The 72089-nt window shown below is 40.5% G+C and overlaps 2 protein-coding genes across 3 annotated transcripts; one reads left to right on the top strand and one right to left on the bottom strand.

The window, feature by feature from the left end:
- The first annotated feature begins 1164 nt into the window (after nt 1-1164).
- On the top strand, nt 1165-2813 carry LOC111908041 (ankyrin repeat-containing protein ITN1). The gene is made up of 2 exons (XM_023903861.3): nt 1165-1818; nt 1907-2813. The coding sequence occupies exons 1-2, from the start codon at nt 1249-1251 to the stop codon at nt 2696-2698; spliced, it is 1362 nt and encodes a 453-aa protein (XP_023759629.1). The 5' UTR covers nt 1165-1248; the 3' UTR covers nt 2699-2813.
- Nucleotides 2814-22090: 19277 nt separating this feature from the next.
- LOC111908043 (F-box protein At3g26010) lies at nt 22091-40814 on the bottom strand. 2 transcript variants are annotated; one of them, XM_023903863.3, is made up of 2 exons: nt 39169-40814; nt 22091-22197 (listed from the first exon to the last, which is right to left on the bottom strand). In XM_023903863.3, coding segments are annotated over exons 1-2 (1365 nt in total). In that variant the 5' UTR covers nt 40533-40814; the 3' UTR covers nt 22091-22196. The 2 variants fall into 2 exon arrangements, with proteins under 2 accessions (XP_023759631.1, XP_023759630.1); XM_023903862.3 differs by lacking the exon at nt 22091-22197 and having other exon boundaries at nt 39089-40814.
- Between the last annotated feature and the right edge of the window lie 31275 nt (nt 40815-72089).

Below are 72089 nucleotides of genomic sequence, written 5' to 3'. Positions count from 1 at the left end.
AAAAAAATATATATATAATACTGAAACAAAATATAATTTTAGATGAATACAAACAAATAAAAAAACTTTATAACATATATCATATGTTTTTATTTAGAAAAAATTAAATAGATATGAAAACAAATCACCAAAGTTTATTATGGAAATAGTTTTTTCTCATGTGTTTTTATTCGGTTTAACTAGTTTATTTTGACCGGTTCAACCGGGTTTTTCTAAAAATCGGCCGGTTCAATCCCCTTCAGAAATCGACATAAAACCGGTGATAGTTGAATCGTTCTCTCATCCAGTTTCCGGTCCAATTGGTTCGACCGTTTGGTTCAAACCGGTTTTTAAAACATTGGTCAACAAACCAAATTTATAGTTTATACACCATGTATACTCATCAAATAAGTTATTTATTTACCGGAAAAGTATATTGTCTAGCTAACATCCAACTATCCAAGTATACAATAATCTCCAAGACAATTAGGTTGATCATGACAAACTCCACCACTCCACACCTAGCAAATTGATCTTACAAATCATTTTCCCGATATAGTAATAAGTCACGTCATCTATTTTTCTTCTTTGACTTCCATAGAATTGAATAAAAATGTAACTTCGTTGGGTTTTTTTAGGCAAAAAGTTAAGTTTGTAGAATTTTCTTGAACTGACAAAACATAATTGAGATTTTTTGAACGGTTTTAAAACTTCATTTGACAAGTTATTTTCCCATATAATAATCTCCAAGACAATTAGGTTGATCATTACAAACTCCACCACTCCACACCTAGCCAATTGTTTTAATATGGTGATCATTACTTTCAAAACCAAATTTAATTGGTAACCATTGGCTAACACAACTTTTTTTTGCATTATTAAGTCGTTTTGGCCTTTGGCCTTTAATATCTATATGTTTAATATATGTGGATCTTTGCTTTAATGTGATCAAGTTGCAAAAGAGGAAAGTGGTCCTAATTAGGCAGTTGCTGAATCAGTGTGCTGAACTACAAGCAACAAACAACAAACGCGGTTACCGATGGTCCTCATCCCATTCAACGTCATCATTGTTCCGAAATCCGAACCTTATCCTTAAAAATCCAGTGGCCCTATGATTAAACCACTATCTCACGCTTTGAGTCTCGTTGACTTTGAAATTTTATTGGTCAAAGTTCTGCATATTGGTAAGAAACATCGTGGAAAGTCCACCTCCTTGTGGAACCAGTATATAACACCATGTAAAGGAGTGTTTTATCGATATCAGAAAATATGGAAGGAAAGCTTTACGAGGCATCTTTGAAAGGCGACGTACAAGCACTCAATGAACTACTCCATCAAGACCAACTCATCCTCGACAGACTCTCACTCACCGCCTTCAATGAAACCCCCCTCCACATCGCCACCATGCGCGGCCATCTCAATTTTGCCACGGTGGTTCTGACCCAAAAGCCGAAACTTGCCATGGCCTTAGACAGCCAAAGACGAACCCCACTCCACCTTGCCTCCGCCAATGGCAACCTGGAGATGGTGCAAGAACTTATACGGTTAGGTAGTGGCGGCGTGTGTGGTTTTCAAGATCAAGATGGGTTAACCCCTCTTCATTTGGCAGCCATGAACGAGCATTTGGAGGTTATGAAGGCTCTGATTCAGGCGAATCCTCAAGCTGCTAAGGAGACGCCGGCGAGTGGAGAAACCATCTTGCATATGTGTGTTAATTATAATCGGATTGAGGCGTTGAAAGTGTTGATGGAGCTGTGGAAAGAAGAGGAGTTAGCCAAGATCACAGATCATAATGGAAACACTCTCTTGCATGCTGCTTCTATCAATAAACAGATACAGGTATATTCTCTAATCTTTAAGCCCAAACAAGTCAAGGTTAATTATACTTTTGTTAGGTTCTATTAATAATTGATAAAATTTTGTCCAGATTTTAAGCTATTTGCTGAGTATACCAAGTATCAAAGGTAATGGAAATGCTGTAAACAGACATGGATTAACGGCACTAGATGTTTTAGATCAATCCCCGAAAGATCTCAAAGGGTTTGAAACACAACAGATTCTTATGGAAGCCGGTGTTTTAAGAGCAAATGGTCTTCGACCTCTCTCTAAGCCTTTACAACCATCAGCAGTTCTCTCTCAGATTAAACGAAAGGGTTTCTTATCAAGAACATGGGATCGGTATCTGAACGACGACAAACAATGGCTGGAAAAGCAACGTGGGATTCTAATAGTTGCCGCCTTAGTGGTGGCGGCGATGGCTTACCATTCCGGTATCAATCCTCCCGGAGGGGCGATTACTGACACCCAAAATGGTCGGTATTCTCTTGGAAACGCAGTTCAAACGGAAGTAGATATGGATCAGTTCAACAGTTTCGTGATGTATAATACAATCACTATGATATTTTCGTTGGGCATAGTTGTTATCTTGATCACCGGATTTCCTCTGAGAAACAAGTTCTTAATGTGGGTGCTTACGCTTGGAACACTGTTCACGGTGGTGTTTATGGTGGCTACATATCTGCAGTCGCTAGGGATGATGGCGCCAGATGGGTATGTGGATGCGACGAGTGTTTGGGTTTGTTTGGTTTTGCTGTTGGGTTGTGGGATCACCGCGTTGATTCATACCATTTATTTTGTTGTTTGGGTGGTGATGAAGCTGTCAAAGCGCAGGATGCCGGAGACCAATGCAACAAGGAACCAGAGTGTGGCTGAAGTTTGATTTATTTATCTATTTATTTATTTAATTCTTAGATAATATGCCATTTTTTTTTCTGTTTAGTTGACGTACACTTCAACCCTTTAATTGTGAAAATATATCAAGTTTGATTTGTATCTGTTTACAAGGTTTTAATTATTTTCTGCATACCAAATGAGTACCAATTTTCTATGGGTTTTGTAGTTCAAAAAAACAAGATTCAATTTTGTTTTCTACCCATTCACTTTTACTATTCGGTATTTATGTTTGGTGTTAGTGATTGCGATTTCCGTAAAAGATCACTTTGTAGTTTACAAGCAACCCGACCATGCCAATTTGATCAATTATGATTGAATAAGTGGAACCAAAGAAAACTCAATTGTCTCGAGGAGCACACGTTTAACCAAAGCATGCCAAGGAGACACTAAAAAGGGCCATTTTTCGAAGGCCACATCCGTCATTAATCCTTCTTAAATTAGTGGCGGAGCTTAAAATTTATATATATGAGGATACAAACATTATCAATAAATATTCAATACAGTTATCGTATTCACCGCATTAAGTATGTGTAGCATCAAAACCAGTTAATGAAACAATAGTTTTGTCAAATTATATATATATATATATATATATATATATATATATATATATATATATATATATATATATATATATATATACACACACACACACACACACACACACACACACACACACACATTGTCGGATTTTATTTAAAAAATTGTTTTAGAACTCAAAGATAGCAGCGGAAGTAATTTATAATTTGAATAACATAAACTGGTTTTATTCCTGCCGATTGATCATCTTGCATAGGATGGAAACAGGGCAGACCCAAGCCCAGGGTGAGCTGGGCCACGACCCAAGGCAACAAATTCTAGCGGGGCATCAATTTTTCAAAGCTTGTTATAGGTATTATTGTATAGTTGAGCCACATCTAGTCGGCTAGTCCAGTAAGAGATCCATTTCACGTCAAGGGGAGCCGGTTCTTGAAGACCTAATTAGCGCCAACTAAAAGCAATTTACGCATGCTGACTTCTTGATCTAAACACACGCCTAATAATTGAAGATGAAGAACACGAGGCGTCCTCTTCTGGAGAATGTAGATGGATGATTAGAATTTAAAATCATGATACAGTCCTCTCTCGATTGCTCTACTGCTCTCGTCCGCTTCTCTCACTCTTTATCGATCGCACCTCCTATGTTCTTTTTTTTTTTTCTGAATTCTGAATCGCTCTCTACTGCTCTCATCTGTAATCGTTTCCTCTACTGCTCTAAATCTATAATAGTTTCTCTACTACTCTATGTAACACCTTGCTTCAAATCGTTCTGTAATTCGGTGCCATGAATCGAAGACCAGTTATCATAAGGCTTCAGGTCTTGGGGGAAAGAGAGATTTGGACCCCTTTGTATGTGGCAAATGTAGCTTAGGTGATTTGAGAGTTTGGTTGGCGCTTTGGAGCCCAAGGGTATAACCGTAAAGTGATAGTTCGAGCCTTTTATGAATTTTAGATTTAAGTTCAGTAAGTTTTAAGGTGAAGGAGAGTTGATAGGGTTGTAGAGCTTCTCAACACCTTTCTATGGATATAAAGACCGTCAAAATTAGAGTTGAAACAAAGAAGTTATGATCCTTTGAAATTAGGGCGGTTTTGGGTTGAGCCGCATACGCTGGGCGTACTAGGGCATCCCTAGTACGCTGGGCGTACTAGGGCATCCCTAGTACGCTGGGCGTAAATTGAGTACGTTGGGCGTACGCGATAAGTGCCCAAACCCTATTTCTGTGGTTTAAGCCTTATTTAAGCTCCTTAACTCCTCGAAACCCATTCCGTTCTTAGCCTCCACCTCTCCAACACCCTCTCTTGTAACCCTAACCCAAGATTACGCCTTGAGAGCAAAAAGAAGGTGTTCTTAAGTGCTTTGGAGTGTTCTTGGTACACCTTGGAGAATAAGGAACTCATGGAATTGTTAGATTTAGCTAGTTTTGGGTGTTATGAGTTTTGGTCACTTTAAGTGCATAAAGTTTAGATCTTGAAAGTTTGTGACCTTGTTATGGATAAAGTTGGAAACTTTATCCATCTAAACATCATTTTGATTCAGATCTGAAGGTTGGAGACTTGTACTTCATGGATTAAGTTGAAAAAGAAGCACTTTTGGGTCCTTTTGAGACTTAAAGACTAGATCTTGTTTGTTGGGACCATTCTAATGGATAAAGATGGAAACTTTATCCATTATGGAGCTATTATGAACCATAAAAATGTGATCTTAGCCCTTCTATCCCTTCCATACGAGAGTTGTGTAACATCCAAAAAATTAAGACCAAAATTTTGATTTTTATATTAATATAACCATTATCCAAAACAATATCATAAAACCATAGTGAACTTAGAGTATGTCAATAAACATCCAAATACATCAGAGTTATAAAAAATGCAGAACAATGTGGTATGTACAATGCAGTCATCCCCAACTCTTCCTTTTTGAAATTGAGGTACCTAAAACATAAACTGAAAATTGTAATCACAAAGCTTAGTGAGTTCCCGAAGATACCATATACCATACAAACATACAGCCAAGCATATCTGGGTGCTTGCCTACCCCTTCGGTCTATTTCAACCGGATACTATCAAGCATATATGGGTGCTTGCAATCCCTTTCGGTCTATTTCAATCGGATATTATCAAGCATATATGGGTGCTTATGATCTCCTTCGGTCTATTTCAACCGGATACTGTCAAGCATATCTGGGTGCTTGAAATCCCCTTCGATCTATTTCAACCGGATACCAGGTATATTTCACCCTTACTACAAACACATAATATCATAACAAGAATCACATAATCATCAAGAAAATACAGCCATAACTACAATTGCCACAAAGAAAATCTTTACACTACATCATAAACTAGTGGGCCGACATTGGTGCCTTCGACCCACGGGTACAGTAAAGGAAAACTCATCTCTAGCTGCTAAAACACTCAAATGAATCTCGGTCTGCTGGTCCAGAAAATCCCCGTGCTAACATCATCAAATAATAGCCAATTAATAATTGGATCTCGACCCATAATCAAGAATCTAAGCTACTTGACCCATATCCAGGGCAAAATACCATTTTACCCTTTCTCTTACTTGGCCTAAAACCAAGGCCCATCCCATTGCTCAAAAGGCCAAAATTCATTAATAGCATCTCAAAGCCCAATAAGGCCCAACTTCCAAATTGGGCCCAAAATCATCATGGACCTAATCCTAAGAAAGTCCATAGTCTATACATGGCCCAAAGTTAGAATTCCAATGGCCCAAGAAAGCCCAAACCTTAAAAGCCTAAAATATGGACCAAACCCAAAAGTCAATCTACTGAGTATGCCTGCCAATACGCGCAACATACCAGCTGGGTACACCCAACATACTTACCAGATTACCAATCCACTCCATTAAGCACTTATTGTAACACCCATAAAATTTGAGCCAAATTAAAGCATTTTATCTCATTCAAAAACCATTATGTTCATACATCTTGTTTTCAAAATAGTTTAAACATCAGAGTATCCCCCAGAACCATATCACATAAATCATAAAACATGAGGAGCGATACGATCATGCCTTCGCCTTGCCACCATCTCCAGAAGTACCTGAAATAATACACTGAACTGTAAGCCCGAAAGCTTCGTGAGTTACCCCCAAAATACCAACCACACATAAACATACTCATAACATATCACAAATAGAACAACCATGCACATCGGGTCTACTATGTGACTGGTCCGCCCGCACCGGGCCTTCAGTCCACCTGGTCAACCCTCCGAGTCTAGCCATGTACATCGAGTCTGTAGTGCGATTGGTCCGCCCGCACCGGGCCTTCAATCCACCTGGTCCACTCTCTAAGTCTACAATATGACTGGTCCGCCCACACTGGGCCTTCAGTTGACCTGGTCCACTCTTCGAGCCTCGACACGTCTGGTCCGCCCTCTTGGGGCCTTCAGCCTATCCGGACCGCTCGTTGGGCCTTCAGAATATCTGGTCCTCCCTGGGTATGTTGGTCTACAGCACAAAGCAGGACCCGCCTCAACCCAACCCCCGTCAAACAACCATGTGCACATAAAACAATTAATCACGTAACAAATCCTTAACCAGAAAAAAGTCTAACAGATCACATAGCATATCAACATCCTAAACAGGATTCCGACCTAACCGGTCACTAACATAACTGATGGGTTTTGAGCATTCTAACACTTCCTAAGTGTACATGCAACCCTAATAAACCTTGGATCTATGTTTGTCTAAGATACATGCTAATAATTATTTTTCCAAGGCTTATATCCTAACTAGCATGGCATGGGGAACTTGAATCAAATAGAGCTAGTAGAAACACTTACCTTGTAGTTGTAGTTGATTCCTTGGAGTTTTAGAGCCTAGCACCAATAATGTGGATGCCTCAAATGAAAGTCACAAATCACCACAAACTTGGAACTTTGAGAGAATAGTCACACTTCTCTTGAAATCGGCCCTCACCTCAACATGTGTCAACTAGTGTTCACTAGATACAACTAGTTTGATTTCAAGAGCCAAAGCCTCCTTTATATAGTGTGGTGGATTAGGGTTACATCCATGTAAACCCTAATACCCATGTCTCTTCATTTCCATGAGATCCATGGGTTAAAGCTCCATGGAGTATCCATGGACTTCTCCATCCAAGCCTAGCCCATTCCAAATAAGCATAAGCCCACACTATATAAATATAGAAGCCCATATTTAATTAGTAATATCTTTGATCACTAAATTAATCCTAGATTAATTATAGATCACTACTAATTAAATAATATGATCTTATATTAATATATTAGAACTTATAATATATTAATAAATCATAACTTGTACTATTCTCAAATATTATCCATAAATTGTTCGGGTGAAGTGCAACCCAAATGGACCATGCCGGGTCGGGTCAAGTACATACCAAATATAGTTATGGACTTAGACACTATATCCAACAATCTCCCACTTGGATAAGTCTAGTAACTATATTTGCAAGTATAACTTCAGGAACCGATCCACAATCGTAGCTCTTTAAACTCTGTTGAACTAGAACGCGCCATTTAGATAAGTGATCATATAATCCTCTGTTCTAGATATCAGCCGGACAAACACATGGAACATTGTCTTGCTTATTGTCCAGCATTTGTTTCCCGATTTCCGATTTGTTTGACATAGAACTCAACTGAACACATCAATTTAGTTCTGACCGGGCCCGGTACATAGGTCAAAACAAAATCATCGAGGGGCCCAGATATCAGCTTCTAATCCAAGAAGGAACAGATAAACTTCGACTCATATGTTTGTTCTACTACTCATTGAATTACACACAAAGGCACGTTTTATAACATCGAGTTACCAATGCGTTTACGTACAATCAATGCATAACCAACTCGTAAGTAACAAATCATATCTCTAGGTTTGAAGACTTATATGATATTACCGTCTCACGATCACTCGAGATAAAATTCCATGAAGTGATTCCAGTGAGCGTGGGTTGAGTCCAATGCTCAGAACTTATGAGCACTCATGATTGTTGTAGCCATGTCCAACACCTTAGACCTCTGCAACCAATCATGACAGTCTTGATTCATACCTACTTCCGACATATGACCGACTGTGGAGGTTTGAATAATATGATATACCAAACATAATTATTCTGGAAGTCAAAACATGCAAAAGAAATATAGTAAAAGATCGACAAGAGATAGCAACACTTTACTCATAAATAAAACACCTTTTATTCATCATCAAATGTCAATTACACTTTACAAATTTCTGGGTTATCTAACTACTAAAACTTATATCATCCTTCAGCCCTATGCTCCGAGCATGCTGGAGATGCTTAACCCTACTCAGTCCCTTCGTGAGGGGATCTGCCGGGTTCTCATCCGATGATACCCTCTTCGCTATGAGGAGTCCTTCTTCAATTCGATGTCTGATAAAATGGTATTTTCTGTCGATGTGTCTGGATCTCCCGTGATCCCTTGGTTCCTTGGCTAAGGCAACCGCACTATTGCTGTCACAGAAAATCTCCATTGGCTCTTTTATAGCTGGAACAACTCCAAGGTCTCCGATGAAGTTCTTTAGCCATATCGCCTCCTTTGCTGCCTCGCTTGCTGCTATATACTCTGATTCACAAGTGGAATCAGCCACTGTCTCCTGCTTGGAACTCTTCCAAGAAATTGCTCCTCCGTTTAGGGTAAAGACCCAGCCTGACTGAGAGCGGAAATTATCCCTATCAGTCTGGAAACTAGCATCACTATACCCTACAACTCTCAAGTCATCACTCCCACCGAAGGTAAGGACCCAGTCCTTAGTCCTTCGCAGGTACTTGAGGATATTCTTTACCGCAGTCCAGTGTTCCTTTCCAGGGTTCGCCTGATACCTGCTAACCATGCTCAAAGCAAAGGCTACATCAGGTCGAGTACACGTCATAGCATACATGATCGATCCTACAGCTGAAGCATAAGGAAATCGACTCATTTCTGCTATCTCAGCCTCAGTACTAGGGCTTTGTGTCTTACTCAATCTAGCGTTACACTGAATGGGTAACTCACCTTTCTTGGAGTTATGCATGTTGAATCTTTTCAACACTTTGTCCAAGTAGGTACTTTGACTAAGTCCAATTAGTCTTTTACTCCTGTTTCTCAAAATCTTTATCCCTAGGATATAGGCAGCTTCACCAAGGTCCTTCATACCGAAACACTTCCCAAGCCAGGACTTTACTTCCTGCAGGGTTGGGATGTCATTTCCTATGAGTAGTATGTCATCCACATACAGTACCAAAAAACTGACTATGCTCCCACTAGCCTTGATATAGACGCAAGATTCATCTTCACTCCTCGAAAAGCCAAATTCCTTGACTTTCTCATCAAAGCAAAGATTCCACCTGCGAGGTGCCTGTTTCAATTCATAAATGGATTTCTCGAGTTTACACACTCTATTAGGGTACTCGTTGCTGAGAAAACCCTCTGGCTGACTCATGTAAACATCTTCAGCCAACTTTCCATTAAGGAAAGCGGTTTTGACATCCATTTGCCATATTTCATAGTCATGAAATGCAGCTATGGCTAACAGAACCCGAATAGACTTAATCTTGGCTACTGGAGAAAAGGTCTCATCATAGTCCACTCCAGGAATTTGAGAGAAGCCCTTTGCAACCAGTCTCGCCTTATAAGTGTGTACTTTACCATAGATGTCGGTCTTCTTCTTGAAGACCCACTTGCACCCTACAGTCTTACGACCAGGTACATTCTCAACCAAGTTCCAAACTTGATTGTCATACATGGATTGTATCTCGCTATCCATGACCTCTTTCCATTTAGCAGCCTCAGGGCCTGCCATGGCTTCCATGTAGCTGTTAGGTTCTTCCATACCTACTAGTGTCTCATCACTAATAAGTGTCTCACCTTCCATAGTAATATGGAAACCATAGTAATGCTCAGGTGCATTCCTAACTCTCGTGGAACGCCTCAGAGGTACAGGCTCATCAACTGGCTCAACAGGAGTTTCCTCCTCAAGTTGAGGGCTAGTGTTTGAAGTTCCTTCACCGCTTGATTCTTGAATTTCTTCAAGATCAATTTGCCTCCCACTGTCTCCTTGGCTTATAAATTCTCTCTCTCGAAAGACTCCTCTTCTTGCTACAAAGACCACATTGTCACTAGGTCTGTAGAAGAGGTAACCAAAGGATTGTTGTGGGTAGCCGATGAAAATACACCTCTCGCTTCGAGGTTCGAGCTTATCATGAGTCTCGCGTCTCACGAAAGCCTCACAACCCCAAATCTTGATGTGGTCTAGCTTAGGTACTTTGCCAGTCCACATCTAGTGAGGAGTTTTGGCAACTTTCTTTGTAGGGACAAGATTAAGAATATGGGCGGCAGTCTCTAAGGCATACCCCCAGAATGAGATTGGTAGCGTAGCTCGACTCATCATGGAACGAACCATATCCAACAAGGTTCGATTACGCCTCTCAGCCACACCATTCAACTGTGGTGTCCTGGGAGGTGTCAATTGTGAGACAATCCCACATTCCCTAAGATAGTCGAGGAACTCTGAACTAAGATACTCACCTCCTCGATCGGATCGAAGCATCTTAATGTTCCTGCCCAATTGATTCTCGACTTCCTGTTTAAATTCCTTAAACCTCTCGAAAGTCTCTGACTTATGCTTGATTAAGTAGACATATCCATATCTATTGTAATCATCAGTAAAAGTCAAATAATAACGATTAGCATCCCTTGTGGCATGTTTGAATGGTCCACACACATCCGTGTGTATAAGGTCCAACAAACCTTCACCCCTCTCACACGAGCCTGTGAAGGGTGACTTTGTCATTTTTCCAAGTAAGCATGATTCGCAACTATCATCTGACTTTAGGTCAAACGACTCCAAGACTCCATCCTTTTGGAGTTGGCCTATGCGTTTCTTGCTTATATGTCCAAGACGACAATGCCATAATGATGCTTTATCCAAGTTATTATTATTAGTAGAATCAATACACAAAACATTATTTCCCAAGTTATCTACAACAAATACAGCTTCATACACACCATCACAAGGTAATGCTTTAAAATAAAAGACATTATTATAGAAAACATCTATAGAACCAACTTCATTATTAAATGAAAAGGTAAACCCTTGTTTGTATAAAGCATGAAAGGAAATAATATTTCTTGCCATTCCTGGCGAATAACAACACTTATTCAAATCTAAATTAAACCCACTACTTAGCGATAAAGTATAAACTCCAATCTTGGTAACAGGTAAAGCTTTCCTATTCCCCATGATCAAGTTTATTCTTCCTTGCTCCACATTCTCACTTCTTCTTAGTCCCTGCAAGTCACAACAAATATGAATACCACAACCGGTATCAAGGACCCAAGACTTAGAATGGGGTGAGTTATTAGAAATGATAGTGTAAGTACCTGCATGGTTGGGTTTGACTTTCCCATCCTTTACATCCTGCTGGTACTTTGGGCAGTTCCGCTTCCAATGAGATTTTTCATGACAATAGAAGCATTCAGCCTCTTTTGGGTCAAAAGAAGGAGTGACGAAACCTTTCTTGGTTCCACTTGAAGAAGAGCCATCAAGGGTCCGAGCCTTGGTACCCTTCCAGGATCTCTTTCTCTTCCTCCATCGATTTTTCCCAATTGCCAAAACCGGAGTTGAGTTTGGAGTAGGAGTGATAGCAACCGACTTCCCCTTAAGACCTGATTCTGCGGTCTTGAGAAGTCCCTGAAGTTTGCTGAGTGTGACCTCTTCCTTATTCATGTGATATGTCATACGGAATTGATCATAGCACGATGGTAAGGAGTGCAAAATGATATCTATTGCAAGATCCTCAGGGAAGTTCACATTAACCTTCAGCAAACGATCCACATACCTTTGCATTTTCTGCATGTGGCTCGTGACGGATTCCCCGTCCTTCATCATGGTTGTTATGATGGAGCAGATGATTTCATACCTCTCTTGTCTTGCACTTTGATGGTATCTTTCCATCAAATCTTGGTGCATTTCATAAGGGTAGAAATCCTCATAAGACTTTTGGAGTTCCGTTGTCATCGTGGCCATCATGATGCAAGCCACTTTCGTAGCATCCCTTTCATGTGCTCGAAATTCAGCGATCTCCTAAGGAGTTGCAGTGGTCTCATCAATCTCCTTAAGCTCCTTGTCAAGGACATATTCTTTGTCCTCGTAGAGGGTAATCATCCTGATGTTTCTGATCCACTCATTGAAGTTGGATCCATCAAAGGTGACTTTCCCACACAAGTTCATAAGGGTAAAGGAGCCATTAGGATTAGAGCCAGAAGCAGCATTGTTTGAAGACATCTAAAAAGAAGAGAACAAGATTAGTTTAGATATAAGAGAGTCCTTAATAAAACACCCAAATGTAATATTAAGGCTAGGATCCAATCACAATATAATATAACTTAGAAGAGGTATGCCGTAATCTAAGCTATACCATATTTGAAAGGTAGGTGAATGACGATTCACCAATTTCCACCATGAAAACCGAAATATTTAAGTATTAGGCTTTGATTGGTTCTTAGAAATTCCTAGATTCTTTGAGATTCAATGAACTTTTCAAAGGCATGTTTCAATCTCGAGTGTGCCCTCCAGGTTTTGTGACTGGGATGCCGAGGATCACAAAACGAGGTGTGAAGTAACCATGCAAATCACTTGGTACCCTTTAAAGTTTATCACTCAATCGATGTGCCGGTAAACCACACACGCTCCATCGATACTATAATAAACCTTTAAGTCACCCTTTACCTACCTTGTTAAGTCCAAGTTAGTGTGCCGGTTAACCACACACGCTCTACCAACGACTTAAACAAAGTGTAAAGTGTAATTTCATGGATTAGCACCTTATTCACATTTTTCCTAAAGTAACTAAGATTGGGAATTTAATAAAACATTTAGTTACTTTATAATATTCATCATACTTTGAATGAGAATTTATAAGTCCTTGTCTTACCCGTTCGGCTAACGACCCTCCACCAGTCAAGCAAGCAGTCGGTGAGAGTGGACACCCATTAAGTCACCATTTTATAGGCAACAACCTTATACCTACCTTATAGACCGGCTTCGTGAATGAGGCGTACTAGCGGTAAGACGACTTTGTTCTTATACATATATATATATATATATATATATATATATATATATATATATATATATATATATATATAATTATTAAATCATAATAATATAAGTATAAGGGTTGAATTTTAACTTTTAAAATTCTAAGGGTTGGAACTAAAGTTTTAACTTAACTTTACTTGTTCCAAAACTTGAGGGCAAGTTTTGTAAACTTTCAAAACTTTTCATATCTTGTAACTTATGAGTTTAATAGAGTAATAAAATGAGGACTTTTCATTTTTCTAACTCTTGTGTTCTTTTAATGGTTTTTTAATCCAAGAGACTTTTGGTTTTCCATAACTTGAGGACAAGTTATGGACTCCATTAAAACACATTATGATCAAGAATTAAACTACCACATAGGTTACAAATAATTCCTATGATCATCTAAACTTCATAAGAACAAGAACATGAATATGAACACTTTCAAGAATCAAAATCACATTAAACTTTGTAATTTTGATAACTAGTTGTTGTAAATGAATTAGCAAAAACATTACACCAGCTAAAACAAGTTTTCAAGTACCAAAACTGTTTAGGGTAATGTTTCCAATCCATTTCCAGCAACTAAAGTCGAAAATCTGCACTCTGTCGACCCTACTCGCCGAGTGCATGAACCTACTCGCCGAGTAGGTTGAAGATACAAGTGAACTCGACGAGTCCCCCCATGGACTCGCTGAGTCCATTCGTCAGACAACAAGTTTTTCGACTTTTTCCAACTTTTAATCACAAGTATCAAACAAACAGACCTAGGCTCTGATACCACTGATGGGTTTTGAGCATTCTAACACTTCCTAAGTGTACAGGCAACCCTAATAAACCTTGGATCTATGTTTGTCTAAGATACATGCAAATAATTATTTTTCCAAGGCTTATATCCTAACTAGCATGGCATGGGGAACTTGAATCAAATAGAGCTAGTAGAAACACTTACCTTGTAGTTGTAGTTGATTCCTTGGAGTTTTAGAGCCTAGCACCAATAATGTGGATGCCTCAAATGAAAGTCACAAATCACCACAAACTTGGAACTTTGAGAGAATAGTCACACTTCTCTTGAAATCGGCCCTCACCTCAACATGTGTCAACTAGTGTTCACTAGATACAACTAGTTTGATTTCAAGAGCCAAAGCCTCCTTTATATAGTGTGGTGGATTAGGGTTACATCCATGTAAACCCTAATACCCATGTCTCTTCATTTCCATGAGATCCATGGGTTAAAGCTCCATGGAGTATCCATGGACTTCTCCATCCAAGCCTAGCCCATTCCAAATAAGCATAAGCCCACACTATATAAATATAGAAGCCCATATTTAATTAGTAATATCTTTGATCACTAAATTAATCCTAGATTAATTATAGATCACTACTAATTAAATAATATGATCTTATATTAATATATTAGAACTTATAATATATTAATAAATCATAACTTGTACTATTCTCAAATATTATCCATAAATTGTTCGGGTGAAGTGCAATCCAAATGGACCATGCCGGGTCGGGTCAAGTACATACCAAATATAGTTATGGACTTAGACACTATATCCAACAATAACATCACCCTATATACCGGGTACCGACCTTAACCAGGTCAATAACATGACATTACCCTAAATATCGGGTACCGACCTTAAACAGGTCACTAACATGACACCATCCTAATTATCAGGATGCAGATCTAGCAAAGCAATAACATAACAAACAAAACCCGGATTTCCATCCGATAAAGGGTTGACCTTGGTGTCGTAGACCCTGTCGATATAGTGAGGATAACTCACCTGAAATTGCCGACTGAAGAGATAAGACCAAGCTGCTCCGACCACCGATACGAACTTCACCACAGAATACTACCAAAGAACCAATTCCATATATACCAGAATTACCAAAATACCCTTGGAATTCAAACTGGTCAACTGTTGGTCAAAGTCAAAGTCAACCTTCCTGATTGATTCTACTCGCCGAGTCAACCCGTCGACTCGCCGAGTTCCCATTCCCAGAAAACCCTCATAACACAACTTAACTCGCCGAGTCGCCCCAAGACTCGCCGAGTCCAATGATCTCTGAGTCCTATCATGCCCGACTCACTGAGTCGCCGACCGACTCACTTAATCCAAGGCTTTAACCAAAAGAGGTTGGGTTCTGCGACCACACTCGCCAAGTCCAAGAATAGACTCGCCGAGTCCAAGGCAATCTTCAACAGACTCGTCGAGTTGTTCTTCCAACTCGCCGAGTCCATGCACATGCTCATACAACTCGTCGAGTACACCCATGTGACTCGTCGAGTCTCTTCAATTCTCAATCCATACAGAGGCTTTTCGAGCCATGCAGGGGCTCCAATCCATAGATCCTCTCTTCTACAGCCTAACCCTCACATAAAGTTGCAACCTTTACGTGAAACCAAGGAGATATAGGCCCAAAACACACTAGGGCTTGGGTTTTAGATAAAGGGGCTTCACCAACAACTCAATGACTGAAACTTTATGACATTATGGACCATTACAAGCCTAGATCTAAAGTAGCAACGTCATATCTAAGCCTCTAACTCGAAATAGCTCTTAATCATACCAAAAGTGCCCCAAATCTCACATGATAATAGATCTAGATGCAAAAGAGCCCAAGCAATAGATTATTACCTCCAATATAAGCTCCAACTAAAGTAGATCCCGGATCTACACCCCTCCTTTGCAGCAAACCTCTTGATCTTTAAGCCCCTTTCCACCAAAATCATTTATCAAGGCTCCAAATTGCTTCCAAGGGCTCTTACTCACGATTTAGGGTTTCTGGATCTCAAAAGGGTAGCAAAGAGGCTGAGGGTGGGTTATAATGTGCTTTATATAGGGCACAACCCCCGGGATTAGGGTTTTCTCTCTTCAGCACCAACTCGTCGAGTCCAAGCCACCGACTCGGCGAGTTGGCCACTTAAACCGCGACAAAATCCCGCTCCAACTCGGCGAGTAAGCGGACCTACTCGTCGAGTCCCATTCCTAAATTTACAGTTTTGGCCTTTCATTGAACATTAGAAATTTGGGGTGTTACACTTATTTAGTTAAGAAAACTTGCCAACTCTCATATCTGATCCTAAATGGCAACTTAATACATAAAATTGGCAGCTTTACACCCATACATGACTTAATGGAACCTAACACTCATAAAAGAAGCTTAATAAGGGTCCTAAGACATGCATGGTTCAATATCTCTCATAAAGTTTGCATTTTATGAACAAGGGATTGTCAAGTAGGGTCTTAACATCCATGACTTCTATAGTAGATCAAAAGCTCAAATTTAACTTAAAAGATCCAAAAATGCATAAACAAGGCCCTAAACTAGATCTAGCACAAAGAATCATCAAGTAGGGAACTTTATACCTCAAATAGCTTGCAAAGATGATGACGAATCTGGATTTACAAGCTCAAGCTATTCCCAAGCACCCTCCAAGAGTTCTTCTTCCTTCAAATAATCAAAAATACCACCAAAACTCACTTTCAAGCTCCAAATATCACAAAAGGCACTAGGATTTCGTTCTAAGGGTTTGGAGAAGTGGAGGCTAGTCATAAGAAGATCCATGATTGACTTAAGGTGATTAAATAGGGCATAAACCCTAATTTTTAGGGTTTTGCCTAAGCTGGCCGTACGCCCCGCGTAACCATGCATACAAACATTGTATGCTAAAGTCTCTGCGATCTGGATGTTGAGCCAGTACGCCCGGCGTACTCCTAGCATACACCTAACATACTCAATTAGGGTCAAGAACCACCAATCTTTCGAAGGCCATAATTTCTTCGTTCTAAGTCTGATTTCAGCGTTCTTTATATCCACATACTCAGTTAGGGTCAACATACTCCATTCCTATTACCTCCTCTAGTTGTGTCATGATTGATGTGGGCTAATGTTGTAGTCACTACAGCTGATACTACCGCCTGGAATGCAGCAAAATTTATCTCTGGTGGGGGCGGTGGCGGTGGTGGCTCTGTTCTAGCATTTTTGCAAATGTATCGTCTAGGCATTTCCTGCTATGAGACATGAATGATGATGAGTTTACGAAAATCCTTATTTTAGCGGTTACGGTGGTTCGAGTGTACTTATAATTAAACTGTATTATATCAAATATAAACAAAAAGAGAGAACATAGCAGATAACAATGACACAATAAAAACACATAATTATTTCATTAAATAATAACGTTGAGTAGATAGATACATGAAAAATGACCTTTTAAAGGTCTACATTACATAGTGGATAGAGAAATTAGACAGTACAATGACCCTACGAGTAGTGTAATCAATTAATCGAAGGGTTAGCCCTACACACACAAAGTAAAAGGAAATAAGAGATCATATTAGGAGCAAGTGGTGGATAGGATGGGTCCTACTCACGGCGGGAGGTCTCCGGTGGTGCTGATGACGAAGTAGATGCGCCCTGAAGCCTGGCCAACTGGCGCTCAGTGACACGCAACCTGGCTTCTAATGTCGCCTGTCGCTCCTGGTAGTCTCTCGCTACCTTCTAAGTCTATCTCTCGGCCCACTCCATGGTGGCCCTCAGCTTATCCATCTGGTTGGCGGTTGCCTGAGCTTAATTGCCGATGTCCCGGGTCTGCCTGACCATAACGGGGAGGACGCGGTCCACGGGCCCTCCATGGCTAAGATCAAAAAATCCTCAGTCCATGCCAAACGGTGGACGCATCCCCTGATGTCTGCTTCATCGCCATATGTCGTAATCCCACGGAGGCGTAGGGTCGTTGGGGCCCATCCTATGTGCTGGCACCCTAGCCATGTAAGGTGGATTGATGACTTCAGACTCCGCGTACGAGTCATCCTCCTCATTTTCCTCTTCGCTAACATCAAGCTCTTGCTCCTCAAAGTCTACCACAGGCACCTCAGGTTCCACTTCCAATTCCTCTGGGTCTTCCTCTGGTTCAGCCTCCAACCATCCAGCATTTCCGTGATTGAGAATGTATGGTGTCTATACAAGAATGTATAAGTATAAGAAAACTATGGTGTTTATACAAGAATGTATAAGTATAAGAAAACAGATCGCATGCTAAAAATACTCTTATAGTATTTTAATTGTTTAGGTTTGGTTCCTTAAAACTTTTGGATACAAAATTGGTAAGTTTTAAATTCGTCGCCCACCACGATCACTCTCAAGCACATGTTGGTCGTATTTTGAATAAATATAGCTGATCAGGCTATATGTATCCCCGATACGATTACATAACCGCCCGAGTTTAACCGTGACGTTCAACTCCTCTAAAGATTCTTAATTGTTTCTTGTTACAACAATACTCCTAATACAAAGATGTACGAATTTTATTTTATTATTTTTTTCAGAGTATTTTAGTCCCATTGTATTTATAGTTTCATATCTTGTATGGCTAGATATGCTAGTTTACTATAAACAATGCTCTGATATCAATCTGTCACATCCCCGAACCAGGACGGTGGAAACGTCTGGGGGCGGGTGACTTCATCTTTTAGTATCATAATAGTTGAATATGAATGAAACATAGCAACCATCATCATCATACATTAACGATATCAACATTCATAGTTTACATCTTTGTGATTGTTTACAAAATTACACTCAAAACAACATAACATATGATAATTCAAAAATACATCAAAATCCAATATCTATGGCTGTGAAAACTTGCTGAATGCGTTCCTGAGAATATAATCTGTTTGAAAAGCGTCAACATATAAAATGTTGGTGAGTTCATAAGCATGTTTATAAGAAAACTTTGTAATAATTTGTAATCTCAAGAAAATCCAATATTTTCTGTAAAAATGGGTTAAGAGTCTTGTTTAAAAATTGTGTGTATTTGCGTGTGTATACCTGGTTTACTTTGTTTGAAAATTTTGTAGAGAGTGTTTCCATAAAATCCTATATTTTCTGTTACATGAAATATTATGGTTTTAAAACCATAAGACCCGAGTGATAAGATTAGTGCAAAATAGGCGGCATCTAGTTTTGTACTTTGTAAAACACGTAGAGTGTATGTCTTGCGTAAATTTTAAAATGATAGTGTTATTCTCTATGTGATTCATTAGAACCATACTGATGTGACGAGAGCGCCTGTCATGACGTTCTTCAGGCGTCGGTTTTTAAAGATAATTGTTACCCTAGTTTGGCATGTCTAGCTGTAGTGAACAGCTCAGGTGTGGGGGTATCAACCCCGTATAGATCTATACAGAATATCCCGCTCTCCCTCCAGGAGACTCTGTTTATAACTACAGGACTTACGATGTATACTAAGTAGGTATGAGTGAAAGAGTGTCTCACAAGAACCTTAACGGACTTTACGCAAACATTGAATTTCATTATTTAACATTATAAATAATGTTACTAGTGTATATTTTCGACTACAATTTATAAGTGATAAAAATATATCCATTTTTACCATAAGTGTCGAAATAGCACGTTTTTACCATTGATGTAAAAAATAGCATGTTTTTATCGAAATTGTCATAAAAGACCCAATTTTACTAAAATGGTCATATAATGCCCATTTTCACCAAAATTGTCCATAAAGGCCCAATTAAAATAAAATTGTTGCATAAGGCTCAATTTTACCCAAATTATCATAAGAGACTCATTTTACTAAAATGTTTATAAATGGCCTATGTTTACTAAAAAGGTTCATTTTCGGCCCATTTTTACTAAAATGTTCAAAAGTGGCACAAGTTTACTAAAAACGTTCATTTTCGGCCCATTTTTACTAAAATGTTCAAAAATGGCCCATGTTTACTAAAAATCCATTTTCGGCCCACTTTTACTAAATTGTTCAAAAATGGCCTATGTTTACTAAAAATCCATTTCCGACCCATTTTTACTAAAATGTTCAAAAATGGCCCATGTTTACTAAAAAGCCATTTTCGACCCACTTTTACTAAAATGTTCAAAAATGGCTTGTGTTTACTAAAAAGTTCATTTTCGGCCCACTTTTACCATAAAATCAAGAATATCTCAATTTTTGCTTTATTTGCCAAAAATAGTCCATGTTTACCGAAAACGGCCAAAGATAACCCATTTTTCTCTTTATTTTCACATATAGCCCATCTTTACATTTTCTTTAGTTTCATGGTGAATTCTAAAACATTTAAACATATCAACCTAACATGAGAAGTTACATAAGGTAACTTGTTTCCAACAAGCTGAGACTTAAATAAATCTTGATTTTGTTGACTTTTAGCACAATATCACAACATTTCATACATATAACATGTAAAACATACAAATGCAAGAAATTATACAAAGATTTTCACAAGACTTTGACTTGTATCCAACCCCCCCCCCCCCCCAAGAAGGAAAAAATCGAAAACAATGGGTATGAAGCTCACCTTGGGGCTTTTTCGGTTTTGAAGAGGAAGATGGAGAAGGTTTTCGGCCTAGATTGCTTCCTTGAGGAGGTCTTCGAAGTTAAGGTGTTCTAGGGAGCATAATCACGAAAATGAGAGAGTAAGAGAAGTATCTTTTATATAAACTTGGAATAAAGAAAAGGGAGTTTGTCATAAACTTACCAAGGGATGAGCTTTGAAGAAAACTTCTTGAAGCACACTAGTAACCCATGATTTTTGAAGAAGGAAAAGAGAGAGTTTCTTGAGTTTTTGAGAGAGAATAAGATAAGAGTTTGTGTTCAGAAAATGAAAAGTGGAGAAGAAATGGGGAAGGGGTCGGCTGATGAGGGGGCAGAGAAGGGTAGTAGAGCTTGACTTTGATGTGAAGTTCCTAGATGTATGCTAGACATTTGCTTGGTTACATGTCATGGAATGTTGAGGTGTCAAAATAAGTCAACCTCCTTTATTTTGTGTTCTTTTTTTTAATATATGGTTGATCGGTTATGGAGGAAGAAAGAAAAGGAATGGGCTTAGGTTTTCCAAGTGTAACCGAAAACACCTAAGGCCCATTAAGGGTTTTAGGTTTGCATAAATTATTGGGCTTGGTTTGGGGCCAAGAATAGTTTCCATCCAATACTAGGCCAAAAGAAATATTAGGCCCAATAAGGATTTTTGGTTTAGGTGAGAGAGCCCACTAGAGATCTTTGGCACATTAGGGCCCAAAGAATGGTCTTTGGCCCAATGAAACTAAGTAGAAGAGTTTTCGGCCCAAAATTATACCTAATAGAGGTATTTGGCCCCTTATGGTCTAAAAGAGATGTCCACGACCCAATAAGGATCATGTTGAGTGGTTATTGGTCCATTAAGGGGTTTGAACCGAGAAGTCAGAGTTAAGACCTAAAGTTGAGTGGACATAGCTTATTGGGTTAGGTTTTGGGCATACAAAAGGAAGTTTCGACGTGAATCACAATTTTGGATGTATAAACTTGTATAGCACTGAAGTTAATTTATACTACATGTAGTGTCACTTAGTTATACAAAGAAACTATTGGTACATGGATAGAAATTTCTAGCCCTAAATGCTAGTTGTGACAACTGCAGTCATCTCGAGCTCTTCCCCTTGCAACTGGAAGTACTTGAAACCAAATAGAGGTATTTGGCCCCTTATGGTCTAAAAGAGATGTCCACGGCCCAATAAGGATCATGTTGAGTGGTTATTGGTCCATTAAGAGGTTTGAACCAAGAAGTCAGGGTTAAGACCCAAAGTTGAGTGGACATAGCTTATTGGGTTAGGTTTTGGGCATACAAAAGGAAGTTTCGACGTGAATCACAATTTTGGATGTATAAACTTGTATAACACTAAAGTTAATTTATACTACACGTAGTGTCACATAGTTATACAAAGAAACTATTGGTACATGGATAGAAATTTCTAGCCCTAAAATGCTAGTTGTGACAGCTGCAGTCATCCCGAGCTCTTCCCCTTGCAACTGGAAGTACCTGAAACCAAAACCGAAAACTGTTAGCACGAAGATTAGTGAGTCTCCCCAAACTACCACATACCATAATCACATAATAACATAACACTAGGCCTTGCCCACTATATCGGGCCCCACCCGGCATAGGACAAGTCTGGCATTGGGCCCCGCCCCGCATCAGACCGAAATCCGGCATCGGGTCCCGCCCGGTATCCAGCAAAGCTCGGTATACATATAAACTTATCAACAAATACATATAAACATAATCACATAACATAAACATATAAACATTCCTCGGGCCCTGCCCGACATCAGTTTGAAGTCTGGAAACATATAAAACAATAACATGCAAGAATCACGAAGACATTAAGCATAAAAACATTCCCCGGGCTTTCCCCGGCATCAGACCGAAGTTTGCAACATATAAACTTACATCGGGCACTTCCCAACATCAGACCTTAGTCCAGAATATGCTGGCATACATAAACAGTCCGACATTGGTGCCTTCGACCCGTTCCTACAGGAGGAAACTCACCTCACAAAGTTGAATGCAAAATCTCATGGTAAGTAATCTCTAATAGCTGCTCCGAATCCCTGACTATCATTATCACAATAACACTTAGTCAAAATCCAATAATCAATCTTAGGGTAAAATGACCATTTTACCCTTGGTCAAAGTCAACATTCTGGGTTGACTCAACTCTTCGAGTTCCATAAATCAGAAAACCATGAAATCATGATCTAACTTGTCGAGTTCTTCACGAACTCGTCGAGTTTCTCCTATCAATAAAATCGGGACTTTCCAACTCCACTCGTTGAGTCCGCCCTGGAACTCATCGAGTCTTACCTTCTATAGGGTCGGGGCATTTAGACCCAACTCGTCGAGTTCCTTTATGAACTCGCCAATTTCTTCATTCTGTTAAGCTATCTTAATAGATTAAGCTCCTATCCTTCATATCTAAGCTCCATATTTCATATACATAATGAAAATGTCCTTTTAAGGGTAAAGTTTCCAACTTTACCTGTTAATACCCTTCCTTAATGGATTTAGCTCAAACCCTAACTCTTTAAGATCTAGATCTTGATCCATAAGACATTAATACTTCAAGCTAAGGCATACAAACTGAGATCTAGACTCTAGATACTACATGAACATGTAAAGTCTCTGACTTTTTCTCCAAGCATGGCCTTTTGGAGCATAAAAGGCCAAAATGACATCCTAAAGCTAGCATGGGGCTTTAAGGGCCATAAAGTTTGCACCTTTATGCCATGAAAGCCCTTTAAGGACCTAGATATGTAAGTATACTCACTTGGGACGTCCATTTCCCAATGACCATGCTACTTGGACCAAAACCCAATAAAAGTGAAAATGAAGAGATCTAAGTAATCATTAAGAAAATTTGAGACATGCTTACCGGAAAATGCTGCAAATGGAGTGATGTTTCTGGATATAAAGGCTTTCTCTTGGGCCTCAAGCTTCCCCTTCTTTAACAAGCTTCAAATACACAAGTTTTCTCTTAAAAATGACTCACAAGCTCACACAAGGCATTAGGGTTTTGAGATTTAGAGTTTGGGACTTGAAGGTTGTAAATGAGGCCAACTTATAGAGGTTAATGTGTTTAAATTGAGTGCAAAACCCTAAAATTAGGGTTTCATTCTGCCCATCCTACTCGTCGATTTGAGGCTCTTAACTCGTCGAGTAGGCTTCACCACTCGCGTCCAAATCCGTTCCCTACACGACGAGTTTGGGGATTCCAACTTGTGAAGTTTATATACAAAAGTGAATAAATATTTAATTAAATACATACCAGGAACTAGGCGTTACAGGACTAATCATGATAGAACAACCGCAAGACTTTCTTAATGTAGTGAGAAATCTATAACCACCGTGCTGTTCTATCAGCCTAAATATCCATCCTTGTTAACTTCTTTTCAGCTTCTAAATCATTGATCAGAAGCTCATTCTCCAGAAGCTTCTTCAAGTTGTCTTTCCCGAAATTAGCATCACCAGACACTTCTTCCCTGGGTTAAATAAGGGATTCCTCACATCTATGTTGTTCCATGCCACCCTGCTGTTCCTCATTTATCACAAAACTATGTGTGTAACACCTGATTCCTGGTATGCCTTTAATTCAAGTATTTCTTATGTTTTTCTCTAGGACTCGACAAGTTGGAGGCCCAACTCATCGAGTAGAGTCGTGATCCGCGGGAAGTTTAAGTAGTCTACTCGACGAGTCGGGATTCGGGAGACCGACTCGGCGAGTAGACGCTGTTTGAGTGAAACCCTAAATTGAGGGTTTGCACCCTATTTAAACACATTATAACCCCTCAACTCAACCCCCATCGTCCAGAGCAAACCCTAACTCGAAACCCTAGCCATTTTTAGTGTGTTCTTGAGCCTTGCAGTGTTACTTTGTATGATTAAAGCTTGAAGAAAAGAAGGAGGCTTGTGAGATCAAGGGGGAACCAAGAAGATCCAGAGTTTTGAGCATATTTCCAGCTTATTAGAGGTATAAAGCTAAAACCTTGTCTATTTATTGTCCTGATCTTGGTTTTGGGCATTTTTCTACATCTTTCTAAGCCCTAGTGAGGATGTATTCAGGATTGAGTATAAAAAGTGAGTTTGTACTTACGATCTAGAGCTATTGGGGGTCTTTATGGCATAAAGGTGCCCATTTTGTTGCCATAAACACCCCATGCATCTTGGAGACCATCTTTTATGGCTTTTTTAGCCAAAGATCCCATGCATGTGCACCAAGCTTGAGGCTTTACGTGTAAAATAGACATTAGGAGGCCAGATCTATGGTTTTGATGTGTTAAGACCCATTTTAATCGACTGTATAGTAATGGTCAAGGATGGACTCGACGAGTCGTTCTTAGGACTCGGCAAGTCAGGGTGTAATGACCACCAAATCCTTTCTGTCGATGGACCAGATGATAGTGTGGAAGGTCCCACAGTTTTTTAGGCTCTTAAAGGACCTGGGAATCATGGGACTCGACGAGTGTTTGAGCAAACTTGGCGAGTCCAAGGCAATCTCCTAATCTTTGAAGATGGACTCGACGAGTTGTTCTTACAACTCAACGAGTCATAGACTAGACACATTCTTATGAGGGAGATGAACTCGACAGAGCTTATCACTAGTTCATATGGTAATGCTCTAAGCATTAATCTTTGTCATGTGAAGATGTTTCTTTTTGTTGCAAGGTGACTGTGACCAACAGTTGGCGATGCCCACATGTGCTCGCTGGCATGGAGCACAGTTTCTTGAGAACCAGGCGCTAGATACGAGTTTAGCGGTAATGATAGAAACTTGGAATTGGCAACCTACTGGTCATCAAGGCATATTAGTGAACTCCTTTCATCATTCCTTAAGAGTACCCCAAAGGATACATCATCAAGTTCCCCTAGTCTAGTATATACGGTGTTGGCATAGCCTATCTATGGTGTTCTGGACTAACAACTGCCAAGAGTCATTATCTTAACTCAGGTGATGCCATTATGGTGATCTTTTTGAATATTCCTCCCATTTAGTACCTTCATTTTATTCCTTTTTGTTGCGTAGTTGCTTCTTTCACTTTTTTCTCTACTACGAACCTTGTTCTTCTCTTTTCTTTATAGGAAATTTTTCGAGAATGTTTACTCTTGCTAGGATCGAACCAACCACTGTTATGTTCTAACAACTTTACAACCAATATGGTTTTCAATCCGAAGATGGTGTGTAATTTCCTACTTCTTGCTCCATGTTTTCGTTCCATCCTGAAAGGAAAGTTGGGTCTACATAAAGACCTTTGATGCGGGTTTCTGACTGCCCATTATTGACTTTCAGGACGAGTCGCTTCATCAGAATGGATGTAGTATACAAGTGCTAACTCACATTGTTTTCAATAAGATGGTCACCTTTGAGATGATTTGTCGGTGCAAGGGCATGTTTCTGGACTTCTACTCGGTAGGGGTTCACATGCTTGTTCCCAACCCAAAGAGTTCTCCCAAGAACTGGTAGGAAAAGTGGATGTGGATAAAATTATCCTGAGTAAGCAGGTGTTATTATTGGATGGACCCCATCTCTAATTTTTCCCCGAGATTGTTTAATCATAACAAGGAGGTTATTCTCACTCTAAACAGTTTTCAAGTAGTGGTGGAGAAATTTCCTAAGTGGATTCTTGTAGGGGATGGCATGAGTTCATTATGGTGGGCACGGAGGAAGATGTTCGAGTTCTTCACAACAATAAATAGTGAGTTTTATATATTATCTTCCCCCCCCCCCCTTTTTATAAATGGCTAGAAGGGGATTGACTTCCAAAAAGTTTGTTCTTATATACGGGACATGTGTGGAACAACCTTTGCAATTTGATGAGATGTTGCGGAAGAAGTTCAAAAGAAAACTATAATACATGGAGGTTAACATGCATTAGGTTATTCCGCTACCATGTCAGGTTGATTATATTGCCCTTTTAGAGCAATCTCAAGAGATTTAGGCCGAGGAGCCCTTAATTTTAGAGGATCATCGGTTATTGCTGGAAAATGTTTTGGTGAATGTTCCCATATCAGTGACGGTTGACTGATGTTGGGGGGTCTTTAGGCGGGGTCATCCAAGTTTGTTGAGGATAGCAAGGAAGGCATCATAACCAACTTCAGTCGAGCCCAAACTAAGCATAAGGCGAGTATTGAGTTCCATAAATCCCACAACTAACTTTGGTGATGCCAATATTCGAAAACGTGTACATAGACATAGAGTGTTAAGGAAGATGTTGGTCGTTACTCCGTTCGGTTATAGTGATGTGGTGGTTATTCCCGACAATGATGTTTTATAGTCGAAGGGAAACCATGGAGCAAGTAAGAAGCACATTGTGTCGAGGTCGATTCATGTGCAAGTAACTCCCGAAATAGATGGTTTTGATGTTAACCCCAAAACAATTAGTTTGAACCTATCCAAGGGTGGTAATTCTGGTGGAGTCTTGTCTGAAATGTTCGACGGGGATATATTTATGATTCATCATATTTTAAATCGGTAAGGGGATAGATTTGAACTTAAAAATGGATCTTTGTATATTTGTTTGTTCTTTGAATCTTATTCCTATAAGCAAATTTGTTCTCTGTTTTGCAAATCGAGATTGAGTTGTAAGATCAAGTTTTGAGACGCTAAATTTGATTTTAAAATCGGATGAAAACAATTGTCTAAACTAATTAAATAGTTTTGTAGATGTTGAGATTGGTTGGAAAAGGAGATCGAGAATGGAGGGTCATCAATGGGAAAATGGTCACTTGTAGAGAGGGATCGAAGAAAGTAAAATTACATAGAGAAAGAGTGAGAAAGGGTGGTTGGTGGTGGTAGGGCGGCAAAGGAGGCAACAAATGATGGCAATGGAGGGTGGTGGCAATAGAGGGTTGTCACCGACCGAAGATAGTAAGTTTTGAGAGGTATGTTGGTTTGACAAGAGAGAAAACAAAAGGTGGAAGAAAGAGGGGGGGGGGTGTTGTGTGAGCCCCAATATCTAATTACCATCTCTTTTTAATAATAAGTAACAAACAATAATAAAAGAAATTTCCATCAAGTCAAGTCGGTTAGGGACCAAATACGTAACAAAAAAAAGTTTAAAGAACCCTCCAAGTTCGAAAAATAAGTTAGGGACCAAGTGTAACGCCCCATTCCTGGTACGTTGCTTCGGTGGCATTTATTTAGAAGTTTTTGAGAGGGACTCGGCGAGTCTATGGCCCGACTCGTCGAGTGGGGACGAGATTCCGAGCACGTGTTAGTCGGCGACTCGGCGAGTCCATATTCGGGACTCGGCGAGTCTGCCTGCCAGGTAGAAACCCTAAATCCCCGGGTTTGCACCCTATTTAAACCACCTTATGAGCCCCCAAACTCGTCCCCTTCACCCTCAGAGCATCATTTAGCAAACCCTAATCGTTTCCTTGGTTATTTGTGCATTTCTTGTGTGAATCTTGAAGTTTTGAAGAGAAGAAGGAGGCTAGATCCAAAGGAGAAGAAGAAGATCCAAGGTCTTGCTCCCATTTCAGAGTTCATTGAGGTATTAGCCGAATTCCTTCTGTTTCTATGATTGATTTCTCTTTAGCAAGCATATTTAGCCTCTTTTAGCCATTTCTTAGCTTGATCTTGGTAGAGGGATCACATTAGATTGATTAGCCTTTGGATCTAGCCATGTTTCAGTTCCAAAATCATAGATCTATCACCTTTATGGAGCCATTTTGCATGATAACCCTAGATCTACTCTCTTAAGTGCCTTTTTAGCCTTTATCTCCTTTTTCATGTGGATGTACACGTAAAGTTGGAAACTTTACGTGGTAAATCAGCCTTAGGAGCTCAGATCTATAATTTGTATGCGGTGGTGTTGAGCAGAATCGAGTTTTTAGGATCTGCATGCATGTGACTCGGCGAGTCGTTCTTCGGACTCGGCGAGTCCGGTCGCGAGTCCCCGATCTTTACCCCCCTTTGAGTGATTCCGAGTGGAGGTCAGTGAGTAGTAGGATGGACTCAGTGAGTCGGAGGGTGGACTCGGTAATGGTGGGACTCGACAAGTTGTTCGTACAACTCGGCGAGTCCAAGGCAATCTTCTTAGATCGAAGAACAACTCGTCGAGTTGTTCATATGACTCGGTGAGTCGGATGAAGATTGTCTGAGTTCTTGGATCGAGAGGGTACTCGTCGAGTCGATGCCATACTCGACGAGTAGCCACGAGTAGGGTTGAGAAGTGAGACTAGAGACTCAGCGAGTTGGCGGCCCAACTCGGCGAGTCAGGTCAACTGTGGGTTGACTTTGACCGAGAGAGTTGACTTTGACCAAGGGTAAAAGAGTCATTTTACCCCAGTGTAGTGTTTAGCATTTGATTGAGTGTGTTTATGGACTTGTAGCCGGGAAGATACCGGAGCAGCAGCAGTTAGCTTCCAGAGCCATTCACACAGCAGCCAGTTCACAAGGTGAGTTTCCCTTCAGTAGGAACGGGTCTAAGGCCACAATGCCGGCCCGTTCAGTTAACCGTAGTTTCTGGACTTCGGTCCAATGCAGTAGCTAGTATGTTTGACGCCTCCGTGGCTCAGACAGGATTTATGTGTTTATGCTAGTTGATATGTTTATGCTATGTTCAGTCAGCTTCGGATTTCGGTCCGATGTAGGGGACAGAGGTCTCAGTCAGCTTCGGACTTCGATCCGATGTAGGAGATGGAGGTCCCAGTCAGCTTCGGATTTCGGTCCGATGTAGGGGATGGAGGCCCCAGTCAGCTTCGGACTTCGGTCGGATGTAGGGGACGAAGGTCCCAGTCAGCTTCGGACTTCGGTCCGATGTAGGGGACAGAGGTCCCAGTCAGCTTCAGACTTCGGTTCGATGTAGGGGGCAAGGCCCCAGTTAGCCCCGACTTCGGTCCGATGCAGTGGGCAAGGCCCATTATGTGCTTATATGTTATTATGTGGTATGTGGTAGTTTAGGGGAGCTCACTAAGCTTCGTGCTTACAATTTCAGTTTTGGTTTCAGGTACTTCCGCAAGCAAAGGGAATAGCTCGGGATGATGGCATCGCACACACCACAACTTTAGTTTTGTCCTGGGAGTTGATTTAGTTTTCTTGATATGTTTGGATACAGATGTGATACAGTTTTTCTCACAGTATTTTATTATGGTTTTTGAAACACGCAGTATATGGTTTTATTTTGTGATACTCAGTCGCGTGGGTTTTGTTATAATAAAAATCGAAATTTTTGGGTGGTATTTTTGGGTTGTTTCAAGTTGGTATCAGAGCCCTGGTTTGAGGGATTCGGATACACCTCCGGGTGCATCTGAACTCAAACTAAGGGAAAGATAAAACGATTTTCAAAAAGAAAAATGTTTTCGAATGAAATTTTGAAAAGCACTTAGAAAGAAAAGAATTTTTAAACAAGATAAGGGTGTGGTGCATGAGATCAGCCGAGCTCAAGTAAGTACTCCCAAATTACCAATACAAGTTTTATTATTATGATTAATTGTTCCAGTTTCAGTAGAACAGCATGCTAGTATAGGACAAAGGATCTAGGAGGATTCCTTATGTGCCTGCTATATGTGTTACAGCTTTATGAGAATTGCATGCTAGTATTGAGTAGACAGCAGTAGGATAGCATGTTTAGGTTATGCCTGGTAGCGCGAGCTTAGCATTGTATGCTAGTGTAGTTTCTTATTATGAGAATAGTTTTGTCTGAGTATGTTTCCTTTATCCGAATGCTGCTTGCTTTGTGCTTGTGGGACTCTGAGTGGTGGGAGTTAGCCATTAGGTGAATACGTCACAACACATGTGAGCAGGGTTGAATAATCTCAGAGTGCTGGATTGGCCCTGTTGTGCAACTCTTGTCTGAGTCCAACCGTTGTAGGGACGAGTCTTTTACTCGAAGGATTATCGGAGCCTCATTGCATGTGATGGTATTCAGGTGGTGGCTAATTAGCATTACAAGGAGGCCTTCAGCAGCTGAGGACTGGTTTGAGTGGAGTCAAATATTTCCTTAGGGCAAGCCTAGGATGAGAGTAGCAGAGATCAGTAGTAGTAGAAGTGACTTGGTGGAGTCAAGGCAGTTCTTGAGGAAAGTACGGATAGATGTGGAAGGTAGTATGGGCCCGTACTACTGAAAGCAGAGGATCCGTACTCGAATCAAGGAAGGCCGAGACAAGACCAGGAAGCTAGTAGTAGTATCAATGATCCCTTAAGATATTTCAGTTTTCTGATGTTGCTATGATGTGTTTCAAAATGGTGGTTTTGCGTCCGAGGACAGCAGCCGGCAGTGGAGGTGCCGGGGAGGGATCAGGATTAGGCTCGGGGGACGAGCGCATGGATGAGCAAACCAGAGAGTTTCTTTCTTCAGAGATTACTCGTATCATTTTAGAGCAGACTCCTGTGATCTTCGGTTCGATCAAGGAGGGTATCCTAGAGCTGATGGATGAGAGATTGGGCACCTTCTGTGCCGAGATGGCGGCCATGATGGGGTTGCGTACACTTACATTCAGGGAGTTCAGGGCATGTGGAGCTCCAGATTATCACGGGGCGCGGGACCCCATAGCGAGTACTAGATGGTTGGCGGATGTGGCCAACGCGTTCCGCACTAGCAGGTGTCCCGAGGGGGACAAGGTCAGATTGGCATCCTGTCTTCTGAAGGACTGGGCACGGGATTGGTGGGAGGAGGTCGGACATACCATTGGAGATGATGCAGCGTTGGATGCGATGACCTGGACTGATTTCTCTACCAGGTTTAGGGCGGAGTTTGCACCAGTTATTGAGGTGCAGTAGTTAGCCAGAGAGTTTCAGGACCTCACCCAGACTACAGAGACCGTGGCGGAGATCACCGCCAAGTTCAGGGAGAGGGCTCTTCTTGTTCCTCAGTATGCAACCGATGAGGATATGAAGAAGGCCCGCTATCATGAGATGTTGCGGAGCGATATTCGCCAGTTTGTGAGCCGGTCCAGCTGTAAAACGTTGGACGACATGATTGCTAGGGCTCGAGAGAGGGAGATTGATCTCGAGATGGAGAAGAAGAGGAAACCGAAGGCGGTTTCGGGTTCAGGAGGTTCGGGCAAAAAGCCCAAGGTTTCAGATCACAGATCCAGGATTCAGCCGAGCCATAGCCGATGTGGCAGTGTGGGAAGATGCACGATGGGGTGTGCAAGGCAGGGAGTTCCGGCTGTTTCAAGTGCGGTCGGACTGGGCATTTGAGCAGGGATTGTACGGCCCCTGCTACTGCCGTTGCAGCATCAGATCTAATTTGCTTTCAGTGCAATCAGAGGGGACATAAAAACTCCCAGTGTCCGAGTTTAGCTGCAGTAGGGAAGGTGGCTGCACCTGCCCCTGCTACTTTGAGGATTACAGATGGCTGACAGGGCCGAGCCGAGGCGCCAGTGGCGAAGAGTAGGGCGTTTCAGATGACAGCAGAGGAGGCGCAAGCGACTCCTGATGTGGTGACGGGTATGTAGCTTCCCTTCATCTTTATTTTATTATTGATTGATTATTGCTTATTATTGTATGTTTTATATAGGGTCGTTCTCTGTGAACGGCATTTCTGCTATGGTATTATTCGATTCGGGGGCTACCCAATCATTTGTATCGCTTGCGCTTAGCAAGAGATTTAGCAGAGCTCCAGGGGAGCTGGATTGTCCACTAGAGGTTGAGATAGCAGATGACAGGACCGTGAGGGTCGGCAGAGTGCATAGAGGGTGTTCTCTTCAGTTGTTTGACGAGTAGTTTTCGGTGGACCTGGTTCCTATTCCCCTGCGAGGGAATAAGGTTATTGTAGGCATGGATTGGCTAAGCCCCAATGGGGCGGTGATTGATTGTGAGCTTCAGCTAGTGAGGGTTCGCACTCCCAGTGGGGGAGAGTTAGTGATTCAGGGCGAGAGGCCACAACGCGGATCGACCTTTTGTTCCGCCGCAAGGGCGAGGCGCTATTTTCAGCAGGGTTGCGCTGGTTATGTAGCTTATGTCTTGGATGCTCGGGAGAAGGGCAAGACGACAGTTGATGATGTTCCGATAGTGCGAGACTTTCCGGATGTATTTCCCGAGGATTTACAGGGAATACCTCCTGAGAGGCAGGTTGAGTTTGGGATCGACCTGATTCCTGGTGCGGCTCCGATAGCCAAGGCACCGTATCGCCTAGCTCCCCCTGAGATGTAGGAGTTGTCTACGCAGCTGCAGGAGCTGCTAGACAAGGGTTTCATTCGGCCGAGCAGTTCTCCTTGGGGAGCGTCGATCCTGTTTGTGAGGAAGAAGGATGGGTCGCATCATATGTGTATAGATTACCGGGAGTTGAATAAGGTAACGGTGAAGAACCGTTACCCACTCCTGAGGATAGATGACTTGTTTGACCAGCTTCAGGGAGCGTCTTGGTTCTCCAAGATCGATCTACGCTCCGAGTATCATCAGATGCGGGTTAGGGATGAGGATGTGCAGAAGACTGCTTTCAGGACCAGGTATGGTCATTATGAGTTTGTGGTGATGCCATTTGGGCTCACCAATGCCCCAGCCGCGTTCATGGATCTCATGAATCGCGTGTGCAGGCCAATGCTGGATCGGTCAGTGATAGTATTCATAGATGATATCTTGGTGTATTCCAAGACGCAGGAGCAGCACGAGGAGCACCTGAGGGAGGTGCTGGAAGTTTTGAGGAGGGAGAGACTTTTCGCAAAGTTCTCCAAGTGTGAGTTCTGGTTGCGCGAGGTGCAGTTCCTTGGTCACCTCATCAACCAGAAGGGTATTTTGGTGGATCCGGCCAAGATAGAGGCCGTGATGCAGTGGGAGGTCCCGAAGTCTCCATCTGAGATTCGGAGCTTCCTAGGATTGGCAGGGTATTACCGGAGGTTCATTCAGGATTTCTCCAAGATAGCAGTGCCGCTCACCCGACTGACCAAGAAGTCGGTGGTATTTCGTTGGGGGCCTGAGCAGCAGGCAGCGTTCGAGACCCTCAGGCAGAGATTGTGCAAGGCTCCGATCCTTACCTTGCCATAGGGAGTAGAGGACTTCGTAGTCTACTGTGATGCCTCAATCACAGGTATGGGAGCAGTGTTGATGCAGCGAGGCCATGTGATAGCTTACGCCTCGAGGCAGTTGAAGCCTCACGAGGCTAACTATCCTACCCATGATTTAGAGCTGGGGGCGGTTGTGTTTACCCGCAAGATTTGGAGGCATTATCTTTATGGGGTCCGTTGTACTATCTACACGGATCACAAGAGTTTGAGGTACCCTATGGATCGGCCGAGTCTGAACATGAGGCAGAGGAGGTGGTTGGATGTGCTGAAGGATTATGATTGTGAGATCCTTTACCATCCAGGGAAGGCCAACGTGGTGGCCGACGCCCTAAGCCGCAAAGTGTCGGCAGCACCTATCAGAGATTTGTGTTTGAGGATGACAGTGATTACTCCGTTGTTGGAGCGGATCAAGGAGGCTCAGGGTGAGGGCCTCAAGGAGGAGAGGCAAAAGTGTGAGAGGATAGTGGGCCGAGTAGCTTCGTTTGATTATGACAGTCGGGGATTGCTGACACTTCATGGGAGAGTGTGGGTACCGTACTGGGGAGGAGTACGGCAGGTGTTGATGGACGAGGCTCATAAGTCTCGATTTTCTATCCATCCAGGGGCGACGAAGATGTATAGAGATCTTCAACCCGATTATTGGTGGCCCTGCATGAAGCGGGATGTCGCTTGGTATGTTGAGAGATGCCTGACCTGCAGGAAGGTCAAGGCGGAGCACCAGAGGCCTCACGGCAAGATGCAGCCGTTAGACATTCCCGTGTGGAAATGGGAGGACATCACCATGGATTTTATCACCAAGCTTCCCAGGACCGCACGAGGAGTAGATTCGATATGGGTAGTAGTGGATCGGTTGACGAAGAGTGCTCATTTTATCCCGATTCAGGAGAGTATATCGGCAGAAAAGTTAGCCGATATCTATGTGCGTGAGATCGTGGCACGTCATGGAGTGCCGGTATCGGTGGTGTCAGACCGAGATGTCCGTTTTACATCCAGATTCTGGAAGCGGTTTCACGACGAGATGGGTACTCGTCTTCATTTCAGAACCGCTTTCCACCCTCAGACAGACGGGCAGAGCGAGAGGACGATTTAGACTCTCGAGGACATGCTCAGGGCATGTGTTCTAGACTTCGGTGGCAGTTGGGATACGTATCTTCCGTTAGCGGAATTTTCGTATAACAACAGTTATCATGCGAGCATTGATCGACCTCCCTTTAAGATGCTTTACGGGAGGAAGTGTAGGACCCTGATTTGTTGGGGCGAGGTCGGTCAGCGAGTCGTTGGGAGCACAGAGGTGGTGCTCAAGACGACCGAGTTGATTCAGCAGTTCCGTAGTAGACTGCAGACTGTGCAGATTCGGCAGAAGAGCTACGCCGACAGGAGGCGTTCAGACTTGGAGTTCCGGGTGGGCGATATGGTCCTCCTGAAGGTCTCACCCTGGAAGGGTGTCATCAGGTTTCGGAAGAGGGGCAAGTTGGGCCCCAGGTTCATTGGTCCTTTCAGGGTTTTGGCCCGAGTGGGTCGGGTTGCTTATCGGTTGGATCTTCCTGTAGAGCTTAGCCAGATCCACAACACTTTCCATGTGTCTCAGTTGAGGAAGTGTTTGGTGGATGAGTCAGCAGTTGTTCCCTTAGAGGATATTTAGGTTGATAGCAGCCTGAATTATATTGAGAGGCCGATCGCGATTCTGGACCGGAAGACAAAGACCTTGAGGAACAAGGCAATTCAGTTAGTGAAGGTGCAGTGGCAGCACCGGAAGGGGTCTGAGTGGACGTGGGAGGCTGAGGAAGAAAGGAGAGAGCACTACCCGGAGTTATTTGCAGATTCAGCCGTAACAGACTTCGAGGACGAAGTCTGAGACAAGTGGGGGAGAATTGTAACGCCCCATTCCTAGTACGTTGCTTCGGTGGCATTTATTTAGAAGTTTTTGAAAGGGACTCGGCGAGTCTATGGCCCGACTCGTCGAGTGGGGACGAGATTTCGAGCACGTGTTAGTCGGCGACTCGGCGAGTCCATATTAGGGACTCGGCGAGTCTGCCTGCCAGGTAGAAACCCTAAATCCCCGGGTTTGCACCCTATTTAAACCACCTTATGAGCCCCCAAACTCGTCCCCTTCACCCTCAAAGCATCATTTAGCAAACCCTAATCATTTCCTTGGTTATTTGTGCATTTCTTGTGTGAATCTTGAAGTTTTGAAGAGAAGAAGGAGGCTAGATCCAAAGGAGAAGAAGAAGATCCAAGGTCTTGCTCCCATTTCAGAGTTCATTGAGGTATTAGCCGAATTCCTTCTGTTTCTATGATTGATTTCTCTTTAGCAAGCATATTTAGCCTCTTTTAGCCATTTCTTAGCTTGTTCTTGGTAGAGTGATCACATTAGATTGATTAGCCTTTGGATCTAGCCATGTTTCAGTTCCAAAATCGTAGATCTATCACCTTTATGGAGCCATTTTGCATGATAACCCTAGATCTACTCTCTTAAGTGCCTTTTTAGCCTTTATCTCCTTTTTCATGTGGATGTACACGTAAAGTTGGAAACTTTACGTGGTAAATCAACCTTAGGAGCTCAGATCTATAATTTGTATGCGGTGGTGTTGAGCAGAATCGAGTTTTTAGGATCTGCATGCATGTGACTCGGCGAGTCGTTCTTCGGACTCGGCGAGTCCGATCGCGAGTCCCCGATCTTTACCCCCCTTTGAGTGATTCCGAGTGGAGGTCAGTGAGTAGTAGGATGGACTCAGTGAGTCGGAGGGTGGACTCAGTAATGGTGGGACTCGACGAGTTGTTCGTACAACTCGGCGAGTCCAAGGCAATCTTCTTAGATCGAAGAACAACTCGTCGAGTTGTTCATATGACTCGGCGAGTCGGATGAAGATTGTCTGAGTTCTTGGATCGAGAGGGTACTCGTCGAGTCGATGCCATACTCGACGAGTAGCCACGAGTAGGGTTGAGAAGTGAGACTAGAGACTCGGCGAGTTGGCGGCCCAACTCGGCGAGTCAGGTCAACTGTGGGTTGACTTTGACCGAGAGAGTTTAGCATTTGATTGAGTGTGTTTATGGACTTGTAGCCGGGGAGATACCGGAGCAGCAACAGTTAGCTTCCAGAGCCATTCACACAGCAGCCAGTTCACGAGGTGAGTTTCCCTTCAGTAGGAACGGGTCTAAGGCCACAATGCCGGACCGTTCAGTTAGCCGTAGTTTCTGGACTTCGGTCCAATGCAGTAGCTAGTATGTTTGACGCCTCCGTGGCTCATATAGGATTTATGTGTTTATGCTATGTTCAGTCAGCTTCGGATTTCGGTCCGATGTAGGGGACAGAGGTCTCAGTCAGCTTCGGACTTCGGTCCGATATAGGGGACGGAGGTCCCAGTCAGCTTCGGATTTCGGTCCGATGTAGGGGATAGAGGTCCCAGTCAGCTTCGGATTTCGGTCCGATGTAGGGGATGGAGGCCCCAGTCAGCTTCGAACTTCGGTCTGATGTAGGGAACGAAGGTCCCAGTCAGCTTCGGACTTCGGTCCGATGTAGGGGACAGAGGTCCCAGTCAGCTTCAGACTGCGGTCCGATGTAGGGGGCAAGGCCCCAGTTAGCCCCGACTTCGGTCCGATGCAGTGGGCAAGGCCCAGTATGTGCTTATATGTTATTATGTGGTATGTGGTAGTTTGGGGGAGCTCACTAAGCTTCGTGCTTACAGTTTCAGTTTTGGTTTCAGGTACTTCCGCAAGCAAAGGGAAGAGCTCGGGATGATGGCATCGCACATACCACAACTTCAGTTTTGTCCTGGGAGTTGATTTAGTTTTCTTGATATGTTTGGATACAGATGTGATACAGTTTTTCTCACAGTATTTTATTATGGTTTTTGAAACACGCAGTATATGGTTTTATTATGTGATACTCAGTCTCGTGGGTTTTGTTATAATAAAAATCGAAATTTTTGGGTGGTATTTTTGGGTTGTTTCACCAAGTACTCAGATTAACCCAAACCACAAGGACCATTCATATAATTTTACTCTTAAATCAAAAGATTTGTTTTGATAAACTTGGTAAGTACACAAGTACACGGAGGTTTGAGTTCAAAGTTGAGAGATAGATGCAGGATTTGCCATCTAAAATCATCTATATAAAAGACGATAAACTTCAAAAGGGACAATAGACACTATGCAAGCGGCCACCATTGACAATGATTTCTGAAACCTCAAAACTAATTGGCAGTTGATTGCAATTTTATTATAAACAATAATGCAGATCTACACGGAAATTTAGGGAAAATGACTCTTGAGGGTGACTAACTATTGCGTTTGTTTTCATTTAGTCCACTTTTTTGTACTCAATATACCATCGAACTTGTTGTTTGTGTTCACCATAACCCTTTTGACTGACTTTTGACCTGTGATAGCCGGTTAAAGGGTTATGATGAACACAAACAACAAGTTCGATGGTATATTGAGTACAAAAAAAAAGGAAAATGACTAAAATGAGAACAAACTCAATAGTTGGTTACCCTCCTGAGTCATTTTCCCCGAAAAGTTAAATGAAATTAAAGTTGCAAAATTATCAAAGACTACAACCTTCTTTGGCCATAACGTATATGAAGAGTGTTTCGGAGGGATAACTTCGTTAAAACATGATCTATGCTATGTTTACTATGGTTAGCTATCAACACCTCTCTACAAAAGGATATGATTGTGTATGAGAGGTATATTTATCAACATAAATGTTTACCTTAAGATATATTATGGTGATGTGTCTGCAAAAGCTGCATGATATTGTACATATTTATGTTGTATCTTATCCCATTAATTCGATCTTAAAGCTAACTAAACTCAAAAATTACAGCACTTGTGATTCCATTCGTTTATAGACTTGTCTAGAATCCATGATACGATAAATTATTTAATTGGAAATGTAAATGTAGTCATGAAATGCACTTGCTTAGTCAAGATTTCATAATAAATATTCAAGTGCATTACAAAGTTGTACATATATGAATAATGTTCTTTTATGGGTTCTGTTTTGAAGAGAAACAAAAATGAATCTCATAAAGTCATTCATATCAGCTAGAGATGACGTGAGATTTGTTGTAAATGAGTAAAGGGAAAATGACTCTTGAGGGTAACTAACTGTTCCGTTTGTTTTCATTTGGTCCATTTCTTTTTTTATACTCAATATACCATCGAACTTGTTATTTGTGTTCACTATAAACCTTTGACCGGCTATCACAGATCAAAAGTCGGTCAAAATGGTTATGGTGAACATAAACAACAAGTTCGACGGTATATTAAGTAAAAAAAAAAAAAAAAATGGACCAAATGAAAACAAACGGAACATTTAGTTACACTCAAGAGTCATCTTCCCCAAAAATTTAAACAATAGCAAGATATAAATAAACATAAACATGATATTATATATGTCAATTAATATTAGAAACCAAGATGCTAAAAATATAACCACATATTTCTTATCAATTGTCCAATAGATTAATATATTTAAAATAATAAATAAGGGCTACATACTAGCTTAGGCCATGCTGCTGGATGGGAGGAACTGCGGTAGGCCAGCAGGGAAGAACAAATGGAGAGAACAAAGGGAAGAAGAAACTTATAACTCTCGCATCTCGAAGCAAACAAGGTAACGTCAGAAGCTTTTTTTCCATATCATATTCCACAATTCTAATCGTAAACGAGGGAAGCTCAGCCGGACACCAAAAGAAGAGAATATCTTGATTAAGCGGATGGGGCGAAAGGAGACCCATTTTATTCTTGTCGATATTTTTATCTCCGCATTTCATTTCATCCAATTCAACTTCATGCAACAACAACCACTCACACCCACCACCATTCTTGAGTTCCCAAACTCTGTAATTCCAACTCCTCCGAGAAAAATAGAAATATCTAAGTCGATCAGCATACTCCCCTAAGCAGCAGTTCCCTGAGATGTAGCGGAAATGGCGTACTTGATTTCTGATCTCATGTGGAAGCTTAATGGTTCTACATTCACCATTGTAAGGATCATAACAGAAAATCCCACTATTTGAAACAGAATTCCAATATAGCAATCCATCACAAACCACAGCACTAGGACACCAACTATCCCATCCGCAGAAAAATCCATGATCATGAGTCGAATTTGACATGAAGTACTCCTCCCTCCACCTCCCTAACACTGAACAAAAGATTTCTAATTTTAATGTGTCTGATAGATCCCAATGCGAATTGCAGTTAACTACTTCAATACGAACAACTTTAAAACTTCCTCGTTCGTCATCATCATTACATGAATATCGGGGATTACATATAAACCCAATGTACACTGTTTTGATATTGGTTGGAGGTGGAGGAAGAGGAATCCATTGCTTCGTTAATGGGTTACAAACAAAGTAAACAATTGGGTTGCGAAGAGGCGCACTGCATAAAACCAATCCGTTGTTTGAAGCCAAAAACTGTAAAATCTCTTTTTTAATGAAAGATAAAGAAAACCCTGGAGATTCAAACATGGGGAATCCGAACGCTATATCTTTCTGTATTTCGGAAGGACGAATTTTGGGGAACAGGAGTTGCGATTGATAATAAAGACCGAAGCAATTGTTGTTTTGATGATAATTCACGTAACGTCGAATGAAATACGAACGTGAAATCAAAGAACGAAAGCGTATTGAGACGCACTTACAGATATTGGCTTGCTTTTGAGGGAGACGTATTAGGATTTCGATTAAGAGCTCGTCGGTGAGCTTATCGAACACTGTCATACTACCACCACATGATCCGGCGGACTTTTCGTCGGAAAATCGCTGATTCCCTCTCCTTTTCCTGAACCTGTGAGAACTCTCTAAGAATATGCCAGCAAAGGCTCTCTTCAAGACTTTATAGATTGCATTCATCACTGTTCGTTTGTATATGTTGTTGAGTAACAGGGGCGTAGCTTAGCAATTGGGTTTGAGCTCCATTACCGATGCTTAGATTAAACACCAATATGTTACTTTGGAATACTAGTAGTACGATGATCTTCAACTTCTGGGAGAAATCTATGGAACTTGGTTGATGAATGTTCTACAATTGGACCAAATATAGAGGGAGCTAGTTGTGTACTTTTTTCGATTAAAGAAAATGAAAAGATGCTTTGCTCCTTAAACTCATCCAAAGATTTTAAGGTGAAAGAGGACTAAAAGAGAAAAGAAAGAACAAGGAAAAAAACTGAAGAAAATAGTCCAAGATTTTTCTGAATTTTGACTAAATGTTTTATTCTTTGTCAATAAACTGTTTTAATTAGTTTATAAACTATTTCAAAACATCGATAAATTACTTTTATATGGTTTACCAAACCTTAAATAACAATGAGCTACTTTATTTTTGCTAAACAAAGTCAAAGCCATTCGTTATTTAGTTTTCAATGGGCATAACATAAACGCCACTGATGGTTTACATTAGGTCCTGTTGTTTATGTATAACTTTCGGGTTTTGAATAGTTCGGGTTGTTTTTAAAATAGTAATAACCGATACTCGACCTCTATCGCAATTCGGATTGTCGGGTTTCTGGTATTCGGGTTTATGTCGGAATGGGTATTTTCGGAAATACCCGAAAAATTGCTTACATGTTATTTATTCGATTTTTATTATATTTGGGTGTGAATGCAACTTTTTATGATTAATTTGGGATTGTGAATGTAGTGGAACATATGCTTATATAAAAAATGATTTATATGTCTATCAAGTTTCAAGTGGGAGTGGCTTTAGGTTGGCCATTTTGAAGGGGAGTATAATATTATATGCCACTATATTATATGCCACTATATTCTGTAACCATTCATTCAATTTTCAATCATTCAAAGTAAAGTATTAAGTATGTGCATAAAAAAAATCATTATATAAATATACTAGTAAGGGGAACAGACAAATAACGTAAGGTTTTAGTTGAAGTGGATAACAAGATGAATTTATTAAAAGTACATTGCTATTATGGGCTAGAAATAAAAGTGCATTGCTATAATGGTAAAAAAAAAGTATAAAATAATGAAGACTTAGAATGCCAATGACCCGTTTACATCCAGCTGCTATTCGAGCCTTGCGACCTCCTTTCTAGTCAAAGTGGTCTTTAGAGCAATGTCAACAAGTTGTCCATAGTTAGCCAAAAAAAAAAAAAAATGTAAAAACCATAAAGGCTAAACAACCCACCTCCTTTTAGCATGTTCTTCCTTCTTAGAAAATTTCACTTTCTTAGAAAAGACCACCGGTAGAAGACAAATAAGCTACATAATAAACAAAGATTTTTGTTATTTCTTCACTACAAAAAAGGCAACCTGTAAAAAATAATTTAATGGCTTAAATCATTATATAGTGAAAAATACATTATCTAATTAATACCCCTATAGAGAGAAGTTTATAGGTTAGTGTTAGTTTTAGGTCAAGTTTGAAGATCGTTTGGTTGATTTCTTGAAATGTTTTAATCCATTTTCTTTATCTTTTCTTTTAAAAAATATAAAATCAAATCAATTGGTAATCAATAGCTTCATGGGGGTAGATAACAAAGGAATTCTAGGGTGAAGTCATGAGATGATATCTAATTAAATGCACAAACATTGTATCAGGAGTAACAACAAAACAAGGTTAGCATACATCTCATTTCCAATATTTTTTGCTAGAATTCTGATAAAAAAAAATAAAAAGTTCCAAGTCAAAAACATAAAATCTCCACATCATTGTGACACACATCCACATTGGTAACATTTTTTTGATTTTGACCTGGAGTAATAAAAAATGCAAGCAAATACCACCTTGATTATTTGAAAAGAAAAGTTAAGATGGTGTTTTCATTAACATAAATGTTGGTAAAGTACCAAAAAAATCTTTCAATACTTTGAAGATCCTTAATTGGACTAAAGAAATAGGAAAGTACTGCAGACTGCTTTACAAATTCAACATATCAAATTATTTTGCAACTTTCTTTATGTAATATGGTAGATCTTCAATTCCAAAGGGAATCTTTCCTTCCTCTTTTTTTTTCAAAATTTTAGAAAATAATATAAAGAACAATCAGTTTGTCTATTTGTAATGTGAACTATTTGCGTCCTTAAAAAAACAAAAGGTATAAACCAGCTTTCGGAAGAAATACATTGATGGTGTGAATTTCTGTTTCAGTCCCTATACTTTGGTATACCTTTTGGTCCACTCGTGGTATCAGGCAATCGCGTAAATATTTCCACAATCATCTCCATTAGAATATTTACCATATTTAATTAGTCAAGGTTTACCATGTATAGTTATTTTAGGTGTAATTGACAGCTAACTTTACTCCTGTAAATGCTCCTGTAAAGGCTTTATATTGGCCACTTATGTAACACCCAAAGTTTTGAGGACTAAGAAAGGAAAGAAAACACTAAGTTTAGGGGTCGACTCGGCGAGTACAAGGAGGGACTCGACGAGTCCGAGCGGGATTCGGGCTGAGGAGTAAGTGATCGACTCGGCGAGTAGGCCAAGGTGACTCGGCGAGTCTGGTCTGTGCGTGGAAAACCCTAATTTCGGGACTTGGAGCCTATATAAACGTCTTAATCTTCTTCCTAGGGTTCCCTTACTGCCTCTTCAGCCCTGGATACCAAACCCTAGCCGTCATAACCTTTGATTGAGCCATTTGTTGCCTTGGAAGGTGCATTAAGCTTGGAGAAGGAAGAAGGAACTTGGAGGAGCAAGAAGGGACTATAGAGCTGGAGTTTGTGGAGCCTTTCTGAGATATTGAAGGTAATAAGTCGTCCCTCTCTCCTTTAGGTCTTCCATGGTTGTGGGATTTGGGGCTTTTAAGCCATGGTTTGACACCCATTTGAGTTAGAAGCCGGATCTGGAATTGCTACTTCAGATCCAAGTGTGTTATGGACTAGAGAAGCATAAAGTATCAGCCCTTGAGTCAATGTTGAAGCCCCCTTGGCCTTAAACCCTAGTTTATGGTGTATTTTGCTTAGATCTCTTTCTCTACACGTAAAGTTTTCAACTTTACGTGAGGAATAGGCTTAGGAAGGGTAGATCTACAGATTTGAGTCCCTGCATGACTCAAAAGTCCTCTGCATGTATGAAGGACCGGATGGACTCGACGAGTCCTTTGAGTGGACTCGGCGAGTAGCTTGAAGATGAGGAGGAACTCGACGAGTGGGATGAACAGCTCGTCGAGTCGGATGAAGTTGGGCATGAACTCGACGAGTTGGATGAAGATTGTATTGGACTCGGCGAGTCTGTTCTTGGACTCGGCGAGTCAAGTCGCGAAACCCCAAACCCTTCGAGCTTAGACTCGAATCAGTGAGTCGATTAGAGACTCGGTGAGTTGGACAGGTCAGAACTCGGAAATCGGTAGACTCGGCGAGTCATGGACTGACTCGGCGAGTAGAGTCGCGAGTGGAAGGACTTTGGACTTATGAACTCGGCGAGTCAGTAGGGTGACTCGACGAGTAGGGTTGACCTGGAAGGTTGACTTTGACCAGGACTTTGACTTTGACCTGAGTTGACTTGGTTGTCTTTCGGGGGTCAGTTAGACTCAGTGTTGCTTTGATATTGGTAGCTCGGGGAGCTAGTGGAGCAGGAGTTCAGAGAGTTGTCGGTCAGCAACCAGAGGATTATCAGCAGAGTTCAGCAGTGCGAGGTGAGTCTCCTCACTATTTGTATGGGTCTAAGGCACCAATGTCGGCCCATTTAGAATATGCATGAAAGACCAGGGGGTGGCCCCTGGCACACAGTATGTTATTATGTATGGTAGGAAGACCCGGGGGTTAGCCCTAGGCAATATGCATGAAAGACCAGGGGGCGGCTCCTGGCATACAATATGTTATTATTGGATGATAGGAAGACCCGGGGGTTAGCCCTAGGCAATATGTATGAAAGACCGGGAGGTGGCTCCTGGCGCATTGTATGCTATTATATATGAAAGACCAGGAGGTGGCTTCTGGCACACTGTATGCTGTTTAGCTAAGTAGAGTAGTATGTACGGTTGTCTTGTGATACTTGCATAGAAGACCAGGGGGTGGCCCTTGGCACATGTCTATAAGACCAGGGAGTGGCCCTTGGCACTTGTCTGTAAGACCCAGGGAGCGGCCTAGGCTTGACCAGGAAGACCACGCGCGGCCCGTGGCATAATGGCAAGACTATGTTTGGCACATAGCACCTTATTTGATTATGGATAAGTCAGTTATGTATAGCTCTTGGCTATGAATGGTTTGTATGGTATGTGGTATCTGGGGAACTCACTAAGCTTCGTGCTTACGACTTTCAGTTTTGGTTTCAGCTACTTCCGGTAGCGGATGATGGAGCTCAGGATGATCGCATGGCACACACCATAGATTAGTCAGCCTGGGAATGTTTTACTCTGATAATGAACATGTGTTTTGAAAACTAATACTCTGTTTATGTTTTGAAATGATGATTTTACTTTAAGTGATACTTTATTAAAAGAAATTTTTAGTCTTGAATTTTGGGACGTTACAACTTATTTTCCCTGTAATGAGCAATTCAATATTAAAATCAATATCTTAATATGGTATCAAGAGCTCTCTTTCTCCTCTGAGAAATCTTGATCCCCACTGCCTTCCTTCTTCTCAAACCTACAGAATCATCACAATCATGTCAGAAAAATCAACTCCTTCTACCACCATCATTCATCTCACGACCACTACCCACTTCCTTATCAAACTAACTGCATTTAATTTTCCTTTTTGGAGAAAACAAGTTCGTCACCCTCATCGGACTTGATCTCCTCCACTTCATCGATGGTTCTTCAAAACCCCCCACTAAAACCAATGTTGAGTAATCTCACTGGTACAGGCAAGATCAAATCTTGTTCAGCGCCTTACTCGGAAGTTGCACATATGCTATACAACCCTTGCTATCTTCTGTTGAAAAATCATATGAAGCTTGGTCCCGTCTCACCACAAGTTATGCTAATGCTTCCCGTTCCCGAATCACCTCGCTCAAATCTAAACTTACCACCAATCCAAAAGGATCACGCACTGTTACTGAATATCTTCATGACATGCGATCAATTGTCGACGATCTGGCCTTAACCTAAAGCTCGGTCACTGATGAAGACTTGATGATTCACATCATCAATCAACTAGGAGATGACGTCAAAACAATTGTCGCTGCTATCAAAGTCCGGGAAAACCCAATTACTTACTCCGAACTTTATGACAAATTAGTAGACTTTGAACGACTTTTGAAGGAAACAACAATTCCTCCTCCTGATGTTGTCACTAGGGATGAGCATAGAAAGTTAGAACCGGAATCGGAACTGCTCTAGTCGGTTCTTAAATTTTTGGAACCAGTCTCGGAACCAGCGGTTCCAGTTCCGGGAGCGGGTAATCCGATTATATTAAGTTTGTTAACTTTTTTCGATAAAACCGCAACTTAGTTCGATCCAAATCGAATCAATTCGGATCAAAGAAGGACAGAATCGGACCAATATATTCTAAACCAGTCTAAATAACACACACATATTTATATGAAATACTAATATATATATATATATATATATATATATATATATATATATATATATATATATATATATATATATATATATATATATATATAACCGGTTTCGGCGGGTACCCAGCGGGTAGCGGTTCTGAAAAAATGAGAATTGGAACTGGAACTGGAACCGCTTAAGGCAGTTCCAGTTCCAGACCCGGTAGTTCCAAGGCGGTTCTGGTTCCAAAAGCGGGTACCTGGTTCCGATGCTCATCCCTAGTTGTCACAGCCAACTATACCTACACTTCACGTAATGGGTCTATTCCTCCAAACAGGTCCATGCTTCCTTTGATCTCCAATCAACGGTCAAATTGTGACATCCCCATTTTCACGGCCAGAAAAGACCGATTTTGTTTATGCTTTTTAAAAATCAGAGTACCTCTTTTAATAAAAATGTTGCGGAATTTGTTCCCAGTAAAACATGATAAATACGTTATCAAAGCATTTCCGAAGAAAAGTATTTTTAATTCGTTTTAAAACATTTGGGATGTCATCGTCAATACAGAAACATAAGCATAAACAGAACTTACATTTATTTACACTAGTGATCTACATCTCTTTAATCTCTCAGTGTAATGTGACTTCATCTCAACACCTATAATATAAATAAACTGAATGGGTCAGGTTGGGAAACCTGGTGAGTACATAAGGTTTTCAACCCACAATAATATAATTACTATGTTTAAACAATCAAACAATCAACCCAATTATTCATCCTCATTATCTTCTTTACTCTTAAGGATCTATCCTAAGAGTCATCTATCCCGCATTCGTTTATTCTGAAGTCCTTTGCTTCCAGAGTTATAGGACTGACACTAAATCCATAGCTGCCAATGCTCGTTCGTAAAACACTAATTCCCATAGCTGTTGGGTCATAGGCGGATCCAAGGGGATCCCGAGGTAGCCCGGGATACCCCTCAAATTTTTTTCGGTAGTGTAATTTTTGTTTACAGATTCTTCAATTTTTTTTGGTATAATGTGTGTGTGTGTATATATATATATATATATATATATATATATATATATATATATATATATATATATATATATATATATATATATATGTATCCCTTCAATTATAAACACAAACAAATAGTAGAGCTACTGGATAAAGTGTTGCCTTTTCAAAGTAAAGCTCTCAAGTTCAATTTTTGCTCCTTACATATTCTTTGTTTATTTTTGTTTTATAGCTATTCTATCCCACATCGCCAAACATATGTAAACTCAACCATTTTTTTCTATTATATAAGTCTGTTATCCTCATACTAAATTTGATATCTACTTTGAATCCCACATTGATTCAAGTATCAAAATATACCTCAACTTCATGTTTATATAGCAAGACTTCAGGTTAGTTAAGGATTCAATTAAAGTTTGAGTTTAAAACCAGAATTGAACCGGGGAAACCCAAGTACCCCGGAAAAAATATTGGGTTACCCTAAAGATAAAATTGGGATACCCTTTACTTTGATCCTGGCTTCGCCGCTGTGCTGGGTACTAAATCCATAGCTACCAGTGTTTATGTAATAGGTACTAAATCTATAGCTACCAATTCTTAACAGGTACTAACTCCATAGCTACCAGTGTTTGTCCAATAGGCACTAAGTCCATAACTGCCGATGTTATTTGTTAGACACTAAGTCTATAACTGCCAATGTTTGCTCACATCATCTTTTATCTCTCATCATTCATCTACCCATGTCATACCCAACATATTTGTATATATAAAATACGTATACACTTTAAATCATTTAAAACATGTATAAAAAAACATTTGTCCAGCTTAGACAACAAGTATTCAGATAATATGCACACATAGCACGTAGTTTATATAAAATACTTTATATCTATGTGTAAGATGAAAGTAATTATGCACTCACCTGAGAAGGTGGTGACTCGGTACTCGGACAGCGCTTCGTTTACTTTAAAATAATTTCCTTCGACGAAACCTAGTATTATTACCACTAGATTTGAGTCTAATATTTACCGTGACTAATTATTAGTCTTATTATTATTATTATATAATCGTTTAAACAATACTTTCCAACCACTATGTACAGACAGGAGCCAAACATAAAACACCAGAGGGCAGGACCATTTTGGCGTATAGCACTTCTGAAATCCAACAACCCTATACGGCCCTTTAAGCCAGATTCCCCGTACCGCAAGTAGTTAAAAAGATATTATAACGACACTTATATAAGTCATAATAATAGCTCAAATATTTATTATAAGTTCATAATAACAATATTAATTTTAAATATTAGTTATATTAAAATAGGGTAAGCATAACTTACTTACAATGAGATTTTAGCTAGGAGTCGGGCTCTGTAGGGGCAGAACTTCATCGCTGAATCTTTCTAAGAAAGATTCGTGCAGCGCTTCAGCGCTCACCTTACTATACTAAAAACTACAGAAAGAGAAGTCGAATCACGTGGGATCAAAATGCTCGGGGGGTAAGGAGAGAAAGACTCTTGAATCAAGAGAATGGTGCAAGAAATATGACAGCCCAAGACTCTTATTTATACTAATTGAATTTTCAAAAACTACCCTCCATAATTACTTAATGACCTTTTAGTTATATAAACAACTAAACACCCCTCTATAATACTATTTTAAATGGATTTAATGATATTTGTAATAAACTAATGTCGAAAGAACTCAACATTAGTCTTATAATGACCGCATCGTCGATAACTTTCTAATGATATATACATATGTTTATATATGTGTACGTATATATGATTTATACTTTATTTTAATACGTAAATATGCAATTATAATTTGTAACTCGTTCATACGAACTCCGTTTTTGACGTTCTTTATATCCACGCGTAGGTGGAGACGTACTCTACAACTTTCGTTTAGACTCCGTCGGCTAATTTTGATTTTATTTTTAAAGTTATATTTTTAACAGGTCGGGACAGGATTGGTTCGTTAAAATCTCATAACTTCTTCATCCGATGTCCACTTCCGTCTGTTTTTTTATCGTTATGCTAGTAATAACGAGATCTTCGATTCTCGTTTAGGTTGTGTTGGCTAAAAACTGCTCGATCTAATACTCGAACTTCAAGCTGTACACCGCTAAGCTGAAACTTCGAAAAATCATAACTTCCTCATAAGAAGTCAGATTTGGACGTTCTTTTTATGGACGCTCTCAGGTTAACATATTCTACAACTTTCATTTAGATTACTAAGGGTAAAAGAAGCTCTATCATAAATTCACTATTTATGTCTTCGCGGTGCTGTGCCGGTTCCGTCGCTAAACTTCAACGGGTCATAACTTCTTCGTTATAACTCGGATTTCGGCGCTCTTTATATGTACGGAACTTTTGTGACGTATTCTACAACTTGGTTAAGATTATTTATTCTAAATAATCTTTTGTTGAAAAGTCGTTTTCGACCCCTATTATCTCTAAATTGACTAGCCCGGATCTATGGGTGTTACACAAATCATGGGTCTCACCCGAGATCACTTAACTCATGCCCACAATGGTCAAAACTGCCAAACTCCTACACCGAAAATCGCACCACTCGCTCGAACTCTCACTGCCAGTTTTTCTCCATCGATGGCCATGATATGAAGGAATGTCAAACTCTCACAGTTTCTACGTGAGAACAACATTGAAATAAACACAGGACCTGTTGCCAACACTACAACAACTAGAATAAACCCAGTTCAACCCACTTGGCACTTTGACACCGGTGCATCACAATATCGGATCCATCTAACCTGCAACCTCCAATGGATGATGGAGGGCCTAATGAAATTGTTATTCGAAATGGTATGGGTCTCAAAATTACTCACACCGGTGACAGTAGTATCCCTACATTGTCCTGTTCTCTCTCCCTACCTCATATATTATGTTGTGACAACCGAACACTTTTATTGTATACGATTGGTCAACTTTATCAATACTAAACTCGATTCTGTTATCTTTTAACGCCATTTAAGGGTTCGTTTAAGTGTTCTAAGCTTGAGTACATCCGGGAATGAGTTTAGGAATGAGTCAACAAGTCGTATAGGGACAAAACCGGGCTATACACCCTCTTGAGAGGTGTGTACGGCCGCACACCCACCCCCCAACCGCATACTCCCCTCTATATATAGGGGGAGACCACTTCATTCTTTATTTTCCCTCTTTGGTTGCACTCTACTTTCTCTCTCTAGAAACTTCATCCAAGAACACTCCAAAGGCCTCAAAAACGTGAAGTATTCCATCATCTAACTTGTTATACTGGTAAGATATCTTGATCTAAGCCTAAATTCTTCATGTTCTTCATGTTCTTCATTTCCTTGAAGGTGTATGGCCGCACACCTCCACAAGGTGGCCGTACACACCTTAAAGACTCTCCAAAGTGAGAGTTTGGCCCCCTATTTTCTAGTTGGACTTGGTTTGAGCCTTAAAGCACCTAAAAATCGACGTTTTGAGCATAAATGAAGAGTGTACGGCCGCACACCCCTATATACAGCCGCACACCACTATGTACGACCGCACACTCCTGTGTACAGCCGCATACACTCTTATCGCCTTACACCCACTTTAATGCTCATATTCGGCCTTAAAATTGCAAAAACCACTAAGTGTGAGACCTAAAACACTCCTTGGATGCTTGTAGAACATTGGAAACACCTCGTAAAAATAATCCCCATAATGAGTGTACGGCCGCACACTCATGGGCCGTACATCCATGGTCGTACACACCCTTAGGGTGGCCCTACACCTCCCTCGTTCGATCAATAATGGTTCCGAGACTTAGTCCAAGCATTTCCAGGTCCTTAGGGTGGTTTCTCGTCATGTTTAGTCATGGAATACCCTAATCTAATACATTTATGTGTTATCAAATTTTAATAGGGTCCACTTACATACAAAACATTAGTTGACACTCGGCACTCATATCGATCGTACACTCGAATCCTACGTTAAACAGTGAGTTCATACCCCTATGCTTTTCCGAGTTTTTCATGTTTTCAGGGGGGAATACAAGAAAAAGTACAAGGAAACTTGTGCTCAAAGTATATTATTTGTTTAATATAATTACATGTTTAATATGCTTTTAACACAGAAACAGTTTTACCAAACGATTAAGAAATCAACTTGTAGAAACAGTTTTCAAAACTAAAGCAATGAACTCGTGAATCATATCGTGAAATGTGCTATTTAATAAAGGATTCATGCAAATCATAAACAGGATTTCTAGTATTATTACTTGTAAATTGTTATTCTAAAGTTGGAGACACGTCGTTGGTAACACCCCCACAGAATCAGGGTGTAGGATTAGCACTTGTAACCAGAATCTCTTGGAGGGAGAACGTGATTGATGTGTATAGATCTATACGGAACCGACTATCCCGCACCTTACTGCTAGCTACAGTTGGACCGACAAGTCCAGGGGTGACAAAGTCATAAAAAGATATTGGCCCCGTTACGTGCCATATCAAGTCTAAGTACGGTTATGACACTCATAACCTAGATAACAATAATTTACTTTTGTAATAATGAAACAAGTTAACTAACCTCAAAGTATTAACCGATTTGATTACTAGAGGGTATTAATAATACCCTTAGGATTTAGTTCATCACGTATTTATTAGTTTTATTTATGTAATAAGGCTAATACACCTCTCAGGGAGCAAACAGGGTTCTACAAGAAAACTACGTCTAACGATATAAGTATGGTAGATACTTGTACACCTCAGACTAGAACAGATAACTGACCATCAACTTTTAAGGGAAAATATGGGATTTTCCCGAGATAACTCGACTTCTCATAAACAGGTTGTTCAACAAGTAACTAATGGATGTTTAAACATACTTTCTATAAGAAAATATAGGATTTTCTTGGGGAAAACACTTTTCAAAAGGATCAAAGAAATATTTTTCACCAAAATTAAATACTTATGAACTCACCAGCTTTATGCTGATACTCTTTCAAACTGCTTGTATTCTCAGGGAAACAATAGACAGGTACTCTTGTCAACTTTTGGAAAAGACGAAGCATTTTGGAGTCACGTCTTTTACTTTTGTTATACATTGTTATGTACAAAATATGTTTTCAAACATATGTAAATAGCCATATTGTAATGTAATGTTTGTGTTTACTTTGCTTGCTATGATACAACTGTTGTGATACTACGCATGACCTCACCCGCCCCCGGACGTTTCCGACGTTGCTTTCTGACGGTTCAGGGGTGTGACAGATTGGTATCAAAGCTATTGTTTATAGTGAACTAAGTATACCGAACATTACATGGTATACAAATATAAACACTAAGGGGCCGATGCGCTCTGAACTAAAACTATACTTTTAAAATATAAGTATTTTTTCAAAAAGTATACAAGTATAACTACATACCAGAAACAGTATCATAAGTAGAACAAAACAAAAGTATTTGGATGTTGGACATTGCGGTTAAACCTGGGCAATTATGTAATCATGTCTAGGGTCAATATAGCCTGATCAACTATATTAATTCGAGACATGACCAACATGTGCTTGGGAGTGACTGTGGTGTTGCAGCAAGCCTAAAACTTATCAAGTATTCCTACCACAAGATATCGATAGAACAAAGCATTTCAACATAAAATACTATAGGAGTAGTTTAGCCAGAACCAAATACATTATAGAGATTCACTCCAAGTGTTGCTACTCATTCTTTCTTAGCGATAGTTTACTTGTTTTAGTAACTCATTCTTGTTTATCGCTTAGTAGAACACTTTATCTATCAGAAAGAGATATACCTTGCTTTATATCTCTTGATTCTAAAGTCAAAGGGACTTATCATCTTCTTCTTCCTGATATAGAACAAGATGGATCCAAAGGAAAGACCCAACAAAAAGAGAAACAATTCCTCGACGGATCCAGCGTCACCACCACTTCCTCAGTTCGATCTTGCCATGTTTTAGGCAGCTGTTACTGCCACTGTGACTGCTGCTTTATCAAAGATTAATCATGGTGGTTCTGGTGGTGCCGGGAGTGGTATTCATTCCTAAAATCATGAAGGTAGTCAAGGGCACCAGAAGGAGTGATCCTACAAGGACTTCATGAATGCAAACTCTACATCTTTCGACGGCACTAGAGGTGTTATTGTCTTGACTCGATGGTTCGAGAAGATCGAGTCTATCTTCGAAATTTGATCCTGTTCCGAAGCCAGTAAGGTAAAATTCGTCGCTTGCACTTTCACCAACAGAGCGTTGACCTGGTGGAATAGTCGGGTCAAATCCCGAACCCTGACAGTAACAAATGCTATGGGTTGGGAGAGTTTGAAGGAGCTCATGCTCACTGAGTACTGCCTACAGGGCGAGATGCAAAAACTGGAGCACGAGCTATGGAACTTGAAAATGAAGGGTTCCGACATTGCTGCCTACACTTCTAGGTTTGATGACCTAGCACTTCTTTGCCCGGGAATGGTCACCCCGGAAAGCAAGAAGATAGAAAGATACATTTGGGGATTGACGCCCCCAACTCAAGGAAACGTCTTGGCTGCTAGGCCAACCACTTTTGACAGTGCCAAGTGCCTGGCGCAGACCCTCATAGATCATGTAGTTGATCTTGATAAAGTGACAGCCGCTCCCGAACCGGCGAAAGAGAGTGACGATAAGAGAAAGTTCTAGAAGCAGCGAAAGGGCCAGTCTTCACAGGAGCCCTCCAAGAAATAGCAAACTGTGGCAGTTCATGCTGCTACTACTCCTACTCCAGTCCCCGTTACTCCAACGAACCCCAGTCGTTATGCTGGGAAACTACCTCTATGCAACAAGTGCAACTACCACCATCAGGGACAGTGCCAGGAAATGTCATGCACCAGCTGTGTTAATAAGGGGCACACACCTCGATTTTGCAAGGCACCAGTCCAACCAACTAATCAGGCATCTGGAGCAGGTGTCGGTTAAGCTTATTACAGTTGTGGTGAGCTCAGACACTACAAGATAAATTGCCCCAAGTCAACAATAGGTGGCAATACAAGATGGGTGTTGGCAATGCGACAAGAGGAGGCAGTTGCTGACCCTACCATTGTTACGGGTACGTTCCTCCTTAACAACTCCTATGCATGTATTCTTTTCAATTCTGGTGCGGAGAGAAGTTTTGTCAGTCATACATTCAAACATCTTCTCAAACATAAACCCCAATATTTAACCGAAACATTTACCATTGAGATGGCTAACATCGAGAAAGACAGCACTAACGACATATTAATCGGTTGCACCCTTACCCTAAACGATCATTCTTTTCCTATCAATTTTATGCCAGTTTCCATAAAGAGCTTTGATATCATCATTGGCATGGATTGGTTGAGCCCCAATCATGCTGATATCCTTTGTTACGAAAAAGCTATTTGTCTCAATCTTCCATGTGGAGAAACCCTCATGATTTATGGCAATAAACTCAGTTCAAACCTTCGTATCATATCATGCATCAAAACCCCGAAACTTCTGCAAAAGGAGTGTCATGCATTCCTAGCCCATGTTGTTAATGAGAAACAGGAAGTAAAAGACCTCAAGAGCATTCCCGAAATCTACAACTTTCCTGATGTCTTTCCTGAAGAACTTCCGGGAATTCCTCCTGAGCGCCAAGTCGAGTTTCGCATCGACTTAATCCCCGGAGCTACCCCATAGCTAATACCCATATCATCTAGCGCCAGCAGAAATGCAAGAGTTATCCAGCCAGCTTAATGAGCTGCTCAACAAAGGATTCATCAGACCGAGTTCCTCACCCTTAGGAGCCCCGGTTTTATTTGTGAAAAAGAAGGATGGATCTTTTCGGATGTGCATTGACTGCCATGAACTGAACAAACTCACCATCAAAAACCGTTATCCTCTTCCTCGGATCGACGACCTTTTCGACCAGCTTCAAGGAGCCAGCTATTTCTCCAAAATAGACCTCAGATCAGGGTACCATCAGCTGCGAGTCTACGAGGGTGATGTTCCTAAAACAGCATTCCGAACTCGATATGGTCATTTTGAGTTCGTAGTAATGCCCTTCGGTCTACCTAACGTATCGGCAATATTCATGGACCTGATGAATCGGGTGTGCCGTCCTTTCCTGGACAAGTTTGTAATCATGGTCATCGACGATATACTTGTCTATTCTAGAAGCGAGGAAGATCACAGACAACATTTAAGATTGGTGCTGGAAACTCTAATGACAGAGAGGCTATACGCTAAATTCTCTAAGTGTGAATTCTGGATTCGAAAAGTTACTTTCTTGGGTCATGTGGTATGTGAGGAAGGAATACACGTGGACCCGTCCAAAATCAAAGCGATAGAGAACTGGTCAGCACCGAAGACGCCCACATAAATCCGTCAATTCTTGGGTCTCGCTGGCTATTATCGCAGGTTTATCTAGAATTTCTCTAGAAATGCCAAACCCTTAACCACTCTGACCCAGAAAGGTGTCGCCTTTTGTTGGAGGGTAAAGCAAGACACTGCGTTCCAGACATTAAAGCAGGCCCTATGCAACACACTTATCCTGTCTCTGCCCGAAGGGACGGAGGACTTCGTTGTCTATTGTGATGCATCCAGTCAGGGCTTAGGTTGTGTGCTTATGCAGCGAGGAAAAGTTATTACTTATGCCTCAAGGCAACTAAAGGCACACGAAGTCAATTATACAACTCATGACTTGGTCTTCACATTGAAAATATGGAGACATTACCTCTACAGAACCAAGTGCACAATCTTCACTGACCATAAAAGCCTGCAGCACATCTTTGACCAGAAGGAGTTGAATATAAGACAATGGCGATGGGTAGAACTACTCAGCGATTAAGAGTACGAAATACGTTATCATCCCTGCAAAGCCAATATGGTGGCGGATGCCCTTAGCCGAAAAGAATGCTCAGGTCGTAGAGTGAAGGCACTAACAATGATCATCCATTCCGACTTATCCGCACAAATCAAGGAGGCTCAGCTGGAAGCCTTAAAACCAGAGAACATGCTGGGTGAAGCCTTGAGAGGAATGGAGAAAAACTTAGAGGTCAAGGGAGACGGAGTCTGCTATTTCATGAACCAGATCTGGACCCAAAGTTCGGTGGTTACAAGGAGGTTGTCATAAACGAAGCTCACAAAACTAGATACTCCGTTCACCCAGGATTGGACCAGATGTATCTTGATCTCAAGAAACTATATTGGTGGCCAAACATGAAAGCAGAGATCGCTACCTTCATGGGCAAGTGTCTGACTTGCGCCAAGGTGAAGGTCGAATATCAGAAGCCCTCAGGTTTGCTTCAGCAGCCGGAAATACCTGAGTGGAAGTGGGAGAGGATTACTATGGATTTCATCACTAAATTACCCATATCTCTTAATGGGTACGATACCATTTGGGTAATTGTCGATCGGTTGACAAAATCCGCTCACTTCCTGTCTATCAAAGAAATTTTCAAGATAAAAAGACTTACACGGATCTACATTCAGGAGATAGTTCGACTGCACGGTGTGCTTGTGTCCATTATCTCCGATCGAGATAGTAGGTTTACCTCAAGATTTTGGCAGTCACTACAGAAAGCTCTTGGAACTAAGTTGGATATGAGTACAACTTACCATCCCTAGACAGACAGGCAGAGTGAGAGAACCATCCAGACCTTGGAAGACATGTTGAGAGCATGTGTCATCGATTTTGGTAAGTTGTGGGATATCCATTTACCCTTGGTCGAATTCTCCTACAACAACAGCTACCACACGAGTATCAAGGTTGCGTCTTTCGAAGCCCTCTATGGTCATAAGTGCAGATCCCCTCTGTGCTGGGCTTAAGTGGGCGACACGTAACTGGCCAAGGGAAAAGTCCCTGACAGCACTCTCACAGGCCCAGAGATCATTCGCGAAACCATAGAAAAGATCATACAAATCCGAGAACGACTGAAAGCCTCACGAGACAGACAAAAGAGCTACGTCGATAAACAACGAAAACCCTTGGAGTTCCAGGTCGGAGACCATGTTCTATTGAAGGTCTAGCCTGGGAAAGGCATGATATGCTTTGGAAAGTGTGGAAAGCTAAATCCAAGATACATAGGACCTTTCGTGATCCTTGCTAGGATCAGTCCCATGGCATAGAAACTCCGTTTACCTTAAGAACTTAGTAACATTCAACCTGTCTTCCACGTTTCGAATCTTAAGAAGTGCCTAACCGACAAAACTCTTGCGATTCCTCTCAACGAGATTGAAATCAACGAAAAACTGAACTTCGTTGAAGAGCCAATCGAAATCATGGACCGGGAGGTCAAGCGAACAAAGCAAAGTCGCATCCCGATAGTGAAGGTTCGCTGGAATGCCAAGTGGGGTCCTAAATTCACTTGGGAGCGCGAGGATTCATTGAAACAGAAGTACCCCCATCTTTTTCCAAATCCATGATTTAGACCTTTATTCTTGAATTTCGGGACGAAATTCCATCTAACGGGGGGATGATGTGACAACCCGAAACTTTTATTCTGTATGATTGGTCAACTTTATTAATATTAAACTCGATTTCGTTATCTTTTAATGTCGTTTAACAGTTTGTTTAAGTGTTCTAAGCTTGAGTACATCCAGTAATGAATTTAGTAATGAGTCAACAAGTTGTATTAGGACAAAACCGGGCCATACACCCTCTTGGGAGGTGTGTATGGCCGCACACCCACCCCCAGCCGCACACTCCCCTCTATATATAGGGGAGACCCCTTCATATATTATTTTACCTCTTTTGCTGCACTCTACTTTCTCTCTCTAGAAACTTCATCCAAGAACACTCCAAAGGCCTCAAAAACGTGACGTATTCTATCATCTAACCTGTTATACTGGTAAGATATCTTGACCTAAGCCTAAATTCTTCATGCTCTTCATTTCCTTGAAGGTGTACGGCTGCACACCTTCATAAGGTGCCCTTACACACCTTAAAGACTCTCCAAAGTGAGAGTTTCGCCCCCTATTTTCTAGTTGGACTTGGTTTGAGCCTTAAAACACCTAAAAATCGACGTTTTGAGCATAAATGAAGAGTGTACGGCCGCACACCCCTATGTACGGCCGCACACACACTCTGTATGGCCGCACACTCCTGTGTACAGCCGCACACACACTTTTATGGCCTTACACCCACTTTAATTCTCATATTTGGCCTTAAACTTGCAAAAACCACTAAGTATGAGACCTAAAACACTCCTTGGATGCTTGTAGAACAAGCATTTCTAGGTCCTTAGGGTGGTTCCCCGTCATGTTTAGTCATGGAATACCCTAATCTAATACATATATGTGTTATCATATGTTAATAGGGTCCACTTGCGTACGAAACATCAGTTGACAATCGGCACTAATATCGATCGTACACTCGAATCCTATGTTAAACAGTGAGTTCATACCCCTACGCTTTTTCGAGTTTTTCATGTTTTTCAGGGGGAATACAAGAAAAAGTAGAAGGAAACTTGTGCTCAAAGTATATTATTTGTTTAATATAATTACATGTTCAGTATGCTTTTAACACAGAAAACAGCTTGTGACATCCCCAATTTCACGGCCAGAAAAGACCGATTTGTTTATGCTTTGTTTTCAAAATCAGAGTGATCGTTTAAAGGAAACGGTTGCGGAATTTGTTCCCAAAATAAAATATGATAACCATTTTATCAAAACATTTCTCGAAAAGAATGTATTTTTATTAAATAATAAAACCTCGGGATGTCATGTTCGTTACAGACCAAAAGCATAAACAACATAAAATAGACCTTACAATAGTTATTCAACTACTGATCTATAATCCAAAATCTCTCATCAAGTCCGCCGACTTATACTCTTGTGTCATTACCTGTAATGAAAAGAAAACTGAGTGGGTCAGGCTTGGGAGCCTGGTGAGCATATAGGGTTTTCAACCCACAATAATACATTTATTATATTCAATTATCAAACAATCAACTCAAATACCCATCTCCATCATCTTCTTAAGGTTTCCCCCTAAGAACCAACTATCTTTCATTCACTTATTCCTAAGGAATCGGCACGAAATCCATTGCTGCCAAAGTTTATCTATCGAGTACTAAATCCATAGTTATAAGACGCTAACTCCATAGTCGTCGGGGTTTACTCAAGCGGCGCTAACTCCATAGTCACCAAGGTACACTTAACAAGCGCTAACTCCATAGTCGCCAAGGTTTACTTAACAAGCGCTAACTCCATAGTCGCCAAGGTTCATCAAATAGGCACGAAGTCACATCGTCGCCAAGGTTTATGCAATAGGCGCTAACTCCATAGTCACCAAGGTTTATCTAACAGCAGGCGCTAACTCCATAGTCACCAAGGTTTATCTAACAGCAGGCGCTAACTCCATAGTCACCAACTAACCCATCTACCCATGTTCTACCCAACAATATTAGTAGATAAAAATATACATTTGTATACATAGTTTAAAGAAAACCTGTATAGCATGCTTTAATCAACACATATATCACATAACAGATGAGGCACACACACACGTAACACATATCTCATAAAGAAATAAGCAGATCTGTAAGATAGAAGAGAGTGAATACTCATTCACACATAACACAACCAAATATATACACATAGCACGTATTTTTTATATAAAATACTTCGTATTATTGTATTAGAAGAAATAACTACACACTCACTTGATCAGAAGACGATCCGACAGCACTACGGCTTATAGAAGTAGTATTCCTCAGCAGATCTGGAAGATCTCCTCGAAAATCAAACTTCTCGCGGGCAGAGCTTCGACTCGGGAACCGCACTTTTCGGGATCTTCGGGATCTCGGGACTTGCCTCGGGGCTAGGGTATAATACCGGGGCTTCGGGGTATTTCTGGCACGCAAAACGATGCAAAACGGGAGAGAGAAGAGAAGAAATTGGCAATTGGGTCGGCTGCCCTCGCATCCTATTTATAGGAGGCTGGAGCCTCGGAGTACGCGGGGCGTACGCCAGTACGCGGGGCGTACTGGTCCGAAAAACGTCACTGCGTGCGTCATCCGAAGCCACTTGCTGCGAATGTCGACACTTCGGAGTACGCGGGGCGTACTTGAGTACGCAGCGCGTACCTCGGATCAGACCGGTGACTCCTTCGGATAATGCTTCCGAATTTCCTTTTAAATTTAAATACAAATTGATTAATAAACTTCGGAAATTCATATCTTCTTCATACGAACTCCGTTTTCGACGTTCTTTATATCCACGCGAAGGTGAGACTACGCTCTACAACTTTCGTTTAGACTCCGTTGGCTAATTTTGACTTTTATTTTTATTATTTATTTTTAATAGGCCGCGACAGTAAACTTCGTTATAAATTCATAACTTCTTCGTTTGACGTCCGTTCTCGCCTAACTTTTTATCGCTTCGATACCAACAACGAGATCTTCGATTCTCGTTTAGATTGCTAAGGCTAAATATCGCTCTAACGTAAATTCACTTTTTTTACGTCGCGCTGTGTCGTGCCGGTTCTGTCGCGAAACTTCGACAGGTCATAACTTCTTCGTTATAACTCGGATTTTGGCGTTCTTTATATGTACGGAAACCTTGTAACATATACTACAACTTAGTTAGGATTATTCATCCTAAATAATCTTCTATCAAAAAGTCATTTTTGACTCTTATTGTCTCTAAATTGACTAGCCCTGATCTACGGGCGTTACAATCATCTCCCCCTTAGGATGATTACGTCCCGGAATCAACGAAATAGGATTCGCATACTGACTCCATAAGTTATCTCTCCATTCTAAGTAATAACCCTGATGGGTCGCGTCCCGATGACCTCTCATCATAGTCGGACTTAATTGATATGACCCCTAGGGTCGGAATAACAACTATCTTTCTAGACATTACCGAAACAATGGTAATGACATACTTGAATAAAACAGAATCAATTACTAGCTTCTTGATAACCTTGTGACTTCCCCTGATCCAAGCGTGAGTCCTGTGCTTCCGGTAGTATAGATCTCTACTACCATTCACACCTACTCATACTCGTCCCAAGTAGTGTCTCGCAGTTAACCAAGTCACCATACATAAATCATATAATCATTCAACACATCAGACAACAAAACTAGGATTTGTATTAATTCTTGAAACTATTACACAAAAGTTCAAGTTCACCCTATGCTATGCCTCTAACAGGCTATGCCTCCTGATACAGACTTTACCGACTTTATATATTAATAAGAAGTCTTCATCCTTTAACCCTCCCATCTCTTTCTGCTTCGTTGAGGAACATGTTGAATGCCCTTGGTTGTGGAGGTGTGTTTTTCTGTGGGCAGTCTTTAGAAATATGACCTTCTCCATTACACCTATAGCACATCTTCTTGTTAGGTGCGCACTTGTTGGCATAGTGCCCTGTCTTCCCACATTTGTAGCAAGTCATCTCCTCGCTACATTTCCCGAAGTGTCTCTTCTTACACTTCTCACACCACTTAGCCTCATCTCTTCCTCCAGTTTTCGAGAATTTACTTTCTTTATCGATTATTGAAGATCCTTCACGCTTCCTTTTCTCTCCAACTTCAGCCCTTTCCAGACCCTTTTCTTTTATTTGGGTCTCAACATTTTTGGCTGCCCAGATGGCGGCTTTCAGAGTGGTTGCTTGTTTGACTATCGGACCAAAGTCCGCTGGTAACCCATTGGCAAATTTGTTGACCTTGGAAAGTTCAGTCGGAATTAGGTATGGAATAAGCTTCATCTTCTCCGTAAAGCTCGTAGCGTATTCAGTAACGCTCAATTTTCCTTTCTTCAGATTCTGAAATTCATTGTTGATTTCCAGAAGATCCTGCTCAGAGCAGTATTGCATTTTCATTTGCCCCACGAACTCTTCCCAAGACATCTTGCTAGCTTCCCCCTTAGGCATTGAACCAGCCAGTAACTTCCACCAGCTCAATACTCCAGATTTTAACAGAGGGATTGCAAGAGCGGTCTTCTGTCTGTTGCTACACTCGCAACTTTCAAACATTGTCTCCATTTCGGAGATCCAGTCCATGACTTGCACCGGTGTCGGGCTCCCAGAAAGACACGGTGGTTTGGATGCCATGAAATCCTTGTACTTGCATCCACGTCCATCATTTCCTTTATCCTGGTTGTTTTGGCGAACTATTGGTGGGTTGGCTTGACCAACGGTCCCACTATAGTTTCCTCCTTCAGAATGCCCTCCATTTACTTCGGGCTCTTCTACTCGAATTGACAATTCCTCGCGATTTTGTCTGATCAGACGTCTAGTTTCTTCCATCTGATTATTCAACATTGCCTGGATCATCACTTGAACTCCGGCCATTGTCATTGGTTCAGGCGCTGCTGCCACAACAGGTATTTGTTCAATTACTGGTACTTGATTCCTGTTCTCATCAGCAATTCCAACTCCACTCCTCGTTCTCACCATTTTTTTTGATCTATACACCGAATATGGTGAAATTAGATCTTTAATCACGATAGATATTCAAATCATCCTTATCACCCCGAAACGTTTATATGCTAGTTCTAATATCGTAGATGTACGCTTAGAATCCTATACACATAAGGTTTCCAGATCCGGTCGGCAACAGACCATAGATCCGAACAAATAATAGCATCAATATAGCTATCACACAAAACATTTAGCACGTGAAAGCATTTTAGGCAATTTTCCTAAAATAAAATAGTGCCTGTGTCAATTTAGGTGTACTACCTAAAATATAATGGACACACTCAACTCGCAATCATTGCTTAGAATCCTAAGTTTAAGTCTAGAAATCCTACAAATTCCTAGTTCGCTTAAACTAATGCTCTGATACCAACTGTGACATCCCCAATTTCACGGCCAGAAAAGACCGATTTGTTTATGCTTTGTTTTCAAAATCAGAGTGATCGTTTAAAGGAAACGGTTGCGGAATTTGTTCCCAAAATAAAATATGATAACCATTTTATCAAAACATTTCTCGAAAAGAATGTATTTTTATTAAATAATAAAACCTCGGGATGTCATGTTCGTTACAGACCAAAAGCATAAACAACATAAAATAGACCTTACAATAGTTATTCAACTACTGATCTATAATCCAAAATCTCTCATCAAGTCCGCCGACTTATACTCTTGTGTCATTACCTGTAATGAAAAGAAAACTGAGTGGGTCAGGCTTGGGAGCCTGGTGAGCATATAGGGTTTTCAACCCACAATAATACATTTATTATATTCAATTATCAAACAATCAACTCAAATACCCATCTCCATCATCTTCTTAAGGTTTCCCCCTAAGAACCAACTATCTTTCATTCACTTATTCCTAAGGAATCGGCACGAAATCCATTGCTGCCAAAGTTTATCTATCGAGTACTAAATCCATAGTTATAAGACGCTAACTCCATAGTCGTCGGGGTTTACTCAAGCGGCGCTAACTCCATAGTCACCAAGGTACACTTAACAAGCGCTAACTCCATAGTCGCCAAGGTTTACTTAACAAGCGCTAACTCCATAGTCGCCAAGGTTCATCAAATAGGCACGAAGTCACATCGTCGCCAAGGTTTATGCAATAGGCGCTAACTCCATAGTCACCAAGGTTTATCTAACAGCAGGCGCTAACTCCATAGTCACCAAGGTTTATCTAACAGCAGGCGCTAACTCCATAGTCACCAACTAACCCATCTACCCATGTTCTACCCAACAATATTAGTAGATAAAAATATACATTTGTATACATAGTTTAAAGAAAACCTGTATAGCATGCTTTAATCAACACATATATCACATAACAGATGAGGCACACACACACGTAACACATATCTCATAAAGAAATAAGCAGATCTGTAAGATAGAAGAGAGTGAATACTCATTCACACATAACACAACCAAATATATACACATAGCACGTATTTTTTATATAAAATACTTCGTATTATTGTATTAGAAGAAATAACTACACACTCACTTGATCAGAAGACGATCCGACAGCACTACGGCTTATAGAAGTAGTATTCCTCAGCAGATCTGGAAGATCTCCTCGAAAATCAAACTTCTCGCGGGCAGAGCTTCGACTCGGGAACCGCACTTTTCGGGATCTTCGGGATCTCGGGACTTGCCTCGGGGCTAGGGTATAATACCGGGGCTTCGGGGTATTTCTGGCACGCAAAACGATGCAAAACGGGAGAGAGAAGAGAAGAAATTGGCAATTGGGTCGGCTGCCCTCGCATCCTATTTATAGGAGGCTGGAGCCTCGGAGTACGCGGGGCGTACGCCAGTACGCGGGGCGTACTGGTCCGAAAAACGTCACTGCGTGCGTCATCCGAAGCCACTTGCTGCGAATGTCGACACTTCGGAGTACGCGGGGCGTACTTGAGTACGCAGCGCGTACCTCGGATCAGACCGGTGACTCCTTCGGATAATGCTTCCGAATTTCCTTTTAAATTTAAATACAAATTGATTAATAAACTTCGGAAATTCATATCTTCTTCATACGAACTCCGTTTTCGACGTTCTTTATATCCACGCGAAGGTGAGACTACGCTCTACAACTTTCGTTTAGACTCCGTTGGCTAATTTTGACTTTTATTTTTATTATTTATTTTTAATAGGCCGCGACAGTAAACTTCGTTATAAATTCATAACTTCTTCGTTTGACGTCCGTTCTCGCCTAACTTTTTATCGCTTCGATACCAACAACGAGATCTTCGATTCTCGTTTAGATTGCTAAGGCTAAATATCGCTCTAACGTAAATTCACTTTTTTTACGTCGCGCTGTGTCGTGCCGGTTCTGTCGCGAAACTTCGACAGGTCATAACTTCTTCGTTATAACTCGGATTTTGGCGTTCTTTATATGTACGGAAACCTTGTAACATATACTACAACTTAGTTAGGATTATTCATCCTAAATAATCTTCTATCAAAAAGTCATTTTTGACTCTTATTGTCTCTAAATTGACTAGCCCTGATCTACGGGCGTTACACAGCTTTACCAAACGATTAAGAAATTAACTCATAGAAACAGTTTTCAAAACCAAAGCAGTGAATTCGTGAATCATATTGTAAAATGTGCTATTTTATAAAGGATTCATGCAAGTCATAAACAGGATTTTCAGTATTATTACATGTAAATTGTTAGTCTAAAGTTGGAGACACGCCGTTGGTAACACCCCCACAGAATCAGGGTGTAGGATTAGCACTTGTAACTAGAATCTCTTGGAGGGCGAACGTGACTGTTGTGTATAGATCTATACGGGACCGACTATCTCGCACCTTACTACTAGCTAGAGTTGGACCGACAAGTCCAGGGGTGACAAAGTCATAAAAAGATACTGGCCCCGTTACATGCCATATCAAGTCTAAGTACAGTTATGACACTCACAACCTAGATAACAGTAATTTACTTTTGTAATAATGAAACAAGTGAACTAACCTCAAAGTAATAACCGATTTGATTACTAGAGGGTATTAATAATACCCTTAGGATTTAGTTCATCACGTATTTATTAGTTTTATTTATGTAATAAGGCTAATACACCTCTCAGGGAGCAAACAGGGTTCTACAAGAAAACTACGTCTAACGATATAAGTATGGTAGATACTTGTACACCTCAGACTAGAACAGATAACCGACCATCAACTTTTAAGGGAAAATATGGGATTTTCCCGGGATAACTCGACTTCTCATAAACAGATTGTTCAACAAGTAACTAACATATGTTCAAACATACTTTCTATAAGAAAATATAGGATTTTCTTGGGGAAAACACTTTTCAAAAGGATCAAAGAAATATTTTTCACCAAAATTAAATACTTATGAACTCACCAGCTTTATGTTGATACTCTTTCAAACTGTTTGTATTCTCAGGGAAACAATAGATAGGTACTCTTGCCAACTTTGGGAGAAGACGGAGCATTTTGGAGTCACGTCTTTTACTTTTGTTATACACTGTTAGGTACAAACTATGTTTTCAAACATATGTAAATAACCATATTGTAATGTAATGGTTGTGTTTACTTTTCTTGCTATGATACAACTGTTGTGATACTACGCATGACCTCACCCGCCCCCGGACGTTTCGGCCGTTGCTTTCTGACGATTCGGGGGTGTGAAATATGTGCTCCTAATTTACGTTGTAATCTAATTTATGTTGCCAAACTATGCAAAACTAACAAAGTTTTTGTCAAATTTTTTCCCTCGTGCTTTGTTGTGAAGGATCTACTCACAAGGCGCCTTTACTTCGGGGAGTGAACGATCATGATGTGTACTATGCATCGGCCTCATCTCTTCCTCATGCAAACACGGTTAAAATATCTCCCATTCATGATTGGCATCATCTTTTTGGTCACCCAGCTATCAAGATTTTTAAATCTATTGCAAATTTTGTTGGCTTTCATTCAAATAAAATGGTGAACCCTACATTTCACTGTGAATCATGCTCTATAAATATAATTCATAAACTTCCATTTAATGACACATCATTTGTGACTACAAAACCATTGCAACTTATATATACTGATGTCTGGGGACCAACTCAAAAATCTATTGATGGTTACCAAAACTATGTAATATTTGTTGACTTCCACACCAAATATGTATGGCTCTATCCCATGTCCCACAAATCTGATGTTTCCACGTTATTCCCTCACTTCAAAAAGTTAGTCGAACACTATTTTCAAACACCCATCATCTCTATTTTCTCAGATAACCGGGGGGGGGGGGGGGGGGGATATCAAGCCCTTATCCCTCTTTTTTAATCCGTTGGTATCTCTCACTTCACTTCACCACACCACCTCACACACCCAAACAAAATAGTATCGCCGAAAGACGTCACCACCATGTGGTCGAAACCAGACTAGTTTTTCTTCACTTTGTCAGTCTACCTTTAAGTTTCTAGTCACATGCATTTCAAACGACGGTTTACTTAATCAATCGGCTACCTACACCCATCCTCAACCAAAACAAGCCCTATGAACAATTGTATCGACAACCACCAAACTACACCAAAATTTTCCTGGTGTCTCTTTCTTGGCTACTCCACCTCCAAGTCCGCTTAAAAATGTCTTGATATTGCTACCAACTGACTTTATCATTCTCGCCATGTTCAATTTGTGACACATGTCTTCTCGTCACATGATTCACATACTACCACCACCACACCTACTCAACTTGATAATTTTCTCTCCACCACACTACATTCCTCACCAACTACTTCCCTAACATCATCTATTACTGTCCCTACAACATCTATTACCCCACCTACCATCAACCCATCTTCCACCTCATTTACCCCTCCCTCTTCTCCAACTACTTCTCTCACACCAACAACCGACGTCTCCTCACCGTCTCCAATCCTACACGATCATCATGATTACCCTTCCATACCAACGGCAAACCCTCCTACACCTCCCACCATCACCACCCAACTCGCTTCTACCGCGCCCTCCATGAACTTGAAAAATCAATTCCAAATACTATGGTGACAACTATGTCAACCACACCACAGTTCATCCTCTACCTGCCACCATAGAACCCACTTGTGTTTCCCAAGCCATTAAAGATCCTTTATGCAGAAAAGCCATGGATGAAGAATACAATGCCCTACTTCACAACCATAAGTGGGAACTTGTTCCACCATCGTCCAACATAGCCATCGGCTGCAAATGGGTATTTCATGTCAAATGGAAACCTGACGGGTCTATTGACAAGTACAAAGCTTGTCTCGTGGTAAAAAATTTTCATCAACAACACGACAAAGAATATTTTGAAACCTTTACCCTGGTAACCAAATCGGTCACCATTCGAGTCATCTTATCTCTCGCCCTTGCCCAAAATTGGATTCTTCGTCAACTTGACGTCAACAACGTCCTTTTACAAGGTACTCTACATGAAGATGTTTATATGATCCAACCTCCAGGGTATGCAAACAAAGAATTTCCAAATCACATTTGCAAACTCCGAAAGTCCCTCTACGGCCTCAAAAAAGTGCCACGAGCATGGTACATGGAACTCCAAGCCTTCCTCTTAAGTTACGGGTTCAAGAGATCTCAATCGGATGCCTCCCTTTTTATCTATAGTCATAACAACTTTATTATGTATTTTTTTAGTATATGTGGATGATATTGTCTTAACAGGAAATTATACAAGCTCCTTGGACAATTTTGTGGCTCTTTTGTCAAAAAGATTATCCCTCAAAGACCTTGGCAATCTTCACCATTTTTTGGGCATAGAATTCATTTCCATACCTCAAGGTCTATTCTTATGCCAACATCGACACACCAGTGATCTTCTGACGACCATCCATATGGATGGTGCAAAATATGTTGTCATTCCCTTAAGCTCCACTGAATCTCTCACTTTAGAAGATGGCTCATCCAAAATCGATCCAATCACTTACCGAAAAATTATTGGATCTATATAGTACTCAGCGTTCACTCACCCAGATGTTTGCTTCGCAGTCAACAAGTTATCTCAACACATGCATGATACTTCCACAAAACACATGCAAGCTGTCAAACGGGCCATGCGATACTTAGAAGGCACCATTCAATACAGGTTGTTCTTAAAGCGTGGATCACTGGTCCACATCACTACCTTTGCAGATTTTGATTGGGTGGTATCAATGATGGGGGCCGATCCACCTCAGCATATCTTATCTACCTTAGATCCAACATAGTCTCATGGAAATCCACACGTCAAAAAACCGTCTCCCGATCCTCAACGGAAGTTGAATATAAGGCTTTGGCTAATGTTGCAGCGGAAGTAACTTGGGTTGAACACTTGTTACAAGAACTTCATATCACAACTTCCACACAATCGAGCCTATATTGTGATAACACCGGTGCCATGTATATGTGCTCCAATCCAGTTTATCACTCTAGGATGAAGCATGTCGCACTAGATTACCACTTTGTTCGGGAAAAGGTTAATGCCGGACTGCTATAAGTATATCATATCAACTCCAAGGATCAACCAGCCGATGCTCTCACCAAGCCACTCGCTCGTCCACTATTTCTCAAATTTAGACCCAAGATTGGTGTCTCCAATGGAGCCTCCATCTTGCAGGGGCGTCTCAAGGCAATCACGTAAATATTTCCACAATCATCTCCATTGGAATATTTACCATATTTAGTTAGTCAAGGTTTACCATGTATAGTTATTTTAGGTGTAATTGACAGCTAACTTTACTCATGTAAATGCTCCTATAAAGGCTTTATATTGGCCACTTATTATCCCTGTAACGAGCAATTCAATATTAAAATCAATATCTCAATACGTGGTAGTTGGAAAATTATGGAAGATAAAGGGGAAAATAATGCTCAGGAACAAGCTTTAAAGGTGATTATCATGAATGGTCCCTATAGTTTGGGGTAATTTGCAAGTTTGGTCCCTAACTTATTTTTTTAACTCGGAAGGTCCCTACTGTTTTTTTTGTTACATGCTTGGTCCTTACAGTTTGTTTTTGTTACGCGTTTGGTCCCTACCTTACTTAAAAAAGACGATTATTTAAATAGAGAAAAATGGTGAGGTAGGTAAGGTAAGATGAGGGGGTGGGTTCGAGGTGTGTTTATTTAAATAAATTAAAAAATCAAGGGAAAAATAGTCTTTTTTTAGGTAAGACAGGGACCAAATGCGTAATAAAAATAAATAGTAGGGACCTTCCGAGTTAAAAAATTAAGTTATGGACCAAACATGCAAAGTACCCTAAACCATAGGGACCATTCGTGTAATTTACTCAAATAAAAAGGTTAAAGAGAAACCAAAATTAATCAACGCTACAAAGCCTGTATGATTATCATGATACTACTCATGAGAAGCCCCCTTTTTAGGCAATGGAATCCGAATAAAAATTGTTGAATTCACTTATTTCATTTTTCTCAAATTAAAACATATTAAATAAGCAAAATAAACCCCCCAAAAAAGGCAAAAAGAGATAATTTAAGCGACCTGAGCAGAACGAACCCATCAATGTAGCTTTTCGAAATCACCTTTATATCAAGGATCTCAAACCAAAGAAATATCAATTAATATAGATATTAATCTCACCAGATTCGACCAATCATGTATTAATATAAACACAAGCACACATATACTTATTAAGATTATAAACTTAAAACTATAGACATGAGGTACCCAAGTTGACCTAATTTTCCTGAAATTAAACAAATCAAATTCATGATTTTTTTAATCAAAGGAAGCTTAATATGAATTTGAAATGGGAAATTTTGGGGGATTACCCGCTGTTTTAGGTTGCGATTAGAATCGGCGACAGGAGAATACGTCGGAGAAAGACGACGAGCTTCTAGTAGAGAGAGGGAGATACAGTGGAATGGAAATACTGGAAGAGAATGAGAGATAATGAGGAAAAAATAGATGTGGGATCGATGGTGTGGCAGTGGATGATGAAAATAACGGAGTTGTGTATAGCGTGTTCTTTTAGGTAGTGGAAGATACAGGTGTAAGAGATACTCAAAGAGAGTAAGTCTGTCTAAATAAAACAGGTAGTGACATCTGGCAAGGCTACAAATGACTATCCAATCCTATAAGCAAACTGAAAAAAATTAACATGTCTAAAAAAGCCTAACGTGAAGAAGCTTCGCACGCCAATAAAATGGTCTGCGTGAGCTTCACGAAGTCATCTTAAGCGCACACACACACACACACACACACACACACACACATATATATATATATATATATATATATATATATATATATATATATATATATATATAGGTTTATGTTATATGGAAAATAAAAAACCCTAAAAATATATAAAAAAAAATTACCTACGGATCACAAAACTTTTTTTTTGAAAAAATTGCACATTTTAACACAAAATGGATGAAAATAAATTTTAAAAAAATTTATAAAAAAATTGATTTTTTATTTTTTTCAGCGAAATTTAAAAAAAAAAGTTGTGATTTTTTTGATGTGTGAAGTAAAAAAAAAAAAGTTTTGTGATGTCTAGGCATTTTTTTTTTATGTATTTTTATGATTTTTAAGGTTTTTTTGTTTACCATATAACTCTTTCCTATATATATATATATATATATATATATATATATATATATATATATATATATATATATATATATATATATATATATATATATATATATATATATTCCTAAAGGAACAGTTTTTGATTGTTATCGGTTGTTTTCATTTATTTATTAATTGTTTTATAAACAAGTTTTTATCTGGTTTGAAATTGAAGCATGATGTTTTTTGATTCACAGTTTTTTTCAATAACTTTTTATTTTCGTTTACCTTCTTTGATGTTTTTTGATTCACCTACAATCCATCGAAGGGAAGATTGATTGACGGTGGGGAAGATGCTAACGAACCACCACTAAACATTGTCGTTAACTTCGGCTCTGGTTCACCAAAATACCGTTGCCAGTGCCTTTGCCTTCCGGTGAAACGTCCGTATGTACCCTTCGACGGTATTGATTCCATTTGCCTTAATACCTAAGGTGTTCAAAAGGGAGCTACATGGGTTAGTTTTCCCCTTAACTCTGGGGTTATAGCCCTAAAGTATTGGCATCTTTGTCGATTGGGTCAGATTCGGTTGTCAATCAGCCATCCGATTCCTCCACCACTACCTTACATATGAAGTTATGAACCACTGATGTTCCACTATCGAAACTCTGTTCACCGATTTCTTTCTAATAAAATTTGAAAAGATTCACCAAACATCCTCATCTTCTTTGATTAAATTTGGTTCTTGATTTTCACAATCTAGGTTTCTTTTGTCACTCATTTATGTGATACTGCATAAAAAAAACAATAATCATTTTCCTATATTGTTGATCCCTCTCCATTCTCCATTCTCTCTATTAACAATTTTGTTTATTTCAACAGAAGATTAACTATGTTTTTTTTGGAAGGCGGATCTGGCAAAGAAGGGAACCAAGGCTACAAATATACTGAAAATATAAACAAGTAAATGAATTTGGTCTTATTTTCTTATTTGTCTCTAACTAGTAAAAACTTCTCCCAAGCGTTGGAAAAGGTCTAATTTTCTGTTTCGAACGTATCATGGAAAGTTTAGGGG

The sequence above is a fragment of the Lactuca sativa genome, chromosome 5 (genome assembly GCF_002870075.4).
Source record: "Lactuca sativa cultivar Salinas chromosome 5, Lsat_Salinas_v11, whole genome shotgun sequence".
NCBI classification, from domain to species: Eukaryota; Viridiplantae; Streptophyta; class Magnoliopsida; order Asterales; family Asteraceae; genus Lactuca; species Lactuca sativa.
This window is presented reverse-complemented; position numbering and strand designations above follow the sequence as displayed.

Excerpts from the sequence above, each read along its gene's own strand:
- LOC111908041 (XM_023903861.3), top strand. The coding sequence starts at position 1,249 with ATGGAAGGAAAGCTTTACGAGGCATCTTTGAAAGGCGACGTACAAGCA. Across the intron at positions 1,819-1,906 it reads CTATCAATAAACAGATACAG|ATTTTAAGCTATTTGCTGAG; the intron begins GTATATTCTCTA and ends AATTTTGTCCAG.
- LOC111908043 (XM_023903863.3), bottom strand. The coding sequence starts at position 40,532 with ATGAATGCAATCTATAAAGTCTTGAAGAGAGCCTTTGCTGGCATATTC.